Below are 72,089 nucleotides of genomic sequence, written 5' to 3' on the forward strand. Positions count from 1 at the left end.
GGTCTCAGGGACACAGCGGGTGCTGCATTGCCTTCGTAGAGGGACAAAGAGAGTTGCACATGGATATCGGGCAACGAAAGGCACCCGGTCCTCATCTCGACGTGCCGTTCTGCTGCGATTATTCCGGATGTGCTTCAAGGGACTCCGCTCGAGTGTTGCTGTTGTCTTCGAGAACATGATGGCGCGCACCCAATGCAGGGGATTGGCCGGATTGGCGACTGATCGGTCTTTGTTCTTTTCTTTGTCAGAATAGGGCGCACAAAAGATCTGTGGTCTCCTCGATTAGACGCTTAATATACGTATGGAATATGTCTCCTGCGTGTTAAAACGTTGACCGAACACAACTAACACGGGGTATTTTCCATAGCGAACAGCATCGTTGCAGTGGTCTAAGGCAGGGGTTCTCAAACTGGGTTCCGCGGAACACAGGGGTTCCGCGGGCTGTCTTCTTGTGTTCCGCGAGAACCCTCACCGGCCCTGACCCGGCAGCTGATATGAGACTGGCTCTGAGTGCTACTGAGCCACGCTTTGACTTGCTCTGAAAAGGGAAGCAGTACCACCCATCACATTAGTATTTGTATTAATCTGTGCAATAAACATTTAACTTTTGCAGCTCTCTCTTTGCAAAAATGCACTCGACAACATTGCTGGTAAGTTAAAGCAATGGGGGGGGGGGGGGGGTTCCCTGGAACTTATTGAAGGCTTTTGGAGTTCCTCCAAGCAAAAAAGTTTGAGAACCCCTGGTCTAAGGGAATGTAACGCAAGAGGCGTAAAGAAGGTAAAGAACTGTTGTGGGCTGGAGTCTTTCTTTTCTCCTCGTTGGACCCTTGTATATCCTTCGTCGTGGTTGTGTGCCATGTCACTCAGGCAACAGCAACAACTGAGGTATCGGCATGGATAAATTTAAACGAAGCATGCTGCCGGCTTGTGAAATTTTCCGCGTTGCCTAACTGAAATTGCCAGCTATGGTATGTGCATGCTGGTAGCGGACGTTAGTGCGCGTTCTCACTGCCAAACAATGTTTCTTTAGTTCCTGCAGGGGAGGCGTGATTTCGCTTTGAATGATTGGTTTATTGGGGTTTAACGTCCCAAAGCAGCTCAGGCTATGAGGGACTCCGTAGTGGAGGGCTACCAAAATTTCGGCCTCCTGGGGTTCTTTAACGTGCACTAACATCGCATAGTACACGGACCTCTAGAATTTCGCCTCCATCGAAATTCAGCCGCTGCGGCCGGGATCGAACCTGCCTCTTTTGGGACCGCAGCCCAGCGCCGTAACCACTGAGCCACCGCGGCGGGGCTAATGGAATGGAATAGCGTTGTCCGTTTACTTATCACCACACCTCTACGTGGGTTTCTATACGCACCTCAAAGTCGCGTAAGGCGGCCTGGATTGAGCAGACGACCACTTGCAGTGTCGTAATGTGACGATTTTGGTTTCCTTGCTGAGGAATCCCCAGTGCATAGAGTTTCTCATTATTCACTACAGGTAAAGCTGGGGGCTCTGCACTTCATCCACCCTGGACGCCCGATGCATACCAAGAGGAGAACGGGTTCGGATTGACATCTGGTGCCTTGTCACCATGCCACTGATTGGATGTTTTTGTTGTTCAGTTTGGTTTCCACAGCTGTGGCTTTCAGTGATGTTTTCTGCGCTTTGTGGTGGTGTAGTTATCCAGCTGCGCACGCAGTTCATTTGAGATCCGAAGCATCCGCAGGCGCTCGAAGTGAGCTGAGCACAGTGTCGGGAGCCTGCTAGGCCTGGAGCCCGTTTTGCCCATCGCTTGGAGCCATTTACGCAACCAGCTGTCTTTGCACAGCAGAAGCCTGTGCAGCCTTTTCACTGAAAGGAACAAAGATTTTTGGGAATACAGTTGAGCCCACTTATAACGAACTTGATCGTCACGCGGCATTTGTTCGTTGTATCCAAAGTTCGTAGTAAGTGGACCACCTATAATACGGGCAAAAAGAGCGAGCGAGACGAAAGTTAACTTTATTTTTGAAAAAAAAGTCCGTGATGCATGTCTGCTTCTTCAGAGCTGATCGCATCACTGCCGTTTCTAATTTTTCCAGCGCGGTAATATGTTCATCGCCAAGGCCTCTGCTGCACACGAGTTCCTTAAGCGACACGATGCAACTGATCGCGGTTGAAGTGTTCACAGCAACCGGCGGTAGAGCAGCATCCTCGTCATCGTCGGTCTCTGGGCAGTCAGGAAGGGCTCGCACTTCACGCATAGCTTCGTCAGTGCATGGCTCCGCAATGTCGGCGTCGTCATTAGCAGAAACGAAATCGTCCCAGGCAACGTCAGGTCCGGCCAGCTGCGTGTCAACGACGCGTTGCCGCAAGTCCTCGTGCGACCGGCCTTCCGGTGGGTAATCTATGGCGTCCTCGGTGCCTGGGCCCATAAAACCCGCCTTGCGGAAGCAATTTGCTATGCACTCCGCCGTGAGTTCCATCCACGCCGCTTTCAACATCTCCACGGCGGCAAGCAAGCTGATGCGAACTGGCATGACAGCATCAATCGCGATCAACAAGCGTTGGATGACGCGCCGCCGGTAGCACACCTTGAACGCATGAATGATGCCCACATCCAGCGGCTGAATTTTGCAGGTTGCATTGGGAAGCAAGAAGAGCACTGTCACCGCACTCAAGGAAGGCTGCACATGGTGCGCCGCACAGTTATCCAGCACGAGCAGGACCTTCCTGTTTTTTCGTGCCACGTCGCGGTCGAACTCGACAAGCCACTCGGCAAATAAGTCACGACTCATCCAGGCTTTTGTATTGTTCCTGTAGCGTACGGGCACGTAGCTTCCAAAGCATCGCGGCTTACGTGAATTGCCGATGCAAAAGGCAACCGCCGGTCACTGCCGTCCATGCCACTGCCGCGTCGTGTCAGGGGAACACAAAGTGCGCGAAATTCGCCTGCCGCGGGTTCGCAGTCGAGCGAAACCGCGCCAAACACCGCCGGCTCGGTCAACTACGGGGGCCCGACAGCTTCGCGTTCGCTCTAACCGAGTGTTGAGGCCACAACAGTTCGTTCTATGTGAGACACTGTGCCATTGCCCCAATATATATTTTGACGGTAGCACCGCCCTCGTTCGCACTAAGCGAGCGTTCGTTATATCTGCGGCTGTTATAAGTGGGCTCGACTGTAGTCAACTCAGCATTCCGCTGCTGTTACCACTCCTCACATTTCTTGTAGGAGTCTCGGTGACACTTATCTTTTAAAAGCGCAAAGTGCTTCGACAAGCGCAGCTTATGTTAACCGTACTCGCCGAGGATCGCGTTTGCCTCATTTCGAAGACTGGCGGTGGCCGCCCCTTGCAGGCAGCAACGACTTCCACTTCCCAGTTATTTCACGCAAATGCCCGCAAGTTGTACTTGTCAGCATGAGCACTGCCGTCACTTACGAGTAGGACAGGTTTCTGATTCCTTATTCGTAGTTTTCTTGACAAAATCTGTAAGCGCAAGCCAGGACATGGCGAGAACTAGGGCTTAGTGCGTGCAAACTAGTTTCTCGTAGAAAATCGAGGGCTCAATGAAGTCTTTCACGGCACGAACCACAGCCTATGCACAGACACGGAGCCCGACACCACCAATGAAAAGTTTATTTTTTTTTTAAATGACAAAACGCGAGCGTCTATAGTGTACTACTTTAAGCGCTAAAAATTTTTCTTGCAACAATATTTGCTCTAAGAAGTGTGCCTGTTATACGCGAGCAATTATTTTTCGCGGTCTGCTACATTTGCCGGTATGAAGACAAAGCCTTCACTCGCCATTGGCAAATTCCCTGATCGTTTAAAATTTAGAATTTAAAATTGCTTTTGAGGAAATCAAATGACGCAGTAACTGTCTCACATATCTAGGTTGACGCCCGAACGGCGCTACCCGGCCCCTTGTAAGGGACTGGATCGCGCTGACGAGCGCCTCCTCATCAAAATTCTTACTAACACTGTACTGTGCCCGGCGGTACTTAAACATTTCAACGCATCTTTTGATGGCACGTGCCAGTTCTGTGGGGAGGTGACTGACACCTTCCAAATGGTTTGGGCGTGTCAATCAAACCCATCTATCCCCCCCAACCCCAACCCCACCAGAGAGGACTGGGAGGCGGCCCTGCTCGGCTGTCAGGACCTAAAGACCCAAAAGGCCTTGGTTCACCGGAGGCGGGCGGCGTTGCTTGCCAATAGGGCCCCGGAATAGGGGCTCCACCTAGTATTGTTAGGGGAAAGGGCCAATAGGGCCTACCCCAATCACCTCTCTGTAAATATTTATTGCATTATAAATGTTTTTCACCACCACCACCACCGCCGTAAGGGCTTCGGCCATTTTTCAACGAAACCTGGTCTCGTTTCCGTACCCCTCAGATTTGTTTTGTGCAATCCCTCCTTGACCCCTTAAACGTGCACATTTCGGACATCCTTCCGGTATGCGCCAATTCTTCATCTATTCAGATTGTCTTCGATGACATCTTTTCAAAACATGCAAAGTTAATGCCTTTCCATTTGCTCAGTGGTTTATTATAGGATTACTTGCTGCGCTTTAACTCACATGTGCTCATAGAGACAGATGCCTCACAGTGTGAAGAAAAAGCCTGTGGTGGCATTTTCTCCATCTCCATTGACTGGTCATTCTCACTCCGCCTCCCCTATTACACCCCTATTTATTTAGCCGAATTTCTAGCGGTAGTCCTGGCGTTGCGCAAATTAAACAGCTCTTTGTCTTCTGTCATAATTATGACGGATTCATTATCGTTGCGTTCATCTCTCACCACGCCTACAACATCTCAGGCACTCCGCTTACTCAGATGCTTGATTTTCCACCCCACGTGTGTTCGTTACGGTTGGTCTGGGTACCTGGGCACAGAGGAATCCATTTGAATGAGGTTGCTGATACCCTGGCGAAGGCATCTCTTCAAGGCCCAGTCGTATCTGTGCTTCCACCCAGCGCATATATTACTGCGGCCAGAATTCACAGCATAAGCTCTGACCTCCTCTCCCGAATTCCGGCATCTCCTTTACCCGTGGTGCAGTACAGGATGGCGATCACGCCAGCTTGAGGTTTCCTTCACGCGTCTACGTTGTCGCGTGTCTCACTTAAGCTTCTACCTTTATAGATCTGGTCTGGCGGTCTCCCCATTGTGCCCTTTCTGCGGAGAACCCGAAACGATAGATCATTTCTTGCTGACCTGCCGCCGTTTCTCCTCTTTACGGAGCCGCCTGCTGGAGCATCCGTTACGACAGCTAGGTCTAAGTCTGTCAGCTGGGGTTGTTCTGTCACTTCGTGCTTCCTCCCTTGGGCACAGTAACTGGAATTCGTGCTCTGCCATTCAAAATTTCCTTTCAGGCACTAGACGGGTGCCGTCCTAAGCTCTGCTCTTTCTCATGATCAATATTTCGCTGCAACGAAAGCTTTCCGAAACATGGAATATTTAGCTGCGTTCTCTATTTCAGTCACCGGTCTCACAGTATTTGTTTAGCTTATTTCAATAACACATCTGAATTTCTTTCATTTATTTCCTAATTATTATTATTATCATCATTACCATTCCCCCCCCCCCCCTTTATTTACTTGTTTAACATTCTGAGTACCTATCAGTTGCCGCCTGTGTCTTGGCCAATCCCCCGCAGTGGGTACGCGCCATTATTTAGAGGACAACAACAACAACAATTTCGACCACCTGAGGTTCTTTAACGTGCACTGACATCGCACAGTACACGGGCCTCTAGAATTTCGCCCCCATCGAAAAGCGGACGCCACGGTCGGGTTCCACCCCGGTACTTCAGCTCAGTAGACGAGTGCCCTAACCGGTGAGCCACCGCGGCGGGTGTGCACGTTTACACCTATCTGCTTTCCTGCTCATTTATTGTAATGTACAGTAAGTATGTTTTATTACAGGACAGACTGATTGTAATAAAACGCTCTCTTGCAACATATAATTTGCGAAAATGTGTGTTTCTGCTGTCGCAGTTCTGCTTTAGGGCTAAGCCAAGTACGGCATTCCCACGGTGGATGAAGTGCCATTTAAGAAACTCGCACAGACGGTGGCCCGAGGTTGCTTAGAAACTCTACGCCCCAGTGCAATTAAACTAGCTGGTTCGCCTCTGACATTTGTCTAGCGGCTAGCAGACGACCCTAGCTGCTACAGGGTGCAACGCACTCAACGGCCTGCAAGCTACCCTGCGCTGTACATCCTATAACAGTTGGCAGATCTCCCCGCGCACAACTTTGGTAAGAGCCAAAGCTGTCGGATCAGTTTGGCGAGGGTCCGTTTCTGGGGCTCATCGCGGACCACAGCACGTATGAGCTCACGCAACGACGAATTGTCGCTGGACACGCTCAAAGCGGCCGCACTGCTGCATGGCTCACCGCACATTTCGGCGGCAGCGCTCCACAAAGCCCGCTCAATGGCGGTCGCTTTTTTGATGAAGTCAGACATACTGTCAGAGATACGCCGGTTCGTTTTGTTGAGCTAGACTGTTGAGCTAGACAGCAAGGCAGACATCATGCAGCTCATGTGGATCAATAATTAGAGATTAATTATTTGTAATTAAAGGATAAACTTTTTATTTTGGATATTTGGGGGCAAAATTAAATTACAAAATTCATGTCCATCGGCATCGAAGGTAAGGCCTGTTCTTAAATTTTCAAATCAGCAATGTTGCTCTGAATGTAGCGAGCGCCAACAATGCGCATTTGAAAGCTTGTTGAGTTGGCTTTCCAACAATGCTAATTGTATATACGGTGTCGCTGCGCGTGATATCGTCCTTCAAACAAATTTCATTCCTTCTACATCATGAAACACTGCGACGGCGCCTGTATTCGATGCGCTCTCTGTCAAGAGAGCGTTCTCTCTTCGTTCTCTCTGTCAAGACCAGCTCTCTGTCAAATCGTTCTCTGTCAAGACCAGCTCGAATCTATGAATCGTGTAATTCAAAACCTGGAAAACAGAATAGATGATTTGGAAAACCGCAGCCGTAGATCGAACTTAATTGTTTACGGCTTCAAAGAAGAAGAAGACGAGACTTCTGAGTCCCTGGAGCGTGATGTTAACCAAAAGATCATTCAAGACAAACTTGATCTCGCACCAGTTACCATAGAGCGCATTCATCGTTTGGGAAAACCTGCAGAGAACAAAACTAGGCCAGTTATATTCAAGCTCCTGGACTCTCGTCAAAAAAACGAAATTCTAAAGCAAGGACGTAAACTGAAAGACAGTGGTATATCGATCGGTGAAGACTTTTCCTATAAAACAAGAGACATAAGAAGAAATCTCTGGAACAGTACCAAGCCGAACCGCGATAAAGGCGACAAAGTTTCCTTAGTTTTCGACAAAATTTTTATCAACAGTCAAGCCTACGTTTGGGACTATGAAAAGAACGACAAGGTGCCTTTGCGAAAAAACTATCGTACGAAACAGACACGACCCTTAACGCCTTCAGTGGTGCAGTCAACTCCATAGATCACGCAATTCTAAGCCATAAAAAGGTCTCTGCTTCTAAATACCGATTTCCCCAACATAAACGTAATAGAGGCGACAAAGGAATTTCGACAGTGACAGTGAATAAGCATCTCCGAATAATTAATGTTAACGCTCGAAGCGTCGCCAATAAAACCGAGCAGCTTGAAATCCTTCTCCTACAACATGACCCTCACGTTGCGGTTATAACAGAAACTTGGCTGCACAGCGAGATTACCGATGACCTCATCTTTCCACCCTCGTACAAGGTATTTCGCAAGGACAGGCCCTCGAGAGGTGGAGGAGTTGCAGTACTCATTAAAAATAATATACAGGCTGTTTCGCTAGAAGAAGTACCTGATGTTGAGTGCCTTTGCATGAAACTGTTTTGCTGGGGACATTGCTTTATTTTGTATGCCGTTTACAGGCCTCCTAATGTAACACAAGATTATCTAACTAAGTTACAAGTTCACATGTCAAATTACAAAAAGAGTAAAATATTGCTATTCGGTGATTTCAACTTACCTGGCGTTGACTGGGAGCGTCTGCAGCCATGTTCCGGGTACAAAAAAAACGTGGATATTGTATTCGACATTATGTTCACGCACAACTTGTGTCAAGTGGTTCGCGAGCCAACCCGCGAATTTCGCATGAGTAATTCAGTGTTGGATCTTGCATTTGTTCCCCATGTTTTCCATGATTGCAACGTGTCTGTCGCACCAGGACTTTCAGATCATCATCTTGTTAGTGTTTTCATTCCCATAAAACCGCTTGCCAAGACAAAAACATGTAAAGCACATCCTATCATCGACTTCACACGTGCCAATGACGCCTCAGTTATTGAGCATCTTGAAACATGCATTGTCGAATTTGATGGAACCGACGCCTGCGCACTCTGGAATCAGTTTAAGAAAATGTGTCACTATTGCCTTAAAAATTTCATACCTGTAAAATACAAAAACATTCGCAAGCAGACGCCTTGGATGACACGCAGTATCATTCATCTCAGACGCCGAATCAAAAGGCTAAAAAAGCATCGCGCACAGCAGAGCACAATCAACCATTTAAGAGAAAGCCTCGCCCTTGCTGTACGCCGTTCAAAAGATTATTATTTCAAAACAACTCTGCCGAACTTCATAAAAAACGACCCGGGTAAATTCTGGCGCCACATTAGCGATAAAAAATCCCCTATATCAGAAATGACTATCAACGGTACAACGGTTAGCAATCAGCCTGCCATTGCTCACCATTTTAACAATTACTTTCACAGTGTATTTTCTCAACCAAAACCGTACGATGCACCAAGCACAACTTCAGCACATCCATCTGAAGTTAACTTCATCTCGTATGATGGTGTCGTTTCAATGTTACTAAACCTGAAAATTAAATCATCCCCAGGGCCCGACGATATTCCTAACGGTTTTCTTCGGAGGTATGCTGAATCTCTGGCCAGGTTTTTGGTTATTATATTTCGCGTGTCATTGTTAACCGGGTGTGTACCTGAAGACTGGAAGATAGCCCGAGTCGTACCTGTATTTAAAAAAGGCGACCGCCTTCAGGTGAGCAATTATCGACCTATATCCTTAACGTCATCTTGCTGCAAATTAATGGAACATATTGTCGCAACTAGCATTAATGAATTCTTAGATCGCAACAACAGTCTGACAGATTACCAGCATGGTTTTCGCAAAGGGTTTTCCACAGTAACTCAACTACTTTCAGTTATCCATTCATTTGCGGCATCACTTGACAATAACAGCCAGATTGACGCGATCTTTCTAGATTTCAGTAAAGCGTTTGACAAAGTTCCACACCACAGCCTAATTCTAAAACTAAAAACTATTGGACTTCCGCCTATTTTTATTTCCTGGATAAATGATTATTTAACTAACCGGAGTCAACATGTTTCAATCGGTCGGCACCAGTCTGGCTGTCTCCCAGTCACATCAGGTGTGCCACAGGGAAGCGTACTGGGGCCACTACTCTTTCTAATATACATTAACGACATCATCGATGAAGTTTGCCCTGGCGTACATATTCGATTATATGCTGATGACTGTGTCCTATTTCGCGATGTTAGCAATGAAAACGATCAGAGTGACCTACAAAATACGCTTACTAATATTGTACAGTGGTGCAAGCGCTGGGACATGACACTGAACGCAGATAAAAGCGTTTCTCTTCGCATAACTAACAAGATAAATGCTCTAGAATATGTATATAAATTAGAATCATCACCATTGCAACAAGTAGCGTCCGTAAAGTACTTTGGTGTAGCACTTACTAATAACCTTTCTTGGAACTCTCACATAGATAACATCTGTTCACTCGCATTCCGTAAGCTCTGTTATATAAGACATAAACTTCGAAACGCCCCCGCTAACGTTAAGCTCTTAGGTTATAATACTCTAATTAGACCCAAGCTTGAATATGCTTGCATAACTTGGGACCCGTATACTAAGTCTAACATAAGAAAGCTCGAGAACATTCAAAGGAAAGCAATTAGATTCATATATTCAAAATATCTACCCACTGACTCACCCTCAGACTTGATGCATGCTAACGGTATTGAAGAACTACAGGTAAGAAGACGAAATTTTCGTTTAGATTTTCTTTCATTACTTCTTAACAATAAACTCAGACTTGACCCTTCTGCTTATCTTTCCCCAATGCCAACACGGACTACACGACACTATCACAAAGCTCTTTTAAAACCATATTTTTCACGGACTAACTCGTTCAAGTTTTCCTTTTTCCCACGCACCATATCCGACTGGAACTCATTAACCGAACCTAATCAACCCTGAAAATCAGACGCATTCCTCAGCCATCTTTTTTGATATTGCGTATTATGTATTTTTTCTGCTTTGTCTTGCATTGCTGTATTGTTGTTTTACTACATTATCTTTGCTGTATTGTTGTATTTTTGTTGCTGTAATTTTGCTTTTTGTGCACCTGCCCTTCCTGCTTGGACCTAACCATGGTCTGCAGTATGTACATAAATAAAAAAAAATAAAAAAATAAGAAATGCAAAAGACGCCGTGTAATAACTATGCAATAAGCAAAAGCCAACTCCAAAAGCTTTCGAATGCGTATTTTTTCCGATTACGAAAATTGTAAAAACAGGGCTTACCGGCGATGTTTACGGCCATCTATTTCGCAATATACCCTTTGCTCCCTAGTGTGTGTGTGTGTGTGTGTGTGTGTGTGTGTGTGTGTGTGTGTGTGTGTGTGTGTGTGTGTGTGTGTGTGTGTGTGTGTGTGTGTGTGTGTGTGTGTGTGTGTGTGTGTGTGTGTGTGTGTGTGTGTGTGTGTGTGTGTGTGTGTGTGTGTGTGTGTGTGTGTGTGTGTGTGTGTGTGTGTGTGTGTGTGTGTGTGTGTGTGTGTGTGTGTGTGTGTGTGTGTGTGTGTGTGTGTGTGTGTGTGTGTGTGTGTGTGTGTGTGTGTGTGTGTGTGTGTGTGTGTGTGTGTGTGTGTGTGTGTGTGTGTGTGTGTGTGTGTGTGTGTGTGTGTGTGTGTGTGTGTGTGTGTGTGTGTGTGTGTGTGTGTGTGTGTGTGTGTGTGTGTGTGTGTGTGTGTGTGTGTGTGTGTGTGTGTGTGTGTGTGTGTGTGTGTGTGTGTGTGTGTGTGTGTGTGTGTGTGTGTGTGTGTGTGTGTGTGTGTGTGTGTGTGTGTGTGTGTGTGTGTGTGTGTGTGTGTGTGTGTGTGTGTGTGTGTGTGTGTGTGTGTGTGTGTGTGTGTGTGTGTGTGTGTGTGTGTGTGTGTGTGTGTGTGTGTGTGTGTGTGTGTGTGTGTGTGTGTGTGTGTGTGTGTGTGTGTGTGTGTGTGTGTGTGTGTGTGTGTGTGTGTGTGTGTGTGTGTGTGTGTGTGTGTGTGTGTGTGTGTGTGTGTGTGTGTGTGTGTGTGTGTGTGTGTGTGTGTGTGTGTGTGTGTGTGTGTGTGTGTGTGTGTGTGTGTGTGTGTGTGTGTGTGTGTGTGTGTGTGTGTGTGTGTGTGTGTGTGTGTGTGTGTGTGTGTGTGTGTGTGTGTGTGTGTGTGTGTGTGTGTGTGTGTGTGTGTGTGTGTGTGTGTGTGTGTGTGTGTGTGTGTGTGTGTGTGTGTGTGTGTGTGTGTGTGTGTGTGTGTGTGTGTGTGTGTGTGTGTGTGTGTGTGTGTGTGTGTGTGTGTGTGTGTGTGTGTGTGTGTGTGTGTGTGTGTGTGTGTGTGTGTGTGTGTGTGTGTGTGTGTGTGTGTGTGTGTGTGTGTGTGTGTGTGTGTGTGTGTGTGTGTGTGTGTGTGTGTGTGTGTGTGTGTGTGTGTGTGTGTGTGTGTGTGTGTGTGTGTGTGTGTGTGTGTGTGTGTGTGTGTGTGTGTGTGTGTGTGTGTGTGTGTGTGTGTGTGTGTGTGTGTGTGTGTGTGTGTGTGTGTGTGTGTGTGTGTGTGTGTGTGTGTGTGTGTGTGTGTGTGTGTGTGTGTGTGTGTGTGTGTGTGTGTGTGTGTGTGTGTGTGTGTGTGTGTGTGTGTGTGTGTGTGTGTGTGTGTGTGTGTGTGTGTGTGTGTGTGTGTGTGTGTGTGTGTGTGTGTGTGTGTGTGTGTGTGTGTGTGTGTGTGTGTGTGTGTGTGTGTGTGTGTGTGTGTGTGTGTGTGTGTGTGTGTGTGTGTGTGTGTGTGTGTGTGTGTGTGTGTGTGTGTGTGTGTGTGTGTGTGTGTGTGTGTGTGTGTGTGTGTGTGTGTGTGTGTGTGTGTGTGTGTGTGTGTGTGTGTGTGTGTGTGTGTGTGTGTGTGTGTGTGTGTGTGTGTGTGTGTGTGTGTGTGTGTGTGTGTGTGTGTGTGTGTGTGTGTGTGTGTGTGTGTGTGTGTGTGTGTGTGTGTGTGTGTGTGTGTGTGTGTGTGTGTGTGTGTGTGTGTGTGTGTGTGTGTGTGTGTGTGTGTGTGTGTGTGTGTGTGTGTGTGTGTGTGTGTGTGTGTGTGTGTGTGTGTGTGTGTGTGTGTGTGTGTGTGTGTGTGTGTGTGTGTGTGTGTGTGTGTGTGTGTGTGTGTGTGTGTGTGTGTGTGTGTGTGTGTGTGTGTGTGTGTGTGTGTGTGTGTGTGTGTGTGTGTGTGTGTGTGTGTGTGTGTGTGTGTGTGTGTGTGTGTGTGTGTGTGTGTGTGTGTGTGTGTGTGTGTGTGTGTGTGTGTGTGTGTGTGTGTGTGTGTGTGTGTGTGTGTGTGTGTGTGTGTGTGTGTGTGTGTGTGACCACCAACTTCGGAACTGAGTTGCAGCCCATTGTGAAAGGAACGGCCGTCGCATACGTTACCGACTTCGTTGAGCCCGCAGAAATATGTGCTCTGGAGTTACCGTCGCCGGACGGACGCGATTCAGCAGCCGTTCTGTCTACCGTGGACATTAATCCCGGCTTGTCGGCGGGTCAGAAGCAGCGCTTGTTAGAGCTCCTTCACGATTTCGCAGAGTGCTTCGCCACGACATCAAAGGTAGGGCGCACCCCGGTAGCCAAACACCGCATCATCGTCAACGAGGATACTAGCCCCATATCTCAACACCCGTACAGAGCGTCGCCGATGGAACGGGAGGCTATACGATCCCAAGTGCAAGAAATGCTTGCAGACGACGTAGTCCAGCCGTCCACGAGCCCCTGGGCTTCGCCTGTGGTATTGGCGAAGAAAAAAGATAACACCTTGCGATTCTGCGTCGATTATCGGAAGTTAAATCGTGTCACGAACCGTGACGTTTACCCCCTTCCACGTATCGACGACGCCTTGGATCGACTGCGTGACGCTAAATATTTTTCTTCACTCGACCTTAAGAATGGCTACTGGCAGATCGAAGTGGACGAAAGGGACAGAGAGAAGACAGCGTTCGTGACACCTGACGGCCTTTATGAATTCAAAGTGCTACCCTTTGGACTCTGCTCTGCGCCAGCAACCTTCCAACGCATGATGGACACCGTTCTTTCTGGGCTGAAATGGCAGACATGCCTAGTATACCTTGATGATGTTGTCATTTTTGCTCCCAGCTTCGAGGAACACCTCAACCGGCTGCGAATGGTGTTACAGGCGCTCCGTTCGGCACAGTTGACGATAAAGCCACAAAAGTGCCACTTCGGTTTCGAAGAGCTCAGTTTTCTTGGTCACGTGATAGGCGCTGACGGAGTCCGTCCTGACCGGGAGAAGACTGCCGCTGTGGCACAGCTCCCGGGCCCAACCGACAAAAAATCCGTTCGTAGGTTTCTGGGCCTCTGTGCCTATTACAGACGTTTCGTTGAAAACTTTTCCACAATTGCCGAGCCCCTTACAATGCTTACTAGAGACAATGTATATTTTGTGTGGCATGATGATCAGGAAGCTGCCTTCAACGAGCTACGCAGCCGCCTACAAACTGTCCCAATACTCGCCCATTTTGATGAACGAGCTGCCACTGAAATTCATACTGACGCCAGCATTGTTGGCCTCGGCGCTATTCTCGTTCAGTGGCAGGACGGCAACGAGAAAGTCATAGTGTACGCCAGCCGCTCCCTCTCGAAAGCAGAGGCAAACTACTCTACCACAGAGAAGGAATGCCTTGCGGTAGTGTGGGCGATTAGCAAGTTCCGACCACATCTCTATGGTCGCCCGTTTCGAGCTGTAAGTGACCATCATTCGTTATGCTGGCTAGCCAACCTCAAAGACCCTTCGGGACGGCTTGCGAGATGGAGCCTTCAGCTCCAGGAATACGACATCACCGTAGTGTACAAGTCCGGCCGTAAGCACAATGAGGCCGATTGTTTGTCACGTGCACCTGCCGACGTTGCTCTGTCCGAAACGGAGGACGACTTCCCGTTTTTTGCTCTCGTCACGTCCTCCGATATGGCCCGGCGTCAACGGGCTGACTCAGACTTGCGTCCGCTCATCGAGCATCTGGAGGGCCTTAACGTCGCTGTTCCGCGGCTTTTCGTTCGAGGTTTGCGTTCCTACACTCTCCGAGATGGCGTCCTTTACAAGAGGAACTTCGCCCATAACACTGAAACCTTTCTTCTGGTTGTGCCATCTGAACTCCGTCGAGAAATCTTGCACGCCTGCCACGACGAGCCATCGGCTGGCCATTTGGGTGTTACGCGGACGTTTGACCGCATTCGTGCGAAGTATTACTGGCCAAAGCTGCTCTCATCAGTCCAGCAATATGTGAGGACCTGCCATGACTGCCAGCGACGAATGACACCACCAGTTAAACCTGCAGGGCTTCTCCAGCCCATCCCACCGCCTACAACACCTTTCCAACAAGTGGGCATGGACTTGCTGGGCCCATTCCCATTGTCTTCCTCTGGGAACAAATGGATTGTTGTGGTGACGGACTACTTAACGCGGTACGCCGAGACACAGGCACTCGCCCACGCTAGTGCTGCAGAAGTGGCTTAGTTTTTTTATGACATCCATCGTCTTGCGTCACGGTGCGCCATCAGTCGTCATCACGGACCGTGGAACCGCCTTTACGGCGGCATTAATGCAATCTCTTTTTGAACTTACCCACACTAGTCACCGGAAGACAACAGCCTATCATCCCCAAACAAACGGCTTGACTGAACGCCTCAACCGGACGCTTGCAGACATGCTTGCTATGTATGTCGATGTTGAGCATGTTGAGTTCTTCCTTATGCAACCTTCGCCTACAATACGGCATAACAGGAGACTACCCGTCTTACACCTTTCCAGCTGGTCTACGGACGGTGTGTCACTACCATGCTGGATGCTATGCTGCCCGCTGGTCACAACGACGCAGACATCGGCCCCTACGCTGACGTTGACACATTCGTCCAGCGGGATGAAGAAGCCCGCCAACTCGCAAGGTGCCGGATTCGACATCAACAACAATTCGACGCTGGTCGCTACAACCTCCGACACCGATACGTTCGGTACGAGCCCGGCGATTCTGTGTGGGTATGGACACCTGTGCGCCGCCGTGGATAATTTAACAAAACTTCTGTTTGGGCTAGATGGTGCATAGCTTATATTGAAATGAAATTTAAGCGCGCACAAAAAACGCACACAAGAGGAGGATACAAACAGGACAGGCGCTAACTTCATCTGATTTATTCGCAGGTAAGAGAGCGAAAATATATACATAAAACGAGACATGCGCAGTAAAGAAACAGATTGTCATATCACAATGCGTGCTCAAGGTATCTGTATTCTGCCTGCAAAAGATTAACTGACGTATCACTCACACAGTCATGCCCCCTCTTCCTGATGTGAAAGGCTCCTAATATTTCACGTGCCGTCTTCTCACCGCCTCTGCGAAGTATTGTGATATGACGATCTGTTTCTTTACTGCGCATGTCTCGTTTTATGTATATATTTTCGCTCTCTTACCTGCGAATAAAACAGATGAAGTTAGCGCCTGTCCTGTGTGTATCCTCCTCTTGTGTGCGTTTTTCGTGTGCGCTTAAATTTCATTTCAATATAAGCCGCCGTGGACTGTCCGAAAAGCTATCTCAACCTCACTTTTCAGTGTGGTTGAGATAGCTTGCAGGCTGTAGCACAAGGTATAAATTGAATGTAAGAATAGTAATGAAATAACAATGCGAATCCTGACCAAAGTGGCTGGCATTTCAAACCAACTGCGTACAGTTGAGTCAGAAACCTAGCTGATGCGTGTGCATTCAGATTTGTCTTTACTACTTCCCGTATTTTTCTTCTTTCTAGGTAGGATAATGTTGCCGTGAAGCGAGCACGAAAAAACACAAAAACACAGGCAGTGCTGGTCATGCCTCCAATTTGTAGTCAATAGCGATTTCAAACTTTAAATGCAGTAAGGCAACACGAAAGGTCGAACGATTGAAAAATATGGAATTCTTAAATTATATATCTCACTTACATACCCAGGACGTGACAAGTAATATCTACGAGGAGTCTAGGTTAAGGTAGATGTAATGTAGTGGGTACGTCTCCAGCTTTTCCACGAAAAAAGGTTGGTAAATGAGACGTCTCAAAGATTTTGCTTTGGTACATAGACGTTCAGACTTGATCTGGACATCTATGGGAGGTTTGTGGTTTGCTGGGGAGATTAGTCCGGTCGCTTCTCGCGTCACAAACAAAAATGGTAACACCCCTTTCCTGCGGCCTTGAGCGCGAACGAACGGACACGACAATGATACGTGGCAATATACCAGGTGTCCCAGCTAAATGTTGGTTTGGTTTGGTTTGGTTTGGTTTGTGGGGTTTAACGTCCTAAAGCGACTAAGGCTATGAAAGACGCCGTAGTGGAGGGCTCCGGAAATTTCGACCACCTGGGGTTCTTTAACGTGCACTGACATCGCACAGCACACGGGCCTCTAGAATTTCTCCTCCAAAGAAATTCAACCGCCGCGGCCGGGTGAATTTCTTTGGAGGAGAAATTCTAGAGGCCCGTGTGCTGTAACCAAGCTTTTAAAAAATACGGGATGTCCTGGCCGTCTGAAACCAAATGAGGGTTGCTTAGAGTCGCGTGACCTAGTCTGCAGTGTTTTTTCGTTCTTCAAGGTTGACTAATTAGTTAAGCTGAACTAACTTTTTAATTATTGACTTGAGGAGCGAAGTGTCAATGGAAAAGTTGTAGATCGCTCTGAGAAACAGCTTACTGAGACATTTGCAGCAAAGTAATATTTACGTAAAGTAGTTTTTTTACCGGCCTTTAACCATAACCCGCACAATAAGAAAAAGCTTCCATATGACAACTGTGCCGCTTCAACGTCCCAAGACGCGCCCTAAAGAATAAAATCCGTTTTTTCTGAAGTCCTCTCCTCGATGAGACTATGGGTGCACATTGCGGCAGAGAAGTGAGCGAGCAGCTGGTCACGTGACAACTTTCTTTGAAGGCCAATAAATGAAGCTACGTAAATCGTAACTTGACGGAAACAGCACTACTAGCGGTTTCTCGAGGCGATCTAAAACTTCTTCATTGACACTTTCTTCCTGAAGTCAATAATGAAAAAGTTAGCTAATTAAACATAACTAATTAATTAACTTTGAAGAGTGAAAAAAATACTCAAGACTAGGCCACGCGGCTATGAGCAACCCTCAGTTGGTTTCACTGGACTAGGACACTTCGCCTTTTTTAAAAGTTTGGTTACATTTAGCTGTGACACCGGTATATATATATATATATATATATATATATATATATATATATACAGGGTGTCCACGCTAACTTTAGCCAAGGGTTAAAAAATAAAATATTTGAGGTAGGCCAGGGAAACCACTACATACATCTACCAACCGGCTTGCGCATAGGCAATTTTTTGTTTTGCAATTAATTAATTAGCAATTCAGATAATTTTTCTAAATTCCTAAATATTGACTTTAGGCAGAAAATGCGAATAGCACAGTTGGAGAGCACCTTGAGAAACCCCCATTCCATTTGTTTGCGTTAAAAAAAATCTCACATGTATTTTTTTCTTCCGAGCTCCAAAGAAAGCCCGCGAAATACAAAAAAAAATCACGTGACTAGCGCATTCGCGCGTCACGATTGTGCTGCTCTCAACCGTGGCTTGAATGAACGAAATCAGCTGCTGGCAAGGCGCGACGACCTCAATGCGCCGGCAGGTCGATATGTCAACGGTGGTTGCGGCGTAATCTCAGGTTAATTGATGTCTCTGTGACGTTCCAAACACTTCAGCATTGCTTCTTTAATTGTGAAGAGGCAATATTATTTTGGAATGCCCTACAGTGGAAGAAGCGTATTAGACTTCTCATAGTGTAGTGTACCTTAATGATTTTTCATATATGCTGGTGAACCCCCTAAAGATGTTTTAATTGGACTACGCAACCTATGGAAAACTCGCATGATAAACAGATATTGTGAAATAGTTGTTTCTGCGAAATCCAATTTCAGCCAAATGATTGTTCTTCTTCAAGGACTGTATGACGAGACGAATTTCGAACACAGTGTGCTCCTTCCTGGTGGCATGCACAGCTTTGCCTACCTTCTAGGGAGTTGCTGCCTCCAAGTGTTTGGTTTTTGGATTATTTTATACCGATAGCTGAAGGCTTTGTAAATAGGTCATGTGCATAGAACATTGTATTACTGCAATAACTTGCACAGTAGCCGACTGATTTAGCTCTACACCGCACAGAGAAACTCAGATTGCTACCACAGCATTTTTAACGCGAGAGGGTTAGCACCTCCATGTCGGAAAAAACTGTCCAGCAACGGCGTCGGCGACCGTTTCAAGCCTCGCAGCCGGAGCAACCGGCCGCTCAGGAAACTGGGCCACCTAGGTCACATGACCTTGTGGTGCCATCACAATCTGCCGGTCGGATTGTGAGCAAACTGTGAACACTCTGGCAGGTGGCAGTTAAATTAATCATTGGTCGCGAGAGGCTGCTCGGAAAGAGCGACCTGGATCGCACACGTTCCACCGACGGCAGCACCTGCCATCGCAGGGCAGTCGCCCATCGCTTAACCCCAGCACCACAGCGCTGGCACCGGTATGAGGACTCACTGGGACTTATGAATGTAGTTGAGAATGACCAATTCCGCATATATTAAGCATTAACCCATTAACAATATCGCGGCATAGCCGTAAGGCGGAGCTTAGGTGTCCCCTCCAGTTTTTTGTTTTCTCGCAAAAAGTACAACCCTTAGCGTCTTGTCATGCGTCACGTGATGGCAAACTCCTCGTAACACGCTCGTGCTCGTTGTCAACGACACCACCCCTTTCTGAAGCCTTGACGCAGATAAGTGCGGGGCGGGTAGTGTTGTGCAGGGTATACGTGCTCGAGAATGGGTGTGTGTCCCGTCTGCCAAGCGTGAAGCAAAACACCTGACCAAGCCTGCGAGAGATGAGGGAGAGCGGGCGATAGCGCCTAAAAAGCGGAATATTTACGTCTGGAGAAACATCGCGACTGAAATACCATGCAAAAAATCAGCAAACGCGCTCGTGTTAAGTGTGAATTTTTTATAGCACGTACTTTATTCACTTCTGAGGCTCCCTCCAGTCGCGGAGTGGTGAAGTTCTGCGTTCAATACTCCAGAGTTGCGCTGGTGCCCGCTGCAGACTTCCTGAGGGGTGCCTTCGCGCCCACCCCGTCCGCGGATGGCAGGCTCCCTGGTGGCCGCAGGTCCACCACACGTTCAACAGCGATGGACGGACGCTGTTCTCCGTAGCCGACCGAGTCTTCTTCGGCGGCCGCCGTGGGCAGTCTAGCCGCTGTTTGGGACCCTGGTTGGTAGATCTGGGGGCCAACAGCGTCGATTGAGTGAAAAAAAACTGTTTCTGTCAGCATGAACGCTGCGAACATGACGAGGCCCCGGAACAACAACATCCGCATTAGCGTTTCGGAGCAGTACTCACGGGCGACTCGGGGCTCCCAGATCGAGGAGTCCTCGCTCGTCGGCAGGGAATCCATCGGTGCCGTCCCAGCCTCCGGGTCTGCGCTGCGCTGCTGCGACGCCAACAGGGTGAGCGAAGAATGCCCTGATCGCAGCGCGTTCCCGGCGGCTCGCACGACTCGGACGAAAAGCGCGGCCGGAGACGGCGGCAGCACCGCTGGCCGAGGCTGTCCGTCGGATGGAAACCGCTGCACAAACTCGTCGCCGCGCGCCTGTGGCCGCCCGCGGGTCTCGGTGTCGCCAACCATTGGAGGGTTTGTCTGTCACTCCCAAAAATGGTCTCTTGGGACACGGCCGCACCTGCTCCTGTTACGGTTCTGGTCAGTGCGGAAGCGAAACGCCGCAATAAGGGCGGGGATTGTGGGTTCTTCCAATGATACTTTCGCCATAGCCTCTGTAGTGGCAGCGCGGCGCGGCGTTTCGCTGCCGAAGTTGCAGCCACTTCGAGAGCAGCTTCCATTGAATTCGCCGTGCTAATGCCTCCGACGTTGAGCTGCTCCGCGTGAATGTTTCCTAAAACGAGACCTGGCTCACCCTTGTGGTATGCGATGCAGGTATCAGGACCACAGCGGGTGCTGTATTGCCTTCGTCGAGGGACAAAAGGCATGGCACTGGATGTTGAGCAACGAAAGGCACCCTGTCGTCAGCCCGACGTGCCGTTCTGCTGTGCTTATTCCCGATGTGCTTCAAGTGACACCGATCGGGCGTTGTTGTCGTCAAGAAAATAATTGCCCGTACCCACTGCAGTGGATTGGCCGGACCGGCGACATATAGGTCTTTGTTCTTTTCTTTGTCAGTATAAGGCGCGCAAAAAAAAAATGGTTTCCTCGATTAGACACTTAATATAACAATGGAATATGCGGCCCATGTGTTAAAACGTTGACGGAACACAATTAACACGGGGTATCTTCCATAGCGAACCGCACCGTTGCAGTCGTCTAAGAGAATCTAACGCAATAGTCAGAAAGAAGATAAAGAACTGTTGTGCGCTGGTGTCTTTCTTTTCTCCTCATTGAACCCTGGCCTATCCTTCGTCGTGGGTGTATGCCATGTCACTGAGGCAACAACTGAGGCACAGGCGTGGACAAAATTAAACGGAGCATCCTACTTGCTTGTAATATTTTCCGCGTTGCCTAAGTGAAATTGCCAGCTATGGTATGTGCATGCTGGTAGCGGACGTTAGTGCTAGTTTTCACTGCCAAATAATCTTTCTATATTTCCTGCGGGGAAGGCGTGATTACGCTTGGAATGGAATAGCGTGCTCCATTTACTTATCTCCGCACCTCTACGTGGGTTTCTCTACGCACTTCAGATCGCGTAGGGCGGCCTGGATTGAGCAGACGACCACGTGCGGTGTAGTGATGCTGTAGGTGTTTGCAGCGCACACGAAGCACGGACGGACAGAAAAGGGAACGAAACACAGCGCTGACTTTCAACTGAGCTTTATTGGAAAAATAAGTGACTTTTATACAAAAATTTTTAACATGTGACTCAGAAGATGTCAAAACGTCCTACTCCATGATTTTGACGATTTTCGTTTCCTTACTGAGGAATCCCCAGTGCATATATTATTTACTACAGGTAAAGCTGGCGGCTCTGCACTTCATCCACCTTGGACACCCGATGCTTGCCAAGAGGACAGCGGTTGACATCTGGTGCCTTGTTCCCGTGCCATTGATTGGATTTTTATTGTTTAGTTTAGTTTTCTCAATTGTGGCTTTCAATGATGTTTTCTGCGCTTTGTGGTGGTGTAGTTATCCAGCTGAGCACGGAGTTCATTTCAGATCCGAAGCATCCGAAGGCGTTCGAAGTGAGCTTCACACAGTGTGTGGAGCCTGCTAGACCTGTAGCCCGTTTAGCCCATCGCTTGGAGCCATTTACGCAACCAGCTGGTTTTGTACAGCAAAAGCCTGTGCAACCTTTCCACTGAAAGGAACAAAGTTTTTGTGAACTTTTTGTGAAGTTTTTTGTGATGAGTTGAAAGTTGTGAACTTTCAACTCATCATTCTGCTGCTGGGACCACTCCGCACATTTCTTGGAAGAGTATCGGTGACACATATCTTTTAAAAGCGCGAAGTACTTCGACAAGCGCAACATGTGTTAACCGTACTCGCCGAGGATTGCGTTTGCATCATTTCGAAGACTGGCGGTGGCCGCACATTGCAGGCAGGAACGACTTCCACTTGAGGGTTATTTCACGCGAATACCCGCAAGTTGTACTTGTCAGCATGAACACGGCCGTCACTTACGAGTAGGACAGGTTTCCGATTTCTTATTCGTAGCTTTCTTGACAAAATCTGTAAGCGCAAGCCAGGACATCGCGAGAACCAGGGCTTAGTGCGAGCAAACTAATTTCTCAGAGAAAATCGAGGGCTCAATCAAGTCTTTCACGGCACGAACCATAGCCTATGCACGGACACGAAGCCCGACAGCACCAGTGAAAAGTTTATTTTTTTAACAATGACAAAACGCGAGCTTCTATAGTGTACTATTTTAAGCGCTAAAATTTTTTCTTCCAACAATATTTGGTCTAAGAAGTGTGCCTGTTAAACGCGAGCAATTATTTTCCGCGGTTTGCTGCATTTGCCGGTATGAAGACAAAGCCTTCACTCGCCATTGGCAAATTCCCAGCTCGTTTAAAATTTAGAATTTAAAATTGCTTTTGAAGAAATCAAATGCGGCAGTAACTGTCTCACATATCTAGGTTGACACCCGAACTGCGCCGTAAGGGCTTCGGCCATTTTTCAACGAAACCTGGTCTCGTTTCCATACCCCTCAGATTTTGTTTTGTGCAATCCCTCCTTGACCCCTTAAATGTCCGCATTTCGGACATCCTTCCGGTATGCGCCAATTCTTCATCTATTCAGATTGTCTTCGATTACATCTTTCCAAAACATGCAAAGTTAATGCCTTTGCATTTGCTCAGCGGTTTATTACAGGATTACTTGCTGCGCTTTAAATCTCATGTGCTCATAGCGACAGACGCCTCACAGTGTGAAGAAAAGGCCGGTGTTGGCATTTTCTCCATCTCCATTGACTGGTCATTCTCACTCCGCCTTCCCGATTACACCCCTATTTATTTGGCCGAATTTCTAGCAGTAGTCCTGGCGTTGCGCAAATTATACAGCTCTTTGTCTTCTGTCATAATTATGACGGATTCATTATCGTTGTGTTCATCTCTCACCACGCCTACAACATCTCAGGCACTCCGCTTACTCAGATGCCTGATTTTCCACCCCACGTGTGTTCGTTACGGTTGGTCTGAGTACATACCTGGGCACAGAGGAATCCATTTGAATGAGGTTGCTGATACCCTGGCGAAGGCATCTCTTCAAGGCCCAGTCGTATCTGTGCTTCCACCCAGCGCATATATTACTGCGGCCAGAATTCGCAGCATCAGCTCTGACCTCCTCTCCCGAATTCCGGCATCTCCTTTACCCGTGGTGCAGTACAGGATGGCGATCACGCCAGCTTGAGGTTTCCTTCACGCGTCTACGTTGTCGCGCGTCTCACTTAAGCTTCTACCTTTATAGATCTGGTCTGGCGGTCTCCCCATTGTGCCCTTTCTGCGGAGAACCCGAAACGATAGATCATTTCTTGCTGACCTGCCGCCGTTTCTCCTCTTTACGGAGCCGCCTGCTGGAGCATCCGTTACGACAGCTAGGTCTAAGTCTGTCAGCTGGGGTTGTTCTGTCACTTCGTGCTTCCTCCCTTGGGCACAGTAACTGGAATTCGTGCTCTGCCATTCAAAATTTCCTTTCAGGCACTAGACGGGTGCCGTCCTAAGCTCTGCTCTTTCTCATGATCAATATTTCGCTGCAACGAAAGCTTTCCGAAACATGGAATATTTAGCTGCGTTCTCTATTTCAGTCACCGGTCTCACAGTATTTGTTTAGCTTATTTCAATAACACATCTGAATTTCTTTCATTTATTTCCTAATTATTATTATTATCATCATTACCATTTCCCCCCACATTTATTTACTTGTTTAACATTCTGAGTACCTATCAGTTCCCGCCTGTTGGCCAATCCCCCGAAGTGGGTACGCGCTATTATTTAGAGAACAACAACAACAATTTCGACCACCTGGGGTTCTTTAACGTGCACTGACATCGCACAGTACACGGGCCTCTAGCATTTCGCCCCCATCGAAAAGTGGACGCCGCGGTCGGGTTCCACCCCGGTACTTCAGCTCAGTAGACGAGTGCCCTAACCGGTGAGCCACCGCGGCGGGTGTGCACGTTTACACCTATCTGCTTTTCTGCTCATTTATTACAATGTACAGTAAGTATGTTTGATTACAGGACAGACTGATTGCAATAAAACGCTGTCTTGCAACGTATAATTTGCGAAAATGTGTGTTTCTGCAGTCGTAGTTCTGCTTTAGGGCTATGCCAAGTACGGCATTCCCACGCTGGATGAAGTGCCATTTAAGAAACTCGCATAGACGGTGGCGCCAGCTTGCTTAGAAACTCTACGCCCCAGTGCAATTAAGCTAGCTGGTTCGTCTCTGCCAGCGGCTAGTAGGCGACCCTAACTGCTATGCGCTGTGCATCCTACAACAGTTGGCGGATCTCGCCGCGCACAACTTCGGTAAGAGCCGAAGCTGTCGGATCAGGCGAGGGGAGAGTCAGTTCCTGAAGCTCATCACGCACCACCGCGCTTATGAGCTCACCCAGCGACGAATGGTCGCTGGACACGCTCAAAGCAGCCGCGCTGCTGCGTGGCTCGCCACACATTTCGGCGGCAGCGCTGCGCAAAGCCCGCTCAATGGCGGTCGCTTCTTTGATGAAGTCAAAGATACTGCCAGAGGTACGTCGGTTCGGTCTGTTGAGCTAGGCTGTTGAGCTAGACAGCAAGCCAGACATCAAGCAGCTCATGTGGATCAATAATTAGAGATTAATTAGCTATAACTAAAGAATAAACCTTTCATTTTTGATATTTAGGGGCAAAATTAAATTACAAAATTGATGGCCATCGGCATCAAAGGTAAGGCTTTTTTCTTAATTTTCAAATCAGCGATGTTGTTCGAAATGTAGCGAGCGTAAAACATGGCATTTTAAAGCTTGTTGGATTGGCTTTCCAACAATGCTAATTATATATACGGCGCCGCAGCGCGACTATCGTCATTCAAACGAATTTAACTTCTTGTACAGAGGGCAAAACGCATGTCTAGAACACGCTCTAAGCGTGTTTCGGGCGTAACACGTGGTAACTAGCGATAAGATTTGGTTAAAAATGGTCTGGGTGTAAACATGTGCCGGTAAACTAATGGAATTTCATCGTCATTTTTTGCTTTCATTGTCGCAGAGGCTTTGGCAGCTCCGGAACACACAGTTTGTTTGTTCTAGGCATGCGTTTTGCCCTCTGTACATCGTCGAACACTTCAACTGCACCCGTAGTTGATGCATAAGAAATGCGACAGACGCCATGTAATAACTATGCAATAAGCAAAAGCACACTCAAAAAACTTTCGGATGCCTATTTCTGCCGATTACGGAAATTTGAAAAACAGGGCTTACCTTCGATGTTTACGGCCATCTATTTCTCAATATACCTTTGCTCCTTAAAATGTGTGTGTGTGTGTGTGTGTGTGTGTGTGTGTGTGTGTGTGTGTGTGTGTGCGTGCGTGCGTGCGTGTGCGTGTGCGTGTGCGTGTGCGTGTGTGTGTGTGTGTGTGTGTGTGTGTGTGTGTGTGTGTGTGTGTGTGTGTGTGTGTGTGTGTGTGTGTGTGTGTGTGTGTGTGTGTGTGTGTGTGTGTGTGTGTGTGTGTGTGTGTGTGTGTGTGCGTGTGTGTGAGAGAGCTATATAATGTCCGACTTGTTGTAGATTCCAGATCAACACAGACCGAACCGACGTATCGTCGGATTTAGGCCTGGGCTCACCAGCCAAGATACAATACTAAGACTCTATGGGGATATAGTAGATCAGCTGGACCTCGGCAACCTGAAGGCGATCTTAGGTTTAGATCTTAAGAAAGCCTTTGACAATGTCAGCCATGACGCCATCCTTGATGGTCTAAATGAGATAGCCCTAGGAAAAAACACCTACAACTACATCGGATCGTTCCTAAGGTACAGGACTGCTATAATTACCTTTCAATGCATCACATGCGATGAGTTTCCCATGGGATGTAGAGGAACCCAGCAAGGGGCTGTCCTCTCCCCATTTCTCTTTAATCTGGTAATGAGGGACCTTCCCCGCAAGCTTATAGAGATAGAAGGCTTAAACATCAGCCTCTAAGCAGATGATGTAAATATTTGGCTAAGCAAAGGAGGTGAATCAGAAATTAAAGAAAAGGTACAGAAGGCAGCGGGTATCATTAACGAGCATGCGAAATGCACGGGTCTCAGCTTCTCTCCGCAAAAGTCGGAGCTTTTTGTAGCAATGAGCAAGCGCACTCAAAGGATACCGGCAATCGAGGTTACACTTGAAAATAGAACGATACCAAAGTCGAGGAAATAAGAATCCTAGGCATGTATATTAACAGAAAAGGGAAAGACAAAACTACGCTGGACCAGCTCAAAGCGCAAGCTGAACTTGTCGTCAGAGCCTTCAGAAAGGTATCTCGAAGGGGGGAAGGACTCTCAGAATCCAGCAAACTAAGACTCACGCAGGCCTTCATCGTTAGCAGGATATGCTGCGCAACCCCATTCCTTAAAATAAACAAAACCGAAGAAAAGGCATTAGATAAAATCATCAGGAAATGTGTCAAACGAGCGCTAGGGCTGCCCATATTCACGTCCAATGATATACTGGAGAAAATGGGTCTGCATAACAATTGGAGAGAACTGACTGAAGCGGTTCGAACATCGCAAATCGAAAGGCTAACATCCACACCCGCAGGAAGGAAATATCTAGAGCTAGCGAAATGGGTAATCGTAGATAACACAGTGAACACTAGAACAGATCTGGGAAGAGAAATAAGTGAGCATCTTATTATCGCTCCCATACCCAGAAACATGCATCCCATCCGCGACACAGGCAGAAGGAAAAGCAGGGTCGCACAGCTGGCTGCTAAGCTAGGCAAGATGCCGCTGGGAACCGTGGCCTACACTGATGCCGCGGTAGGCACGCTAGGAGACACCGTCTCCGTAGCCGTCGGAGACACAGGCAGAACGTTAGGCGTTGTAGGACACCTTGACTTAAAACCCGTTGTGGCGGAGGAGGTTGCAATAGCGATCGCTCTAACTCAGCCAGGTACCAAATACGTAGTAAGCGACTGCAAAGCCGCAATTAGAAATTACAGTAAGGGACGCATCCACGAAATGGCGGCTAAATATCTAAGACTTCATCCCAGCCCACAGTATTCTAATCATCTGGACCCCAGCCCACTCGGGTCTGGTTGGAAACGAGGCCGCCCACAAGCTCGCCCGCTCCTCTTTATACCCCGGGGAGCCGTGGACACCTCATACGAATTCAGCACTAAAAGGAAACCAACACCTTTAATAGCATCACAGACATTCAGAAAAGGAGCAAAAGGATCTATCCTCCTCCGGATACATCGCTTCGCTCGGCTGAGGCCTATGACTGGAGAAGACTCCAAGCTAGAAACTTCGCATCCCCGCTCTGGAGGAGCTGGACAGGAGGTGACACGAGGGAGGATGCGGAGGTGTGCGAGTTCTGCGGGCATACCGCTACACTCGAACACATACTACGGAGATGCCCCACTGCCCCAGGGCATGGCAGAATTAATAATGCGGAGGAATGGGAGACCATACTCAGAAGTGCCGACCTTAGCATACAACGATACGCTACCCGCCTGGCAGGAGAAGCTGCGCGACTATATCGTTGCTAGTCTTCCAGCTGCGACGCTGCCCCTCCCCGGACGCCTGCGTGCGGACCCGGAGGGGCACGGGTCTTCTTCTGGCGGAAATAAAGATTCATCATCATCATCTCCCAGTTTTCTCACATTCCGTGTTTTTCCGCAACAACACACTTGGCCACCGTACCGGCGAAGAAGCAAGTATAAAATGCATTTTCTTCGTAGTTCCACGAGAGCTAATCGTGTGTTGCCACCTTGCATAAGAGCCCATTTTTTGATGGCTTTCTTTACTTCTTTCGTCCCTGGCGAAATGTCCCATTGCTGTGCACTATTGCCTATCTCATTAACGGCCTGATTACATTGGCTACTATATACATTTCAGCAGAAGTAATCGGTTTCGTTAACTTTCTTACCATATTGCTGATGACATTGTCCAGATTGTCTCTTAACGCGTACATCTGATTTTTGCCGATTCTATAGTTTCCTCTACACTGCTTTTAGGTTAACTCCGTTCTCGAGAGGATGCTCGATTGTCTCCATAGTAAATTTGCTTATGCACATTCCGCTTATTGATTCGCCTTTATAGCTCTGTCAGTCATATTCTATTGTGTGGTCAGAAGCGTTCATGCTTTGGCGTTTCTTAATCAGATCTTTCGTCTCCTGGGAGAGCTTGCCAGTACACTGTCTAACCACCTTACCGCCTTCTTCTAATGCGCACGCCGTAATGATAGCTGTGAGATTGTCGTTCATTGCTTGAACATTAAGATCGTCGTTCACGGTTAAAGGCGAATGTCTGCTCAGCAGCGACGTCCTGAATTCCTCTACTTTCACTCCTTCCGCTGACTCGTTGATGGGCTTCTGCCTTATTGGCTTCCCCCTTCCCATTTGAAGTCTAGGCAAATCGAGACCTCGCTACTCCGTGGTCGCTACAACGCACATTTCCAACAACTTCCACAACCTGCACGATTGCAGGGTGGGCGCAGAGTATGGCGTCTAATTCATTTTTAGTCCCGTCATTGGGGCTCTTATACGTTCATTTCGTTTATACGTTCGTTTGCGGAAGAAGGTATTCAAGATCCGTAAATTATTTCACTCTGCTAACTCTGCTAATAATTTCCCCCTGATACAGAGCCTATGCCATAGTCGCCCACTGCGTGCACTCCAGCCTGCTCTTTGCCAACGTTGGCACTGAAGACACCTATTAGTACAGAACTCTGTTTTTACTTTGCACATTGCCGATTCCGCGTTTTCCTAGAACTGTCGGCGATTTGGTGATCATGGCTGGTTAAGACCATTCCAAGCTGTGCAGGTGTCGAACAATCGACGGATTTCTGAAAAAAAAAAAAACAGCGCTGGCCGCTCGCATCTCGCCAGCACGCGTCATAAAACAGGGGAGAAGGAAACCCCGGAGAACGACTTGCCGTGTGTGTGCTGCTCCCCTTTCCACTACCGCTCGCCGGCGCAACGCCAAGAAATTGCGTTAGCCCAGGCACCATGACGTCGAACTTGCTGGAATGTCGGAGACGTTTCTACTCGATGTTGACGGAGATGACGTAGCCTTGAATGCGCTAAGCGATGACCTCTCCTTCTTCACTGGCGCGAGAAGGAGGAGGAGACTGCACAGTCGGTGGTGTGTGTATGTGCGTGCCCGCCTTGGCGCGAAGGACAGACAGACGTGGAGCAAGCCTATATAAGAAGGGCGTTGACCGCTGTCGGTCAACCTGAGCCGCCGCTTAAGCTTCAGAGAAGCGCGCCCGCTCGACTCCCGGGACAACACCACTCGCCCAGCCCATTACCGCCTGTGTCCAAACACGGACCAACGAGGCAGCGTGCGCCACCCTGCGGGACGGCAACGTTTTGAACCTCTGGTCGTCGGACTGTCGCAGTGCCCGGTGAACAAATTGTATTTTGTTTGTTTGCCTCTCTCTTGTGTTAGTGCACTTTAGGTGCAATAATTCTTTTGTATTGTAATCTCTCTCGAGTGTTACCTGGAACGAGTTGCATTGTTTTCTTAATCACTTTGTATGCGCTTATACTAGTGATTGTGAAATCCTCTGTATCGTCTCTTTGCTGTGTAAACTTTGTTTGGTTATGAACCTTTGACTCCGATCCATTCTCTGGCTCGCGACCGGCGAAAGTTGGGCACCAAACGACCAAATCCCCTTGTCACTTTGTAGCACGGAGATAGAAGGCTTTTAGGAGGCGCAACTCCAGGCCCCCGCGGCCGGCGCGGGCGGCCAGAAAACGTCACAGTGGAGGAGAGGAAGGGAGGTCGGTTTCCGTGGCGCGCGGTAGATGGCGCTCACGCGCGGTGCCCGTTAGAGTTCCTGTATATGCTACCAAAGGTAGCAGAGTTGCGCGTCTGTTTTCCCTCGCCGCTCCGAACGCCATTCGCCGAGAGGCGATCACATGATTTTCGTGACGTCGTGTGTTCAACACTCCGCGGAGAAGCTGACTTCACAGGTGCAGCGCCGAGCGAACCCTTGTCTGCTCGACGCGTCATGTGAGCCCGCGCTGTCGGCTACATTTCATACATTTTCCGTGCACACCTCTGGCGTCAGGTTTGGTGTTCTGCAGTGGAAGTGACGGGCGCAGTCGTCAGCTATGACTAGGTGCAGTGCGCCAAACTGCAGCAACCGCACGGGAAACGGCAAAGCGTTTTACGCAGTACCATGTGGAAGGTCGGCGGCCGAAGTGCGTCGGCGCCTCAAGTGGCTCTTGAGAATGAACCTCTCCTGTTTGCGGCTGTGAAAGGCTTACAGTATTGATAAATAAATAAAAATTTCTAACATGTTCCAAGACCTACCACTGCCATCACAACCAACATTTGCCTGTTTCGAAAGCGAAATCAGAATTGCATTGGTAAAAACATTTTTCATGTGTCGACATTTGTTCACCTTGAACAAATCACTCCTTTTTTATTCTAGCTTACACACATTATCAAATAAGGAACTGGCAACGAAAATCTTGTTTGTCTATATCTTTCACTTAGTGTCCTTTTATGGATACTAGTTTGAGCCTATACCTGTCCCTCGAAGCAGTATTTGTAGCATATCACTGCATTAAAATTGTACAGAATTTACAGTCTGCATCTGCAACTTTTTGGCCCTTCACTAGTGCAGGCTCTGCTTACTCTACTGCTGCTTCGAGCCTTCTGTAGTGATGGTTCGAGGTGAAATATAAGGGACAATGAATGTTCAAGAAGCAAATTCCATGCAAAGTTTTGCTACAATTCGATGCCAGTCTCACCTGCATAAACATTTAATTTGCCTATGCAGCCGCTGCGGTGCCTTAGTGGTTATAGCTCTCGGCTGCTGACCCGAATGACGCGGGTTCGATCCCGGCCGCGGCGGTCGAATTTCGATGGAGCCGAAATTCTAGAGGCCATGTACTGTTCCCTGTCATAGCCTGAGTCGCTTTGGGCAGTTAAACCCCCTAAACCATTTTTCTGCCTATGCTATAAAGTATTGTTCTTAGTAAAAATGCCCTTAAGAACCATCTGACAAGGATTAAGTGAGAGATGTGAGGATAAGATAGGCAAAAATCGCATGTAAACAAGTGTCGCAAATCTTGATGCCGCGAATAATTTCAGCCAGAAGACAGCAAATCAGCCTATAACCTCGGCTTTAAAAAAATCCAGGAGTCGCGAAATGTTTTGATACTGCGACCTAAGCCGAATCTACGAAGGAGTACAAAAATGCAAAGCGGAACATTAAATTAGTTTTTCCGAGCAATAAGGATGAAGCAGGCAGGAAAACCTACCACAGTAATCAACAACTATTGTAATTTAGTAACTAAGGTGAGACGATAGTGCTTTTCGATAAAAAAATGAGGAAAGTTAAATAATATCTACGTGTAAGAGTACTTTCAAGGTCCTTTAAAGATCCGCCCTATCACTGCATTTAGCAACGGGGTACATTTTGTGAAATGTGTTGGGCAAGCAATTGAGTGTTAATTTTTTCGTTATGTCAGACTCGCCTCGTTCAATGCATTGGCGTTGCTTTAGTCTGCTTGCCTACAACAAGTTGCGCAATTATTTTAATGTGGTTCTAGAGAGATGCGTTTTCGTATTTTCCGCGCATAGCTCGTACAGAACACGCGGCGGTGCTAGTTGTGAAAAAAAGTAATTCATCTCTATACTTTGTTTGTTCTTAAGACGTGCACGCAGCAAGACAGGATGGGACAGACTTTGCCTCATCTGGAACGGAACTGCTTGTTCTTGTGAAATTACTGGTTCCAGAAAGAAAAAAACAAACTCGCAGGCCGTTTCCAGCCTTTTTTCGACAGTTTGTCATGATTACGATTTGCTGTTAACCTTTGGCGATTTTTTTTTTCGTGCTGTATGCACACCCTCGGCAAATCACAGATTAGTTTTCAGCGTTACGTTTAGAAACTTGCCATCAAGTCAACCTATTTAAAGGAGAACAATAAAGAAGCCCAAGCGCCCTACACAGCGAGCTACGCAGCCCCTGTACGTACGAGAAGAGGCTTTCCCGCACAGCTTGGAACATGATGGCGGACCTTCGCGCAACTCTGCTCCCTGCGGGAGCATATACAGGAACTCTAGTGCCCGTTTGGGCAGCGGGAGGCACCGCGCTGCGCGGTGCATGGCGAGGTTTCGGGACGGTTCTATCTCCGTGGGGACGGCAGAGCGTGGGAAAAAAAAAATCAGTGCGGGAATATATTGGCGGGGTGTTACAGGGAACCCCTCCGTTTGTGGTCTGGGGCCGCTGATGGGGTATCAAGAATGTTGCCATTCCAGCCGGCTTGCACGGAGAACGGCGGCTAAGTAGTTGTAGACGCCGTGCTTGTAGCTGTGGCTCAACTAGCCAGCTCACGGACGGGCTCACAATTTTTTTTTAACATTGCACCGCTCCCTTTTCATCCCCTGCGGTCAGAGGGACGCCGAAGCTGGCTTCCAAACGCTGTACTTTCCCTGTAAGGCGGGTCGAATCCCACGATGGACGAGCCCAGCTGGCTCCTTATCTCCCCTGCCTCTTTAGCTGCAAGGACATCACAACGCTGTCACTGCTAATTGGGCACTGCACGTATCGGTACAGCTTCGTGCCACCGAGCGGCCTCTTTCATCTTGTTGTGGAGAGGTTGCCTGAGATGTCAGGCTCTTCTATTTGGGTCTTCGGGTCAAAATAGGCTAACACAATGCGTCGCTGCCCCGGTCAGACTGTCTTGAGAACGGCGAGGAAGACAGCCCTGGTTGTGCACAGTGACGGCTGGGAAACGCCCCCCCCCCCCCCCCCCCCCCTCCCTGCAGAGGAGCTCCGCCAAATCTTTTAGCAGCTTCGGACACAAACTGGCGGAAGACAAGAAACCAAGAAAAAATAAATAAATAAGGAATACACTGTAACACGTAACACCCTCGAAACAGCGAGTGGGGTCGTGTGCTCCAGTCTCCAGAAGCTGTGTGACCGGCGTGGTAGAGTGCTCGCGCTCGAGTCCTGGTCTATCTCCGTGGACCTGGTACGTCTTACTGCCTCGTTATAGCATACGATGGGACGTAAGTGCTTTGTTCCGAACTGCAATAGCGGATACAAGTCCTGCAAAGAAAGTGTCATCTCCTTCAAGGCTCCCAGTGACCAGCAGCGATTGGAGGCATGGGCTAGGGCGATTCCAAGAAAGGATCGGGAGCTGAAGCCCTCTGACTACGTCTGCGAGAAGCACTTCACAAGTGATATGATCAAGCGCAGCAAGTATTACGCAGAGCTTGGAGGTGTAGCAATCCTAGACCAGCCAATGAAACCGGTACTACATCCTGAAGCCGTTCCATGCATTTTTCCTGGATGTCCTCCCTACCTGTCGTCTGCAAGGAAAAAAAGGAAGCCACCGAAAGTCCGGCAGGACACCGAGAGTCCCGGGGAAAAAACGAAGCGGGCGAAAAATGAAGTGTCGGATGATCAGTCTGGGACATGCGGGAATATTGCCGATGCTTTCAACTTCGACGAATCAGAGACAGAGCATCAGGTACCATCTTCCTTTCATGGTTTTTCCGAGCCTGCGGCAATTCCTTTGTCTCGGCATGCAAATCCTGAATCCTCTGCAAATGCGAGTGCCAACCAAACAAATCAACCAAACGCCCAGAGTACCGTGGTCCCAAGTCCAGCATGCAGCGCTTTAGTTCAGCCTCACACGGACCTACAATTTGAGACAGAAGCACAAATATCCAGCTCATCAACGGTGACATGGTCGGTGAGCAAACTTCTGAAAAATACGCAAATTGCATTGCCGGGCCCAGATTGGTATCGCCATGATATCAGCATAGAAGGCATCGAAAGTATTTGTTTTGTCCAACTGAAGAAGGTTCCAACAACACCGGTTTTCGTGAACAAAAGTCTTGAACTGGTTGCGTGTCCAGCAGGCGTGAAGGTGAGCCACTGTGTCCTTGAGCGTGAAGTGAGCAGCATGGTTGTCCCAGTTGATGTCAGAACTGAGAATGCCGGTGGCGCGGGCGCACTAGACGTCGCAAGCATGGTGGAAACATTTAACAAAAAACGGGTATGTCGAGGTGGCCCTGCGAAGCAAAATTTTCCTGGAATTGTACTAGAATGCGCCTCTGTAGACAAGACTGGATTCTGGAGGCACAATAGGTGCCCCCTTCTCCTCAGTGATGCGGAAGCACAGTGTTCATCATGCCAGGCGTTATCAAACACGCTACGCGTCCACAAGGCGCGAAAAGAAAAACGAGTGCAACATTCACGCGTAAGACTTCTGTTGAGTCCGTTGAAAAAAGAGAAATTAGACAGATTACGGAAGCAACGCATTGCCTGCTACCGCTCAAAAATGAGGTTGCAAAAAAGAAAGGAAGCACTAGAGACTGAACTACTTAAGTGCAAGGAGCACGTCAAAACACTAACAGATAATGAAATTGGAGACCTGGCACAGAAGGCGAACCTTCCTGAAACGCATCGCATGCTCCTGACGGAGTGTGTAGCAGCTGCAAAGGCTGCGTCAAAGCACGGTAGGCGCTATAGTGACAACTGGCTCCTACTGTGCCTTCTTCTTCATATCCGTACACCATCGGGCTACAGATTCCTTCAGGAGAACAATATACTACCTTTGCCCTGCGTTAGAACCATAAGAAAATATATTGCCATGGTAGGAATGAAGTGCGGATTTGATTCAAATTTTTTTGAGGCACTCAAGAAAAAAATGGCGGAAAAATCAGAATTTCAGAGGCATGGAATGCTCCTCTTTGATGATATACAGGCGAGAGAAAGAAAATGTGTAAATTCCACAACGCTGACGTACACTGGCCTCGTTGACCACGGAGAAGGTTGTGGAGAGAGCTCTGCGCTGGCGAATCACGGGCTTGTTTTCATGTTTTGTCCGTTTGGGGAAAACTATGCGCAGCCAGTGGGCGTGTTTGCCTCGAAAGGAGCCACAAAAGGCACAGTTCTGACCCAGTTGGTCATCCAAGCCATTATAATGCTGGAAGAGGCTGGCGCCATTGTCGATGGCATTGTATGTGACGGAGCGAGCACCAATCGGAAAATGTGGACCAAGCTTGGCGTAGACGGAAAACTTGAGGCTCCAAAGCACTTCTTTGAGCATCCATTAAATGATCAGAGGAAAGTCTACGTATTTTCTGACGTACCACACCTTTTCAAGTGCGTCAGAAACAGGCTGCTGAAGCAGCGACTCTTGAAAGTCAATGGAGAGTGGGTGTACTGGACTTATTACACGGCCGTATACAAGGAAGACAGCAAGAACGCTGGTGGTCTCAAGGTGTGCCCTAAAATAACGAACCATCATATATACCCATCACACCTGGATTTGATGCGTGTAAAACTTGCAACGCAAGTCTTCAGCCGATCTATGGCCTCAGCAATAAAATATTACAGCGAAATGAAAGTGCTGAATGCTGATAAAGCTGCTGGTACGATTGCCTTCACACAGAGAATGAACGACTAGTTCGATGCCATGAATAGGCGGCATCCAGGTGAAGGAGTGCGCAGTGGAAGTCGCGACCTCTCTCTGATCACGGAAAGCCTGCAATGGCTGAACGCGTGGGAAAGTGACCTCCGAAGTGGACTCATAACAAAAGATATGTTTCTCACCCAGTCAACTGCTGAAGGCCTGCGGGTTACGTTGTTATCAACGTTAGACCTCGCACAATATTTGCTCACTGAATGCAGGTTCAGATACGTCCTCACTGCAAAGTTCAACCAAGATCCACTCGAACGATTCTTCGGGAAAACTCGTCAAGCTGCAGGGGAGAACGACCATCCTGATATGCCTACATTTTTGCAGCTGTACCGGATGCTAAGCCTGTATAGCTTGCTGAAACCATCCAAGTTCGGCAACTGCGAAGCCCGAGAAGAAGGACCGGTATTGAATTTTTCTGCTTTCCGGGAAATTTTTAAAAGCGATTCGGAACGATCACCACTTGATGACCTAAAAGAGAAGTTGGACGGCATCATTGAAACCGAAGAATGGGAGTGCGATGAGGTACTGCGCAGTGACAACAACGATGCGGAAGTCGTGAACGCAGTTTTATATTATGTGACAGGGTTCCTGACTAGGAAACTAACAAAAATGTTTCCCTGCTCAAAGTGTAGAGCGTCTCTTTCAGTTGCAGTGCCAACGAGGAAAGAAGCCTCTTTGACACTCTGCAAAACGAGGGGTGGACTCCTGCACCCAAACACCAAACTGTATAACCTGCTTCGCTGCGCAGAAGACTTTTTTTCGAAGAATATGGATGACTGCGATGTCTTTTGGCGCACCATCGACCATGTTCTGGACACCTTTAATGTAACGTTCCCTTGCCATGAGCATAAAAATGACGCTATCGCGAAGATTTTGCACTACTACGTCGCAATGCGTATGAGGCAACGTTGCATTGGGGAAACACGGGACACTCAGAAAACAACAAAAGAAAAGAAGAAAATGTCAAGGCTTTGTAAGGATTGAGACCGTGGAGTATCAAGCATTTGTGCGAGTTGTGCCCCACAACGACTTCAAGAAGCTCCCAATGCCAGGCGTCTGCGAACCATCAAAGTGCAGCACAGACACGAGACTGCAGTGTTAACTACTTGTGAAAGACATGTGGAAAGTGGCGCAGAAAAATAACTGATAGAAATGATTGTCACCGTATTAACTGACGCCCTCAATGTATATATGTAAATAGATATGTACATAGTGTACCACTTTCCACAATCATTTCGTGTGGTGCGTCCCCTCGGAGGGAATGTGAATAAATGCGATGCCTTCGTATATTGCTGTTCATTTGTCCTATCTTATATGTAGATTTCACACTTTGGCGCTGGCTGAATTGAAAGCAACATACGAAACCATGAGAAGTTATAAAGTGAAATGATGTATTACTTGCAGCTTACAATGAATTTAGAGAACAACCTGGCACTGAATTTTATTTGACTGATTTGTTCCGACTGAAGAGGACACGCGAATCAGCAGGCTATGATGTAAGTACGTGTTGCCTTATGACCGATGCTTGCGCCTGGAGCATATTCACCTCTTCATCTTTTTAGCTTAGCTGCATGCCTCTCTCTTCTGGTCCCCAGGTCCCTGAAGGTAAGCGCACAAAGCTAAAATGCTTTGCATGCTTCATGTGTATCCAACGAATTTTCTTCACGACCGTCAAGTAAAAAAGGGCAGCCATCGCGCGCGGCACTGCCCACCAATAGGCGGAAGAGCGCCAAGCCGCAGGAAACATCAACGGTTAGAATTCGAATGTAGATTGCCTCCCGTACTATGAAGCCGCGTTTTACCGCACGATAAATCAGGGTAGCATGACATTATTGTGAAGAAAATTTTGGTCGCGCAAATGTTCTCCCGCGGAAGCACTGCAATGCGCCGACGGCGCGAGAGCGCGTCGTCCTCGGGAACCTGACGAGGGCGGCATCCGACGGCGGTCGAAGGAAGCAGACAGCGCCTGTGACTCTCCGCGGTCGCGGGAGAGAGGCGAGTTTCGCCTCCTAAATGCTTCTATCTCCGTGCTTTGTAGTTAGGCTCCGCTGAGCTCTCCACGCTGAGTCGAGGGCATCTCCTTTGTGTCCGAGACCACGACCCGCACAAGCTCTAAGGGTGTCTGGAAACGCACGCTAAAGTGCGCGAAGTGGTGACATTCATTCTGGCGTCGGCGGAGAGGACGTTTGGTGCTTTGTAAGCGCAGACAACGGGGAAAGAGTCGGAAGGAGTTTACGAAGAGATGGTAAACGAGTCTTAGCAGCTGAGCGATATTGTGAGGTGCCACGCTGAAGCGCTTTGTGAGGTTCACCGTGTACAGGTATCCTTTTCCGTGAAGAGCTCGGTCTCCAAATATAAGCTTAAAGGAGCTAGTACAGCTTGGAATCCGGATGGGGATGTCCGGAGCCGAACTGCGTAATTGGGTAGACCAGAAGAGAGACAGGGCTGGAAAAGAGAGAGAGGGCTCGAGAAGAAATACAAATGAAAGACAGCGGGCTAGAGAACCGCTGAGAGAGAAAGACAGCGCAGTAAAGAAGCTGCTGAGAAAGAGACAAAGGAAACGAGAAGAAGAAGAAAGAGAACGGAAAAGAAGAGAGGAAGAGACCGAAAGGGCTTTTGAAAGAGAGACGGCAATCCTTGGCAGGAAGCTTGCTGAAGGTGGGCGTTTGAGTAACGTCAGGGAGCCAGTGAAGCTTACCCCTGGAGAAGCCGGTTGGAAAAATGATGAATATGATTCGTTGGCAACCACAGAAGAGGTTGTAGCTAGCTCCACAGTTCAGAACCTGACTGTAGAACAGCACGCAACTGTGATTGAAGAGAGCGAAGACCAGACTGGAGTGTCGTTTCCTCAGGAAATTAAAGGTGTAGCTACTACCGAGGTAGTAGGCACTGAGGAGAAGGCCATTCTGACTCTTCAGTCAGAGTGCACCTAAAGAAGTCGCCTGAAGACGACGGAAGAAGGTAGAGTTCCAGCGACAAATCACAGTGCTGCACGTCTGAGATTTGCAGTAGGGACCGTGAGGAAGAGCGGTCAAATGTGAAAGAGAACGAAAGCTCTGACATAGTAATAGCTGAGAGGAGCGCACTCAGTTAAGACCCGGAAACCGTTCCGAGTGAACCCTCGTGCAGCAAGGAGGGCTTTCCCGATGAGGAAGGCGAGGAAATTTTTGCCGCAAAGGAAGGAGTAGGTGCAGTGGAACGAAAACCTTTCTGCGACTGCACTGTAAGTGACTAACTGACCAGCTTAAGAAAGAATCAGAAGGAGCATTCAGAAGATTCTCCAATGACTCCTGAGTCGTGCTCTGAGCACTGCGCTCGAAGAGTCGTCAGAAAGAAAGAAAGGAACAGGGGCTTGAAAGAAGAAAGCTCAGTCCTCGAAGAACAAAACGGAACTGAACCAGCGGCTGCAACGCGAGAGGACAACGCGGATGATGCAATTGTCAATAAACTGGGCTTGACCCGAAGGAGAACGTGGAAGAATGTAAAGAGAAAGAGCAACGAGTCAGGCACCGCCGATACAGGTAAAATCGAATCGGACGAGCCTATGGGAAAGGTCAGGAGAAGAATGGAAAGAAACAGAACCAAACTGAAGACAGCTACGTCGGATGCAGGTGAGCTGCACGAACATCGCAGCAAAGTGAGAAAGAAGCTGAGATGAACGAGATCAGCGTTCAGCAACGACACCGTCTGGAGACGAAAGCGCAAACAGAAGGGCGCACAACGAAAAGAAAGAAGACACGAGAAGTGGAGCCGTCATGACCAAACTGGCGTTCAATTGGTTCGCAACAGACGCGCTGGCCGCAGGAAAAGTTGTTGTTGTTGTTGTTGCGACTGAGAGAAGCATGCAAAGGAAAGTGCATGAGCCTGCCGACTGGCTCGAGCAAAGCCACCACCGCTGCCAAGTGCAGATAGAGGAGAGTTGAAAGATAAAGGGAAAGAGTGGAAGAAGAGACGCGCGTCGCAACAACCGCGTCCGCCGAAGCGAAGACGCTGGCTGAGACAACAGATACCCCAAGATCCTATCATTTTTTGCCCGCAGGAAAAGTGGAAGGGCTCGAAGTCTGAGCAGAAACACACAGAGAGGAGTGCGAATAGGAAGCGGAGCCAAAACTCTGTAGAGACAGGAAAAGAGCCGAACCCGCGGCAGGATGAGAAGCCGCAGTCGCGTAAAAAAGAGAATCGTGAGTGCCCCCAAATTCTCAAACAGGGCCAGTATGCTCACTGTGAACTCAGTAGGCCGAATCTGGAAGTATAGGCGAAAGTATGCCTCGTACTTGTGCGCTTTCTGTTTAAAATGTTGTGTTGATGTACTTCCGAATTGCTGTTTGTTTTTAAGTGCATTGTGGGCGTTGCATTGTGTATTTGAAAACATCATTCTAGTGATGTATGTATTTTGGCATTCGCTATTGAGTTTGTGAGCGCAGGCATGTGCGCGTGAATTTTGTGATTTGTGAATATTGTTGCCCAATATTCTTACAGGAAGCGGCAGTGTCACAAAATTCGCCGCATTTAAAAAAAAAAGAAACAAGAACAGCGCCGCGCAGACGCATGACGCCAGCGCGCGTCATCAGTCAGAATAGAAGGAAACTCCAGAGAGCGACTAGCCTTGTGTGCGCTGCTCCCCTTTCCACCATCGCTCGCCATCGAGACGCCAAGGAATTGCGTCAGCCCATGACGTTCAACTTTCTGAAATATCGCAGACATTTCTACTCGATGTTGCCGGAGAGGGCGTAGCCTTGAGAGTGCTAAGCGATGCCCTCTCCCTCTTCACTAGCGCGTCGGTGGTGGCGCCAGACCAGAAAGGTCTGGAAGCAACTCGAAGCCAGTCACAGCGCCTGACCAATGGGGACGCGCGCCCGGGTCTTGGCGCGAAGAAGAAACAAACATGGAGCTAGCCTATATAAGAAGAGCGTTGATCTGTTCTCGCTTCGGCGAGCGCGGCTTCGGCCGCTTATCTGTTTTTTGAGCAGCGTCCGTTCCGGCGGACGCAGTTGTTGCTGCGACGCGCGTCTTTTCTTTCCTTTTTCTCTTTCCTCTGATCTTTTGACTCTCCTCTATCTGCACGAGGCAGCGGTGGTGGCTCGGCTTGAGCCAGTAGGCAGGCCCGTGCAATTTCTTTTTCATCCTTCTCTCAGTCACAACAACAACAACAACAACAACGGTCAGCCCGAGCCGCCGTTTAAGCTTCAGAAAAGCGCGCCCGCTCGACTCCCAGGACAACACCACTCGCCCAACCCCGGACCAACGAGGCAGCGTGCATCAACCTGCGGGACGGCCTTTTCGTGAACCTCTGGTCGTCGGACTGTCCCAGTGCCCGATGAAAAAATTGTTTTATTTGTTTTCCTCTCGTGTAAGTGCACTTTAGGTGCAATATTTCTTTTGTATTGTAATCTCTCTCGAGTGTAGCTTTGCACGAGTTGCATTGGTTTGTTAATCACTTTGTATGCGCTTGTACTAGTGATTGTGAAATCCTCTGTATCACGTCTCTTTGCTGTATAAATTTTGTTTTGTTTGAGAACCTTTGACTCCGACCCATTCTCTTGCTCGCGACCGGCGAAAGCTGGGCACCAAACGGCCCAACCCTCTTGTCACTTGGTAAGGCAGAAACTTAGGCTAGTTGGAAAGCGTTTGAAAAAATTTTTGCTAGCGCTTAGTAAACGCACGAGACAAAGAACACAAATACACAGGACAGACGCTAGTCTTCAACTGCCGTTTATTCGAAAAACAATAAATGTAAGACATCTCAAAAAAATGCTGATACACACGTGCAGTAGCAGCGCCCCGCTTCAGGGAATTTTTTTTTTTTGATAGATTGACAGACGGGGTGCGGTGCTGACGCATTTCGAACCTTCTTTATCAATGCACATAGCTTAGAAAATTTCACGTTCCCATTGCCTTTTTATTGTACCTAGAATGCTTGTTTCTTGAATCATTGGTATGCAAGGTACAGGGTCAGTGTCGGCAGGGTACCGTTCGATAAGACAGCGTTTGCAGTGCGGAGCGTCTGCCCTGTGTATTTGTGTTGTTCGAGAGACCGCTACCCCCACACGCTCTAAGGGCGTCTGGGAATGCTCGCTAAAGTGCGCGAAGTGGTGACAGCAGGGTTTCTTGGCTGACCTGTCGACAAGACGGACGGGGACACTGAGCACCATTCGTGTGCACCGTTCAGCTGCGACCACTTCGTGGGGCCTTCTTGGCGGCGGACGAGCTATTATGATCGGGCACCAACTTCCAGTCTCAGTCACGGTGGACTGTCAGCTTCCAAGAACTGTCAGAGATACGCCGGTTCGGACAAGTTGAGTTAGACATCTAGGCAGCAAGGTAGACATCATGCACCTCATATGGATCAATAATTAGAGATTAACTATAATTAAGTAATAAACTTTTTATTGTTATTTAGAGGCCAAATTATATTAGGAAATTGATGGCCATTGCCATTGAAGGTAAAGGCCTGTTTTAAAATTTTCAAATCAGCAATGTTGTTCGAAATGTAGCGAGCGTCAAAAATGCGCATTTGAAAGCTTGTTGAGTTGGCTTTCCAGCAATGCTAATTATATATACGGTGTCGCTGCGCGTGGTATCGTCATTCAAGCAAATTTAATCACTTCTACATCGTCAAACACTTCAACAGCGTCTGTATTTGATGCATAAGAAATGCGAAATATGCCATGCAATAAATATACAATAAGCAAAAGCCAACTCAATTAAAACGCTTTCAAATGCATAATTTGGTTGCTCGGATTTTGAAGCATATTGCCGATTCAGAAAATTTTAAAAACAGGGCTTACCTTAGATGTTTATGTCCATTAATTTCGCAATATACCCTTGCTCCCTAAAATCAATAATATAAATGTTTACTAGTTAATTTATGCTAAATAATCGTCGATTATTAATCACTATGAGCTAAATAATGTCCGACTTGTTGTACAGTCCAGCTCAACAGACCGCACCGACGTATCTCTCACAGTTTTCTCTCTCATGTTCACATGCAAGCGATTCGGCGAATCGAGCGAACAGCGGCGCGGCGCTGCGAAGCTTTTTGCCAGCTTTGGTTTCACATGTGTCTCCGCTCGCGTTTTTCACCGCTGCGAAAACCAATGTCGCTTGCAAAAAAAAAAAAATTATGCGCTCGCAACTGGTATTGATGGTCTGCAAACACCAACAAGCGTAATATATATAAGCATCACTTGGTCCCTTGTTATCATCTATAAATAAATACAAATCTTAATTGCGTTTCACTACTTAACAATTCGTTAAAAAGCTCGAACGACATCTCGTCGGTACCGCGTGCAGCAAAGAAATAAACACTGCATTCTGCTTTGCCATATGGTGACGAACCCCGAAAGATGTCCTAATGGGACTACACAGCCTATGGAAAACTCGCTTGATCAACCGATATTGTGAATTAGTTGCTTCTACGAAATCCCATTTTAGCCAAATGATTGTTACTCTTCAAGGATTGCATGACCAGACGAATTTCGAACCACAGTGGGTGGTTCTTGGTGGCATGCACAGCTTTGCCTCGCTCCTAGGGAGTTGCTGCTTCAAAGTGTTTGGTTTTGGGATGATTTTATACCAATAGCTGAAGGCTTTGCAAATAGGTCATGTGTATAGAACATTCGATAGATAGATACAGAGAGAGAGGAAAGGCAGGGATGTTAACCAGAAAGGTATTCCGGTTGGCTACCCTGCACTGGGGAAGGGAATGAGTGGATTAGAGGGAAGAGAGAAGGAACGGGAAACACAGTCACAATCTCTCAAGGCAGTGTCTCGGAAAAAACAAAACAGTGCCTTGTAAGCCTTGATGACTGTTGTGGCCACACCCGGAGGATCTTGGCCTCTGTGAAAGGACGAGGATCGAGGCAGTCCAGAGCACAACGCAGCTTATGTCTTTCGGTCACAAACACGGGGCACTCACACAAGAGATGAGTGATTGTCTCTTCACAGACACAGTTTACACAAGCAGGGCTGTCGGCCATCGCGATCCAGGAAGCATACTGATTTGTAACGCCGAGCCATAGACGAGAAAGCAATGTTGCTTCACGACGCGCTACATCACACGGAAGGCGGAGGCGAAGTCGAGGGTCCAATGTCCTGAGGCAACGGTTCCAGAACTCTCCAGTGTTCCGCGCTGAAAGTGTGAGCTCCGGCCTCAAGGAACGAAGCCCACACGCTGCGTCAGCTCTCGTTACAGGGATATTGACAGGGATTCCGTCTTTGTGGGCAGAACGGGCAGCTTCGCCGGCCTGGTGATTGCCATGAATACCGCAGTGGCCCAGCAGCCACTGGAAAATTATGTCATGTCCTTTCAATGTGGCGTCATGGTACAGCTTGCGGATTTCTGCAACGAGTTGTTCGTGTGACCCGCGGCGTACTGCAGCTTGCATGCCTGAATGGGCTGCTTTAGATTCGGTGAAAACGGTCCAGTCATGAGCAGATTCCTTACTGAGGAACTGAACTGCAGCCCATAGGGCAGCTAGTTCTGCACCAGTTGAAGAGGTGAGACAGCTAGTCCTCACCTTCATTAAAATAGACCTGGCCGGTATCACCACAGACCCAGAAGAACTTGTTGAAGTCACCGAGCCATCTGTGTAGACATGTATGCGGTGTTTATGGTTAAAATGCAGATGATGCAGTGCCATTTGTTTCAGAGCAGGCAATGATAAATCAGATTTCTTAGCAAATTCCCGGAATAGAGAGGTGTAACCGAGTTTCACGGAGACTCCCTATGGGTGAGCATGGTCTTGAAGCATGGGTGAACTGCGAAGGAAGATAGACACGATGAGCTTGAATTACTTTTGCAAATGCAGTATGTGGTCTGAGTACGGGAAGAGCTGCAAGATAATGACTCGGTGCCTCGCGTGAGGTGGCGAATGTGTGTTCTCATGGTTTCAACAGCAATGTATGAAATAACAGGATGCTCGCCAGCGACAAGAATAGTGGCTGCCGTTGAGGCACACTCAGGTAGTCGAAGGCAGATTCGTAGAGCTTGCGCTTGAACACTCTGAGGTGTCTGAAGGTTTGTCTTCCTAATATTGTTTAAAATAGAAAAGCTATACAGCGTGTATCCCAGGAACAGCGAAAGGTACAGTTGAAGCATCGAGTGCACAGATGCGCTCCATGAATTTACCCCGAGGAAGGAGAGAATATGAACAATCGCTGTCAGTTCCTTTCGCTTGTCGTAGAGGTGGGGACTCCACGAGAGAACATTCGAGTACTATAATAACTTGCACCGTAGCCGACTTGCCTAACGCTACACCGCACAGATAATCACAGATTGCAACCACAGTGTTTCTAACGCGCGAGCTTTAGCACCTCCATGTCGCCAAAATCTGTCCAGCGCCCGCGTTGGCTTCGGCAATGGCGTCGGCGTTGGTGACCGTTTCAAGCCTCGAAGCCGGAGCAACCGGCCGCTCAGGCAACCTGGGCCACCTAGGTCACGTGACCTCGTTGTGTGATCACAATCTTCCGGTCGTATTGTGAGCAAACTGTGAACACTCTTGCAGGTCGCAGTTTAATTAACCATTGGTAGCGACAGGCTGCTCGGAAAAAGCAACCTGCATCGCACATGGCAGTCGCGCATCGCTTAACCGCTGCACCGCAGCGCTGGCACCGGTATGAGGACTACCAGGGACATGTGAATGTAAAGTTCAGAATGACCAATTCCGCATATATGAGCATTAAGCCATTAACTCTATCACGTGATACCCTTAAGGCGGAGCTTAAGTGTCCCCTAGAGTTTTTTGTTTCCTCGGAAGAAGTACAACCCTTAGCTTCTCGTCATGCGTCATGCGATGGCAGAGCAAGGTAACTAGACCGCTGTTCCAAACTCCTGGTAACGCGCTCGTGCTCGTTGCCAACGACATCACCCATTTCTGAGGCCTTGGACAGGTTATACGTGCTCCAGAATGAGTGTGCGTCCATTCTGCCAGGTATGAAACACAGCACCTGATCACGCGTGCGAAACACGAGTCAGGGCGGGCGGTGACGCCTAAAAAATGCCATCTTTAAGCCTGGAGAAACATCGTGACTAAAAAACCATGCAAAAAATCAGCAAACGCATGCGTGTTAATATTGGATTTTTTATAGCACGTACTTTATTCACTTCTGAGGCTCCCTTCAGACGCGGAGTGTCGGATGTGTCCGTTCAGAACTTCCGAGTTGCGCTGATGCCCGCTACAGTCTTCCTGAGGGGTGCCTTCACGCTAACCCCGTCCGCGGGTGGTGGGCTCCCGAGTGGCCGCAGGTCCACCACAGGTTCAGCAGCAAAGGACGCACGCTGTTCTCCGTAGCCGACCGAGTCGCCTTCGACGTCCATCGTGGGCAGTCCAGTCGCTGCCCGCAGCAAGCATGAAGAGGCCCAGGAACAACAACCTCCGCATTGCGTTTCGGAGCTGTCCTCGCGGGCGACTCGGGGCTCCCAGCTCGAGGAGTCGTCGCTCGTCGGCAGGGAATCCATCGTGGCCGTCCCAGCCTCTGGGTCTGCGCTGCGCTGCTGCGACGCCAACAGGGTGAGCGAAGGACGTCCTGATCGCAGCGCGTTCCCGGCGGCTCGCACGAATCGGCCGAAATCGCGGCCGGAGACGGCGGCAGCACCGCTGGCCGAGCCTGTCCGCCAAATGGAAACTGCTGCAGGAAATCGTCGCAATGCGCCTGTGGCCGCCCGCGGGTCTCGGTGCCGCCATCCATTGGTGGCTTTGTCTGTCGCCCGCGGGTGATCTCCAGTCTCCCAAAAATTGTCGCTTGGGACACGGCCGCACCTGCTCCTGTCTCGGTTCTGGTCAGTGCGAAAGCGAAACGCCGCAATAAGGGCGGGAATCCTGAGTTCTTCCAAACATACTTTTGCCATAGCCTCGATAACGGCAGCGAGGCGCGGCGTTTCCCTGCCGAAGCTGCAGACACTTCGAGAGTCGCTTCCATTGAATCCGCGGTGCTAATACCCCCGACGTGGAGCTGCTCCGCGTGAATGTTTCCTACCGAGACCCGACTCACACTTGCGGTAGGCGATGCAGGTCTCGGGAGCACAGCGGGTGCTGCATTGCCTTCGTCGAGGGACCAAGGGCGTGGCACGTGGATGTTGGGCAACGAAAGGTACCCGGTCCTCATCTCGGCGTGCCGTTCTGCAGCGCTCATTCCCGATGTGCTTCAAGGAACTCCGCTCGGGTGTTGCTACTGTCCTCAAGAAGATGATGGCGCGTACCCACTGCAGGGGATTGGCCTGATTGGCGACTGATCGGTCTTTGTTCTTTTCTTTGTCGGAATAGGGCGTGCAAAAAATCTGCGGTTCCCTCGATTAGACACTTAATATACGTATGGAATATGTTGGCCACGTGTTATAACGTTGACCGAACACAAATCACACGGGGTATTTTCCATAGCGAACAGCATTTGGCGGAAGAGGCGAAAAGAAGATAAAGAACTGGTGTGCGCTGGTGTCTTCCTTGGTGTCTTAATCAGTAAATTAAGTCCAGATTTAATTGCTCTTCAGGAAACGTGGCTCACTAAAGATTCTAGGTACAATTTACAAAATTATCGTTCTTTCAGGCTTGACCGGCCCTCAAGAGGTGGTGGGTTGCTATTGTTCGTATCCACAAAATTTTGCCACAGGGCAACTGTATCATTTCAGTATATGGACAGGCAGTGCGAAATTCAGGCTCTTGATCTCAATATTCCTGGATATCAGCCACTCACTCTGGCTAATGTATATTTTCCAACAGGTGTGCATGACATTCGGCCTCTTGACTCGTTTTTATCTAGTTGCAGGAATCAGGTTTTAATTGTTGGAGACCAACTCGCATCATGTTTCGTGGGGGTTTCGAACTGATCGCTGCGGTACGCTCTTATGGGACTGGGCGTGTGTAAATAACCTCATCTGTTTAAATTCGGGTCTCCCCACATTTGTCCGTGGTCAGTCTCGCTCAGCGTTAGACCTGTCATTTTCTTCCCCCGGAATAATTACTGTGTCCTCTTGGGCGCCAGTTGACTGTGCCTCCAATAGTAATCACCTTCCGATCAGTTTCCAAGTTATGTGCCAGTTGACCTCTCCTAACAGCACACGGTGCACATTCATAAATTACAGCAGTTTTAAAAATGCCCTCAAAGCAGACCTTCAGGAATTATCTCATTCCAACAGTGGAGATAATGCCGTCCGCATTTGTTCAATTTTGGATGGAGCTCGTAAAAAATCGGAGTTCTTGGTTCAGGCACATAAGGGACCATAGCCGTGCCTTTGGTGGAACTCAGAGTGCACTCGAGATTATAGGCCCCGAAAGGCTGCTTGGAAGAAACTTCTCCACAATCAGTGTCCCAAAAACTGGATCGATTATAAGTTCGTTGCAGCTACGTTTAGCGCACCGCATCTCGTGCAAAGGAGTTGTACGATACTCAACGCTACGAATTCCTTTCAAAATCTGGTAATAGGCGCGCTTTATTCAATTACCTAAAATCCAGGAAATCAATCTCGTCCACCATGAACGCTGTCTCCCTAGTTCAGTCTCCGGCTGAACTTGCTCAGTCCCTGGAAGAGATAGGCAGAGGCCTTGAGCGCCGGTTTACGGCTCTTCTTCCTTCTCCTCAGAGATTTCTTGCCACATTGGACGATTTCGAGGAGGTCACCCTCACTGAGCTCTCGAACACTGTATCCCGCCTTCCACCCGCGGCCCTTGGCCCTGATGGTGTGACTTCTTCTATGATTAAAATTTTGTTCGAGGAATCTCCCACCGACTGACTAGCACTTATAAATTACTCTCTTAAGGGGCCCTGGATTCCAAATGAGTGGCGTCTAGCAAAGATTATCTCGTTGCTTAAAAAGCAGGGAGATGGTTATGTGTTAGACAATATAAGGCCCATTTCTTTAACTTCGAATCTCGTAAAGTTAGTTGAGAGGTTGTTGCATGGTAGAATAATGTCCGTTATTTCAGAGACTGGGTTGTTGAACCCTTGCCAGATAGGTTTCAGGCCAGGATGCTCTATATGGTGTACTCATACCGATCTGGAGAGCCGCATACAGTTAGCTCGTCGCCGAAACCAATACGCAGCGCTTGTTACTTTAGATGTGGCTAAAGCTTATGATAGCGTTGAGCACAGGACGCTCTTGCAAAGACTACAAGCTGTAGGACTTCCGAGATACTTTGTGGCTTGGGTTGCTGAATTTTTTGCTGACAGGGAATTTTACTGCTTCCAGAACGGTGTTTCACCAAGCAAATTTCGACAAGCGAGAGGAGTGCCCCAAGGGGCGGTCCTCTCTCCTGTACTTTTCAACATCTTACTCAGCAGTATTCCCTGCAGTCCTCAGGTGTCCACCTATGGGTATGCTGATGACATCGCCTTTTTTGCTTCAGAGAACGACATTTCCTCTTTGTACCAGTCCTTACAGTCCTACCTGAATGTCCTAGATCAATGGTTAGGAGACATTAATCTGTCGCTTAATGTCAATAAATGTGCTTTATTAGTTTCTCCGCTCTCTCGTCCAGTTAATATATCTATTGTTTACCGGAACCATGCAATTCCTCAAGTGCAAAATGCCAAATACCTCGGAGTAATTTATGATCCTTCTCTTTCCTGGCGGGCCCATATCGAGCAGATCACTGCGAAAGGAGTCCGAGCAGTCGGTATGCTGCGCAGGCTGAGCAGTGTTCGTTCTGGAATGAGAAGGCACTTACTTCTTATGATTTATAGAATGTACGTCCGTCCAGTCTTAGAGTTCGGCTGTGTTTTATTCTCTGGTGCGCCAGCGTATAACCTTCGCCCCTTGACTCTCTTGGAGCGGGAGGCGTTGCGCCTTTGTTTGGGCCTTCCAAAATTTGTGGCGAATTCCGTTCTGTACCTGGAAGCGCGTATTCCATCACTGGTTTCTAGATTTCGGCTCTTAACGGTGAAAACGTTTGTAAAAATGTGCGATTCGTCGCTTCATGCCTCCAATTTGATCTTCCTTCGTCAGCCTCGGCCATTTTTCAACGAAACCTGGTCTCGTTTCTGTACCCCTCAGATATGTTTTGTACAATCCCTCCTTGATCCCTTAAACGTCCGCATTTCGGACATCCTTCCGGTACGCGCCAACTCTTCATCTATTCAGATTGTCTTCGATGACATCTTTCCAAAACATGCAAAGTTGCCTTTACATTTGCTCATCGGTTTATTGCAGGATTACCTGCTGTGCTTTAAATCTCATGTGCTCATAGCGACAGACGCCTCACAGTGTGAAGAAAAGGCCGGTGTTGGCATTTTCTCCATCTCCCTTGACTGGTCATTCTCACTCCGCCTTCCCGATTACACCCCTATTTATTTGGCCGAATTTCTAGCAATAGTCTTGGCGTTGCGCAAATTAAACAGCTCCTTGTCTTCTGTCATAATTATGACGGATTCATTATCGTTGTGTTCCTCTCTCACCGCGCCTACATCATCTCAGGCACTTCGCTTACTCAAATGCTTGGTTCCACCCCACGTGTGTTCATTACGGTTGGTCTGGGTGCCTGGGCACAGAGGAATCCATTTGAATGAGGTTGCCGATACCCTGGCGAAGGCATCTCTTCAAGGCCCAGTCGTATCGGTGCTTCCACCCAGCGTATATATTACGGCGGCCAGGTTTCGCAGGTATCTGCTCCTGAAAGAATTCGCAGCATCAGCTCTGACCTCCTCTCCCGAATTCCGGCATCTCCTTTACCCGTGGTGCAGTAAAGGATGGCGATCACGCAAGCTTGAGGTTTCCTTCACGCGTCTACGTTGTCGCGTGCCTCACTTAAACTTCTATCTTTACAGATCTGGTGTGGCGGTCTCCCCATTGTGCCTGTTCTGCGGAGAACCCGAAGCGGTAGATCACTTCTTGTTGACCTGCCGCCGTTTCTCCTCTTTACGGAGTCGCCTGCTGGAGCATCCGTTACGACAGCTAGGTCTAAGTCTGTCAGCTGGGGTTGCTCTGTCTTTTGGGGCTTCCTCCCTTGGGCACAGCAACTGAAATGTGCTCTCCGCCATGCAAAACTTCCTTACAGACACTAAACGGCTGCCGTCTTAAGCTCTGCTCTTTCTCATGATCAATATTCCTCTGGAACGAAAGCTTTCTGAAGCGTTCTCTATTTCAGTCACCGATCTCACAGCATTTGTTTAGCCTATTTCAATTACACATCTGAGATCCTTTCATTTATTTCCTAATTGCTATTATTATCATAATTATTTTATTTTTCCAAACCATTATTTTCTTGTTTAACATTTTGTGCACCTATCAGTTGCCGCCTGTGTCTTGGCCAATCCCCCGCAGTGGATACGCGCCATTATCTAGAGGACAACAACAACAACAGCTTGCCGCTCGGGGCTAGCTGTGATCTGTACCCTGTGCTCCGGTCGTTCTTGGGCCGACATAGACTTCGGGCCACGTAACATCTTTGGTGGACGTGCCGGGTAAACGATCTCCACGCCACGCAGCTCCGAAGCGGTCGTCAGGCCGGGGCTACTACCTTCATGGCTCCACCCGGCGAGTCACGAACCACTCCCTCTGCTCCCTCTGCTCCCTTCGTGGTCATGGCTCCTCCCCGTGACCCTGGTACCTTTTCTGGGAACGACGGCACCGATGTCGACGACTGGCTCAGCCTATATGAGCGAGTGAGCACCTATAACCGGGGGGATCCCACCGTGATGCTAGCGAATGCGATCTTCTATCTTAGTGGCACGGCCCGGGTCTGGTACGAAACCCACGAAGAAGAACTGACGAGCTGGGACACTTTTAAAGAAAAGCTCCGTACTTTGTTTGACAGACCCGATGACCGGAAGCTCTCCGCGAAGAAGCAGTTCGCGTCGCGCGCCCAGTCGTCAACCGAAAGCTATGTGGCATATATCCAAGATGTCTTGGCGCTTTGCCACAAGGTCGACGCCGCCATGACCGAGTCCGACAAAGTGAGCCATATTCTGAAAGGGATTGCGGATGATGCTTTTAACTTACTGGTTTGCAAAGACTGCACCACCGTGGACGCAATCATAAAAGAATGCCGTCATTTCGAACAGGTTAAAAGCCGCCGAATTCCACAGCAGTTCTCTCGGCTCCCTAATACTGCCGCTACTTCTTCCTGTGAGGAACACCGATTACCGTCCCGCGCCTCTTCCGATGATGACCCCGTTGCCGGCACTGTGACCCGCATCGTTCGCCGCGAACTGGAAGCCCTTGCGCCTGTTCTGCCCCGTCCGACCGCACCTGATAACTCTCTACCCACCGTGTCGCTGATTCAGGCCGTCGTGCGTCAGGAACTCGCTAACCTGAACCTTCCTCCGGCTGTGTGCACCATCAGAAGCCCGGACACCCCCCAGCCACCTCTCTCTGTTTATCGTCGCACCTATTATTCTCCGCAGCGTTATCGCAATCCAAATGAGTGGCGTACGGCAGACGACCGCCCCATCTGCTTCCGGTGTTCTCGCATTGGCCACATCGCCCGACATTGCCGCAGCCCATGGTCTTCACCAGCCCGCAACGTCTGCCCCTCCTTCTACAGTTCTACCTCGACCCGCACCTTCTCGCCCCGAGCCCCGTCCGAACCATCTGAAGCAGCCGTTCCCCCTCCACGCCAATTCTCCCGCTCTCCGTCGCCGCAGGGCCGCCGCTCTCGCTCCCCACAGTCGCCTTCAACCAGCCGCTCCCATTTGGAAAACTAAATGATGCAGCTCCCGGAGGTGACGCTGCATCAACCACCCGGACCACAAATCCTCTCTCGACCTCTCGACCAAATCTCCTGGACGTCAACATCGACCGCGTTCCTGTGCGCGCCCTGATTGACACCGGTGCTCAAATAACATTGATGAGTGCTGCCCTCCGCCGTCGCCTACGCAAAGTCCTCACGCCTGCAATATCCCGTGTGCGTGTCGCGGATGGTGGCACGCCTGCTGTCGACGGTACGTGTACCGCGCGCGTTACTATTGGCGGCCACAGTATACCGGTTCAATTCACCGTGCTGACCACCTGTGCCCATGACCTCATTCTTGGCTTGGATTTTCTGACTGACCATTCCGCCCTCATTGACTGATCGGATGGCGTCCTACACCTCGAACTTCCACTGCTGGATTCAGAACCCGTCGATATAGGAGGTATTCACATGACGTCATCCGCAAGGGGCGCTAGCGGCCGGCGCGGCATTCGCCATGTTGGTGGTCGCGCGCGCGGCCGCCGCAGCCAGCCGCAGCGTTTGAATAGCTGGTGATGGGTGAAATGTGAGTGTATTTCGCGTCTCGCCGCACGTAATTTCTGTCCGACCCGTGCCGCCGCGTGACTGAGTGAATATTCCGTGAACTGTGCGCAGCAGAAAAGAGCGGGCACGCTCAGAAGGTTCTACTTTGTGAAAAGGTCGACCCCCCGTAGGAATGCGGAGGCACCGGCATGCATGTGTGCGACGTATACAAGACTGCTGCCGCGCGTTGAATTCACCGGTATCGAGGCCCACCTTGTGCACGGCTTAAGTTTGCTGGCAGGCCAAGGAATTAAAGGATATAAACCTATGAGAGGGTGCAATTACTTGACAAGCGGGTGAGTCCAAGACTCGTGCTGTGGGGACCGACGTCCGCGGTGCCGACGGCCGAAGTGCCGTTTTTGAAGAGGTGAGTAATTCGAAGGGTCTGTTCACTTAGCTGTAGCTTAACTTGTCATCTCTACCTGCTGAAAGTGACGTGTTACAACTGAATCTAGCGGAATGGCTGCACACTGCGTTGCTGCGAAAACGGTCTTGTGCATACGAAGCAGCGCTACGTAGCTACAATCAAAACTGCAAAACATTCTCGCTGTGTCTGCCGTTCGTGCTGCGAGCGCATGGCAGTATTTGTTTGGCCGTTCTGTTGGGTAAATAAGGCAGCTATGACGCTTTGCCTTTCTGCTGAACGACCGTACGTCTGAGAAGCGTCAGCAGTTCGCGGACTACAGCTAGGCGCTTGAATTATCAATTTCTGTGGTGGCAGTTCTGAAATTTCGGTAATTATTCGTGCTGTTTATCCACGATGTGCCCTGCATGACTAGCTGACAGGTATCAACTGATATTAAAAGCTGCAAGTCGTGTACGTTCTTGCGTGCAGCGCAGCCAGCCAGTTTTGCTGCCGAGTTGAGGCAGCTCGGTTATATCACGGCGCAGAAGAATTCTGCTGCAAACTTCATGCACAATACGCGCTCCACAAAGATAAGTGGTCGCTGACGTATTCAACAACGTACAAATATGTTACGGATAACTAACACTTCAGGCCGGGCACCTCACGGCGCACCGTGACACTGCGCGAGCTGGCCTGAAACGACCGCAAACATGGCGCGCCTGCCGCGACGACGCTCGCGCCGTCTGGTAGCGCGGCCTCAGTGAATACCTCCTATATCCCTGCGACTGTACAGTACCGATTATGCTCGCCTGTCATCCCGAACCGCCTCTTTCGTTCCACTGACCCCATCTCGCCCAGTTCCTGATGGCGACTATCTCGTTACGCCCAACCTTGACCTCCTGCTGACCCGTAACGTTGCCCTACCTCATACCATCGCCACCATCCAAGCTAACGCCCTCTCTCTGCCTTTCCTCAACTTCGGTGTCTCTTCTCAAGTGCTCCCGTACGGCATCTGCGTGGCTACACTATCTCCTCTCGCTCCTTGCCACGTCGCTCAGTTGGCCAACACCCCTATTCAAGACACTGCCACCCCGCGCCGGCAGTCTCCCCAGTCGCCAGACGCCTTCACGACCATGATGGCCACCGACCTCAGTCCCGACCAAACTGCCCAGCTTCGTGCCCTTCTCGAATCTTTTTTCGGATATTTTTGATGTCAACAACACGACGCTGGGCCAAACTCTCGCCGTCAGGCACCGCATTGAAACCGGCGATGCCCCTCCCATCCGCCGCCGCCCCTATCGAGTCTCTCACGCCGAGCGTCAAGTTATCAATGCGGAAGTTACTAAAATGCTCGCGAAAAACATTATCGAACCCTCGCACAGTCCCTGGGCCTCACCCGTCGTACTTGTGAAGAAAAAGGATGGCTCCTGGCGTTTTTGCATTGATTATCGGCACTTGAATAAGATCACTAAAAAGGACGTGTACCCCTTGCCGCGAATCGATGACGCCCTTGACTGCCTTCGTGGTGCCAAATTTTTCTCATCCATAGATATTCGCTCCGGCTACTGGCAAATTGCTGTAGACGACCAGGACCGTGAAAAAACCGCCTTTGTGACACCTGATGGGCTTTACCAATTCAAAGTTATGCCTTTCGGATTATGCAACGCGCCAGCCACATTCGAGCGCATGATGGATGCCCTTTTGCACGGCTTTAAGTGGTCCACCTGCCTGTGCTACCTCGATGACGTCATTGTCTTTTCGCCCACGTTTTCCACTCATATCACTGACCTTTCCCAGATCCTTTCCCTCTTTCGTCATGCCGGCCTGCAGCTCAACTCGTCTAAGTGCCGTTTCGCGCGCCGCCAGCTCACCATCTTGGGTCATGTCGTCGACAATACGGGGGTCCACCCTGACCCTGAGAAGATCCGAGCCGTCAAAGACTTTCCCCAGCCACGTTCTTCTAACGACGTCCGAAGCTTCTTGGGGCTCTGCTCCTACTTTCGTCGCTTCGTTCAAGGCTTCGCCGACATCGCCTGCCCCCTAACCAACCCTCTGAAGAAAGACACCACCTTCATCTGGGGTCCCGACCAGGCACAAGCGTTTTCCAACCTGATATCGAAGCTTACTACCGCGCCAGTTCTCGCCCACTTCGATGTGACCGCTCCCACTGAAGTTCGCACTGACGCCAGTGGCTACGGCATCGGCGCTATCCTCTCACAGAGACAATCCGGAGAGCACCGTGTGATCGCGTACGCCAGCCGTCTCCTCTCTGCCCCGGAGCGGAATTACTCAATTACCGAACGCGAGTGCTTAGCTCTTGTCTGGGCTGTTGGGAAATTCCGCCCATATTTATACGGCCGTCCCTTTACAGTTGTCACTGACCACCATGCGTTGTGCTGGCTCTCTTCCTTGAAAGACCCTACAGGACGGCTTGGTCGTTGGGCACTGAGCCTGCAGCAGTACCATTACTCTGTACTCTACAAGTCTGGCCGCTTGCACGCCGATGCCGACTGCCTTTCCCGTTACCCCGTTGGCCCGTGTGACAATCTTGGCACTGGCAGCGTGGATGCTCTGTGCTCCCTTTCTGTCCTCGCTAACATGGGCGAAGAACAGCGCCGCGATACCGAGCTGCGCTCCATTATCGACCGCCTCAACACCGCCCCATTCGACCCTCCGATGCGCCGCTTTGTGCTCCGTGATGGAGTTTTATACCGCAGGAGCCTTAGCCAAGATGGCCCAGACCTCCTTCTCGTTGTCCCCGAGCACCTTCGCACTGTTGTCCTCCAAGAGCTGCATGATCTTCCCACTGCTGGTCACTTGGGTGTCTCCCGTACTTACGACCGCGTGCGTCGTCGATTCTTTTGGCCGCGCCTCTACCGCTGTGTACGCCGCTATGTTGCTGCCTGCGATGAGTGCCAGCGCCGGAAACGCCCCACCACACTGTCAGCCGGTCTGCTTCAGCCCATTGACGTCCCACCCGAACCTTTCCATCGCGTCGGCTTAGACCTTTTGGGACCATTTCCGGAATCCGCCTCGGGCAACAAATGGATAGCTGTTGCCACAGACTACGCTACCCGTTACGCGATCACACGGGCACTGCCCACCAGTACGGCTACTGATGTTGCCGACTTTCTTTTGACCGACCTTATCCTACATCATGGAGCTCCCCGTCAACTTCTGACCGACCGAGGCCGATGCTTTCTGTCCAGAGTTGTCGCTGACATTCTTCGATCGTGTTCTACGAAACATAAGCTCACCACCGCCTACCACCCGCAGACGAACGGCCTCACAGAACGCTTCAACCGCACTCTCACCGATATGCTGGCTATGTACGTTTCTCCGGACCATCGCGACTGGGATACCGCTCTCCCCTATGTGACCTTCGCCTACAACTCCTCCCGCCATGACACTGCCGGTTACTCCCCTTTCTATCTTTTGTATGGCCGCGAGCCCCTGCTGCCTCTGGACACGCTGCTTCCCACTTCTACTGCTCCGCCGTCTGCATACGCCCACGACGCCATTACTCGCGCTGACCACGCTCGCCAACTCGCACGCTCCCGGCTCCTCGCTTCCCAGACCTCTCAGCAGGAATTCTACAACCGCCGTCACCGTATGGTCTCCTTCACCCCTGGCTCCCTCGTCTTGCTTTGGTCGCCATCTCGCCGCGTGGGGCTCTCTGAAAAACTTCTGTCCCGCTACATCGGCCCGTACCGTGTCCTGCGCCAAGTCACCGCAGTCACCTACGAGATCGCTCCGGCCTTCCCCGGTGCCACGTCCTCTTAGCATCAGACCGATGTTGTGCACGTCTCTCGCCTCAAGCCCTACGTCTTGCAGTCCCCCTCACTGCCCTGATGAACACCGAGACGGTGCCTTTCCGACCGGGGGGCCATGCAACGGATAATCTCCGTGAAGACGACGCAGAGGAAGTGCCCGGTGTGTGCGCGCTTGCCGCTCGGGGCTAGCTGTGATCTGTACCCTGTGCTCCGGTCGTCCTTGGGCCGACATAGACTTCGGGCCACGTAACAATATCTTCAAGAGCAAGCAGGTGGGCACTACTCCGCCCAAAGACAGCAATTGCTACTCTTAATACAAGTCGCGTTGTTTAGCTAACCTGCAACATCAAGCAGCGTCAGTTCATCTTTCGGGGTGCGATGTCGTGCCCGAAGTGTGCGCTTGCTGGGTGGTTTTTATACTGCGCGCCAACCGCTTAGAACGCTGTTGTTGTAGATCAGGGTTGCCAGACAAAAGGGCAGGGTTCATACAGAATCGTGTGTAAGAGAGAGAGAGAAGAAACTTTTATTGTCCACTAGTGTGGGCTGCAAGCCCGGGCCAGGCACGGCCCCACTGCGCTAGATGACTTGCAGTCCATGACGTTGCCGCACATCCGCGGCCCGCGTGGTGGCGGTCTTCTGCCGGTGCGGGTGCGTCGCGCGCAGTGAGGCCTCCCATTCAGTCATGGGCAGTATCGAAAATACATGTATCTTCGATACTATCTTTCGATACATTTTGTGTATCGGTATTAGGTATCGCGTGCTGAAAACTAGAGTATCGGAGTATCGGTATCGAAAATACATTTTTAGTGTATCGTGTATTTTACGATACTCGATACAAAAAAAAACTGTAAAAGCCCTCGCTCAGGCGGTACAAGACGGGCGGCAGCAGCTTCGCTGCTTTTTAGCGAACTCCCAAGCTACCGCTTCTGGATCGGCGTTTCTGCGGCGTCCGACTGTCCGCCGTCCCATTTCAGTGCGACTGCTCGAAGGTGTTCCTAGTTTGCGGTATACGCCAGTAGCCCTCGCCGCGTTACGCGCGGATAAGCAGCAGCTATGGCTGACGAACAGCTTGGCTGACGGTTCGAGCAAATTTTGTTACTTAAGACCTTCAAGTAAACGTAACGAATACTTTTTGCCTAATAAAACCGTTCAGCCATTTTACTTGTTGTTTTCATTCTAGCTTTTCAAGAATAGTTTTCAGCTTCAGAAGTTTGTTATCGCCGTTAACTGTTCGGTTCCCAAGCGCACGGAGCCTGCATCATTTAGTTTGATCAAAGGCACATGCCATCGGGTAAGTACTCTACAGTATCGAACTGAAAACAGAAAACGTTTCTTCACATAGGTTTATTCATATAGCCAAATGCTCACAGATTGGTTCGTATGAGGAACTTTGGGTTAAATGACTTTTCACTAGGCTGCTTACGGAAGCGATCATCATCATCATCAGCCTTACTACACCCACTGCAGGGCAAAGGCCTCTCCCATGTCTCTCCAATTAACCCTGTCCTCTGTCAGTTGCCGCCACTGTATCCCCGCAAACTTCTTAATCTCATCCGCCCACCTAACTTTCTGCTGTCCCCTGCTACGTTTGCTTTCCCTCGGAATCCACTCCGTTACCCTTGAGGACCAGCGGTTATCTTGCCTTCGCATTACATGCCCTGCCCAAGCCCATTTCTTTCTCTTGATTTCAACTAAGATTTCAACGGAAGCGATCGCTTCAACATATATATGGCTTTAGTCCAAATTAAAGTTCTAACGAGGCCAACTGCGCAGACAGCGGAGCTTCAACAGATCCATGCGGTCGGATTCGTTTATAAGTCATTTCAGGAAAAGTGCCCAATAGAAATACACTAAAGGTTACAGAAACCACGCGTATATTTCCTAAGTTCGCCAATTATATTACCGGCATTATTAGACAGTGATTTCAATTATGTAAACTTCGTTAGTCGTAATATAACCTGTATTATATTTGATATTTTAGTGATGTATCGAAGTATCGACGATACAGTATCGAGTATCTGTATCGAAAATCGATATCGGTTCTGTATCTTGTATCGGTATCGGAGGTACAATTTTCAAAGGTATCGAGTATCGTATGGAAGATACTATTTTGAAGTATATTGCCCAGCCTTGCTCCCATTATTGCCAGGTGGAGGGCTCCGAACCCGGCGTGGGAGGATCAGCCGGACACTCCGTGAGGATGTGTGTTAGGGTAGCGGTGGGGTGGGATCACAAGGAACAGGATTGTGTGAAAGCACCCGGGTGGATGCGGGATAGTAGGTAAGGGGTGGGGAGTGTACGGGTCTGCCGGCGGCGCCACAGGATGTGGGGGTGGTTGGTAAGGGATAGGTGGGGTGGGGGGCAGAGCTGACAATCGGCCCGATAGGCCTGCGTCAGCTCGCTGAAGGTATGCATGTGCTCTCTCGAGTCGCCCAGGCTCGAATCAGCCGCAGCCCGGTTTATTAGTCCCCGGGCGTGGACATTGGCGGCCTCGTTACCAGGGTTTCCCGAGTGCGCAGGCACCCAGATCAGCTCCACCTGGCGGGGCAGTGTAGTAGGAAGGGACTGTAAGACGGAGTAGGCGGCCTCGTGGATCCTGCCTCCAGCAAAATTTAGTAATGCGGTTTTAGAGTCAGAGAGAGTCTGTGTAGGCAATGGCAGCGGCTACTGCAGCCTCCTCTGCTGACTCTTGGGTGGAGGTGGATGCGAGCGGGGGCGGAGATGAGTGGGCAGCTCGTGTGGTCCGCAGCCGCCACCGCAGCAGCCGTGCCCGCGCAAGCCGCGTCCACCCACAGGGCGTCATGTTCGAACCCGTAGTATTTATGGAGGGCGCTTGCGCGCGCCGCTCTGCGTGCGCCGTGAAACTCGGGGTGTGTGTTGCGTGGGAGAGGTTTAGTTAGGAGGCTGTAGTGTATGTCCCAGCAAACCACAAACCTCCCATAGATGTCCAGATTAAGTCTGAACGTCTATGTACCAAACCAAAATCTCTCAGACGTCTTATCTACCAACCTTTTTTCGTGGAAAAGCTGCAGACGTACCCACGACATCATATCTGCCTTAACCTAGACTTCCCGTAGATATTACTTGTCACGTCCTGGGTATGTAAGCGAGATATATAATTTAAGAATTCCATATTTTTCAATCGTTCGATATTTCGTGTTGCCTTACTGCATTTAAAGTTTGAAATCGCTGTTGACTACAAATTGGAGGCATGACCAGCGCTGCCTGTGTTTTTGTGTTTTTTCGTGCTCGCTTCACGGCAACATTATCCTGCCTAGAAAGAAGAAAAATACGGGAAGTAGTAAAGACAAATCTGAATGCACACGCATCAGGTTTCTGACTCAACTGTACGCAGTTGGTTTGAAATGCCAGTCACTTTGGTCAGGATTCGCATTGTTATTTCATTACTATTCTTACATTCAATTTATACCTTGTGCTACAGCCTGCAAGCTATCTCAACCACACTGAAAAGTGAGGACACACTAAAAAACTTGTTTGTTATTTAGCAGTCAGGACTATATAATAACCATTTTTTCTGATTAAGCATGTTTTATTCAACTCATCCAACTATTTAAAATACAAGAATTGGTTCAGTTCAATTTTTGGGAGTTATTTTTTTTTCAAAAATGTCTTAAATCTGCTAATCGCGCTAGCAATGATAACTATTGGAATGTTGAGCTGAGGAAAGCTTAGGCATTTGTGTTGCTGAATGTGTGACCTCATATTTCTTGAGAATAAACTTCTTGAGTCCCGCTTTTTATCATCATGTAAACACTGTAATCATGTCCAGTGCAGGCCAAAAATTTCTCCAGTTAACCCTGTGCCAGCGGCGGCCCCTTTATCCCAGCAAACTTCCGAACCTCATCTGCCCACCTGCCCTGATCCTCTCTGCTGTGCTTGCATTCTCTCTGAATCCAGCCCGTTACCCTAATGATAATTGGTCATCTTGCCTTCATGCTACATGCGCTGCCCATATACCTCTTCTATGCTGCGGACAGGCGGCGGCGGCGGGGAAAGTGCGGTGAATTGTCTAAGCCGCCATCGCGTTGTAGTTCGTATCGTATTTTATCAATAATAGCGAAAACTGCGCATGGCGATTGCGGCTGTGAAAAAAGTAATATGCTACAATTTAAAAATAATTAACTTATTTTTCATGCCACACCAAGCCTGCTACTAAGTACAAAAAAGAGACGATACAAAATATGTGACAGTTTCGCACATCCGCACGAGGCTAGGTTCAGCCATGGCGGCAGTGGTAGCAGTGGTAGAGCGCAGGGCGTGTGCGATTTCAATCGTGTTCCGTGGGAACATTGTGTTTGAAGAACCTCGACACAGAATTAATTATTCCCTTATTATTGCTGGCGAGATTGTTCAACCGTTCTTTCCTTGATGGAGCTGAAGGAAGACAGTTTGCTTGCTTTTACTACTTGGCGAAGTGGACCCGTCAGTACGAATTAGGACTACAAGTCGTTTTCACCGGCTGGGATCGTGACCTTTCTTGGTGCGTACTCAGTCTCAGTTTACTCATTGAAGTGTATTTTATGCTATTTTTGCGTTCGTAATGAAAAAATTCTAACGCATTTATCGGCACGTTATATTTTTACGCTCACTCGTTTGGCTGTTTTGCCAAACTCGCTGTGTATTGAAACAAGAGCACAGACCTTTGGGCTAGTTGGTTCATAGCAGACACGTACAAGCGCTAAAAAACACGGACAGAGAAGAGACTTGGACAACACGAGCGCTTACTTTCAACTGAAGGTTTATTGATACACAAGCACAATTTTATACACCTTGCTGCATGACGTCAAACTGATAGCCCTGCCGACATCACGTGGCTGCTCCCAAAAACATTATTTCCTTTTTAGTCAGTGTGACAGATGGTGCGCTGACGCAGGATGGACCGGCTTTTCTAATCAAATTTGCCTCTATTATCTCTCTCACATCCTGACAACTATGTTTGGCCACAATCTTGGATGCGCTGAAGACAGGTTTACATGGTTTCTTATTCTTTACAGCACAATCATGACAATGTTCAGAAAGATTACCGTCTCTATAAATGCCTACCTTCCTCCTGTGTTCCAGTAATCTTTCGTTCAGACATCGGCCAGTTTGACCGATGTACCTAGAGCCACACGATAGAGGAATGTCATAGACCACACTAGAAACACATGCTACAAAAGGATCCCGGTGCTTGATACCGCATGGTTCTTTAGGCTTTAGAAAAGGATTAGTCAACTTGACTAGTTTTTCCAACTTCTCAGGCGCCGAGAACACTACTCTGACGTCACTGCGTTTCGCAATCTTCTTTAGGCGATGCGAGGTGTTGTGCAAATAGGGGATGACTACCATCCAAGAGCTAATAAACCCCTCTTACCGTTTCATTCATCTCATACAACACTTGTTAAGAGAGCAATCGCTAAGCAATGCCTAAATAATGCACTAAAAAAATCGTGTTGCCATTCACTGAGCCATGGTTTCCAAAAGCAAGTGACGCGTCTTCAGTCAGCTGGGTATCCGACAAGCCTCATTGTATCTGTATCTGAAGGAATGTTGAAAACCGTAAAGAGAAAAGACAAGAACCAGATTCAAGCAAATGGAAACAGAACGGTACTCATCCCCTATTTGCACAACACCTCCCATCGCCTAAAGAAGATTGCGAAACGCAGTGACGTCAGAGTAGTATTCTCGGCGCCTGAGAAGTTGGAAAAACTAGTCAAGTTGACTAATCCTTTTCTAAAGCCTAAAGAACCATGCGGTATCAAGCACCGGGATCCTTTTGTAGCATGTGTTTCTGGTGTGGTCTATGACATTCCTCTATCGTGTGGCTCTAGGTACATCGGTCAAACTGGCCGATGTCTGAACGAAAGATTACTGGAACACAGGAGGAAGGTAGGCATTTATAGAGACGGTAATCTTTCTGAACATTGTCATGATTGTGCTGTAAAGAATAAGAAACCATGTAAACCTGTCTTCAGCGCATGCAAGATTGTGGCCAAACATAGTTGTCAGGATGTGAGAGAGATAATAGAGGCAAATTTGATTAGAAAAGCCGGTCCATCCTGCGTCAGCGCACCATCTGTCACACTGACTAAAAAGGAAATAATGTTTTTGGGAGCAGCCACGTGATGTCGGCAGGGCTATCAGTTTGACGTCATGCGGCAAGGTGTATAAAATTGTGCTTGTGTATCAATAAACCTTCAGTTGAAAGCACACTCTGATCAGCACGACTGCCTTTTAGTGCTGCAAGGGCAACCTTTGACGCTTCATAGACTTGCGTCGGTAAAAGTGGCGTAAATTACTGGGCTTGTTTGTTGTGGTTGCTGTGCCATTCTCTTGTCACCTGTAAAAGTGAACAATTATGCTTTCTTTTGCAGCAACCCTGGCCTATTGGGCTCGGCAGAAGAGTATTGATGCCACCGCAGCTGTTAACCTGACGATTATGCTCAACAAGAAGATTCAGTGAAAGCGCCGAGCGCAATAAAATGCTGACGCACTAGGAAGTCATCTGCAGTGTTTTGGGCTCCCATGATGGCCATGTACTCGCTTACTCAACTGTATTTGAGCTAGCTGGAGTGCTTGGACGTCCCGACGACTCCATAGGGAAGTCTGTGGCTGGGATGCAGTAGGTCTCCGTTCCATCTGGAATTGTAACAGGTGTCAGCTGCATCTCGTATTGCAGCTGGTTCCAGTCTGGAAATGTGTCTCTTAAAACAGTAGGACTGGAACCAGTTAGAAATTTTCACCTGGATATTGATCTATGTATAGTCATATTCTCTTTATATAGACGTCTAGGCTACGTAGACTGGGCGTACTTACATGTTCACAAATATCTGATGAATGTAGAGCGTGATGTCTGCAGTACGTACCTACAACGTGAACTGGACCCCAATTTTCATGTTGTAGGTACGTAGATTTTTCGTAAACGGTACTAATATGGATGTCTAATGGAGGTGTCTAATGTCCAGCGTAAATATCTTGCTGATGTCTATGGTACGTTTTATGGTTTACTGGGGTGTGAAGGGAGGGGAAGAAGCTGGGGATGGTTTGCGGGGATTCAATAATGCAGTAAATCCAGTGTAGTTGATGTTGTAGTCGAGACAACAAACGTCCAGATAAAACAAATAAATGGGCAGGTTTATTAGCCTGCGAAGGTTACATAAGAACACAGAAAAGACGGAGCACAGCACGCATGTCCTTTTCCGCAAGCGAGTTCTAACGGCACTGCCCGTGTCCCTCTCTCCGACCGGATGTCGAGGGGGCCCCGGTAACCGGCGAGCAGTGTCCAGATGTGGCTCCGCGCCCTTCGGGCCTCCCGTTGCTCTTCCAAGAAGGGGAGCGTGGTCGCCGGTGCTCGGAGAATGGGGACCTCCGCAGGGCTCGAACGGCCGGCGTCGCCTGTGCACTTGTCTCCAGAAACCGGAGCGCCTCCGTCGACAACACCAGTATATATCTGCCTGTAAAGGTTTTAGTGAGCCGTAGGTATTGAGCTTTTCTGTGGGCTTCAACATCCTCATTTGTGGTGTTGTGTAGTCCTAGTTGTAAGAAGTTTGACGTTTTTGTGTGACGGGGGAGATGGAGTGCGATTTTGTGCGCTTTTCTAAGGAGGTCTTTTAACGTGTCTGTTTCCCTGCGGTCTAGTTTAAGATAGGGGTTGGTATGTAGAAAATGGCTTAGTAAGAAGGCGTGGATGAGGCGGCACATGTTCTTTCAGCCCGTATTGTTTGGTGGAGACTCGCTGGATGAGGTGCGCGAGTGCGGTGGTTGTGTTTTTAAGCCTTTTGATAATGAAAGTGTTGTGTCCGTTATTTTGCAAGTGGAGCCCAAGTATCCGTATGGTGTTTAACTCCAGTATGGGTTGTCCGTCCACTGTTATGTTGGTGGGTGTTGTAGGAAGCACGTTTAGGGCGTATGATTAGGAGTTCGGATTTGGTTGCGGAGCAAGTGAGGCCTATAGACCTTATGCGAAATGCACTGCCATCTAGCGGTCGCCGCGCGCGATCCGCCATGTTTGAGGACAGCCGCCGGATTCACAGCACGTACTGGTGCACGCTCGTCGCGCGCGCTCGAGTTTCACCGTCCTCAGTATGCCCACATATTGCTTAGTGCCTTGCTGTAAGCAGAAGGGTCACAAAAGCGCCCAGGGAAAAAAGGCAAACGCGCTTGATTTGAGCGCATTTCTATTTTTGGTCTGCGATCCCCGACATCCGCGACACAAAAGTTGCAGTACCGTCGCTAAATGTCGAGACGTCGCGAAATGCATTTCGTTATCGCCATGTAGCAAATGAAATTAGAAATAATCTTTGTAGGCACGAAGAAAATATCACACAAAAGTAGTTTTTCTCCTGCGATTGCCCGTGAAGTGATGCGATTATCGGCCTCGCAAGAGGGTAATCGTGATCAGCTGTTCAGTGGTACGGGTCGCGCTTTGTGAGAACCGTTGCTGCTAGCGTTATCCCCCGCAGCCGTTACACGCGTTAGTTTTTAGTGCGAATATTTGTTCCGACGGAAGGAAGGAAGGAAGGAAAAACTTTATTTTACTCTAGTCCTTTTTCCTGCGGTTTGGGAGCATCTTCAGAGACGTTTTCTCCTTGATTTTACCCCCAGGAGTCTTCTCTGTCGAAGTCGTCCGCCTCTAATCAGTGGTCGGTTGCCCTCAGTCCAGGGCTCCGCTGGCCACTGCCGCCCGTTGAGCTCGCTGTACCAGACCTTCTTGGTCTTCACAGCGGTCGCTGGACAGCAGAGTCTCCCACTGCTCCGCACTCGGGTTTTGTATTTTGGGGACCACGTCTATCTTTTGGCAGGCCCATGTGATGTGATAGAGAGTAGGTTTTCCGTCGCACCAGGGACATTTGTCCGCGTATATGGTAGGGTGCATTTTGTTTAGTATATGTAGGTTTGGGAAAGAGCCTGTTTGTAATTGTCTCCAAGTGACAGCTTCCTCTCTGCTGAGAGATTTGTGCGGTGGGGGATACCGCAATCTTCTGCCTCTGTAGTTTTGTAGTATGGCCGAGTAATCCCTGGGTGCTGGCGCGAGTTCCGCGGGCTCATCGGATGCTCGGAAAGTAATGTATCCTCGAGCTATCCTGTCGGCCTCTTGGTTCCCTGCCACCCCCGTGTGCCCCGGTACCCACACAATTTTGTGTGGGATCTTGTCGCTTTGTTCTTCCTGGTTTTTAATTCTGTCGCTCGCTGCGAGGAGTATACGGAGCGCGTGACGACCTATCCTGCCATTCATGTAATTTCGGCAGGCTGTTTGAGAGTCGGTGAGTATTGTTAGCGACCGCCCGGTTCTATAGCCCTCCGCCACCGCTAGAGCAACGGCTGAAACACCAGCAAGGGTCAAGTGCCCGTGACACGGAATGTTTGTGCGCTGCAAGTCAGTCAATCGTTTCTGTTAGACCAGGAAAAGGTGCCTATTTTGTGGAGCGACGGCTTGTTTGCATGTAGCGATTTCACTTAACTGGCCGGTTTCCACGAAACAGTGTGTTGTGTAAAAAAAATTCAGGGGGCACTTTGACTGTCTAAAGTGGGTAGAGGCGGAAGCGTTTTCCGCACCACCTTCGCTGTTTCTGTTGCACTGGTGGCGTCACATGTAATTGAGTACTAATTACTAAGTGATGACAAATCACTAATTAATGCTTAATTACTGATTAATGTCTGAATACTAATTAACTGCTAATTAATGACGCTTAAGCTTTGCCTTTAGGAGTGGAACGCGACAGCGCGTTGTAGCGCTGCCAGGGAGTCCACGGAACGCCACCACCTGTTCGGCGCGATGCCTTGCCCTTTGAACGCAACGCTTTTTGAGGAAAGGAAATGGCGCAGTAATTCTCTGTCATCTCGGTGGAAACCTGAACCGCACCGTAGAGGAAGGGAGGAAGTGGGAATGAAAGAAGATAAATAAAGAGGAGCCGTAATGAAGAAAATGAAAATTGTATTTGAGGAAAGGAAATTACGCAGTAACTGTGTCACAACATTCAGGGGGCACTTTTTTGACCTAAAGTGTGGTCACTGATGTGTGGTTATGATGTTAATCTTCGCCCCTAAGAGTGGAACGCGACAGCGTCTTGCAACGCTGCCAAGGGGTCCATAGAACGCCATCGCCCATTCGGTTCTACGCCTCGCTCGTCGGTAAATTGGTTTTTGAGGAAAGGAAATGCATCTGTCTCTCAGTTGTCGGTGGACACCAAAACCTCGCCGGAAGGGAATAGAGGAGGATGAGAGTGAGCGAAGACACCGTATTTACTAGACGCGCCTTTGTTCATTCCAAACCATCGAGCTGGCATGGCGGATAACCGAGAGCTCACAGACAGAATTGCCGTTAGAGCATCCGTGCGGCAAGGCTGCCCAATGTCACCGCTACTTTTCGCTCTGTACCTGGAGCCATTTTGCCGAAATGTAATAAATAACAGCTGTATTCGTGGTTTCGAACTGGAAGCATGTGAAATTAAAGTATTGGCTTATGCCGATGATGTGGCAGTTTTCTGTAGTGACCACAGCAGCATAGAACATGCGATGTCGGTTGTTCGTAGATTTTGTGATGTAACCAATAGCGTTGTTAACCTGGACAAGTGTGCGGGCCTTTGGCATGGGAATTGGGCATCAGCGCCTTTGTTTCATGCAAGTGTAAAATGGTCACATGTTCCTTCCAAATACCTAGGTGTACCTCTTGACAAGTATCGAGATAACGATGACTTTTGGAAGGAGAAAATTCAAGAACTCTCCACGCGTGCACAGAAATGGTCGGGGAAGGAACTGTCTGTATTCACGCGCGCAAACATATGCAATGTATATCTGGTTTCAAAAGTGTGCTATTTGTTGCAGGTCCTTTCATGCTCTCGACTTAGCATTCAAAAGTTTCATCGTCTCTTCGCAGTTTTTGTTTGGCAGTCCTCATGGGAGAGGACTAAACGTGATAATTTATTTCTGCGTTTGAGAAAAGGGGGTCTTTCCTTGCCACACTTGTACCTGAGGCAGGTGGTGTCAAGATTTCTGTTTCTTCGAGATCAACGCGACCCTTTCCTGCGGACATTTATTCAAGTGACGCTTTCTTCGGCTTTGCCAAACTATGTTATTTCTAGTGTGGACGGGATGAGATACAGTGCAAGTAGGTTTTTGAAAGAAGTGGTCTTTGCTTTCCGGTTTCTGAATGCGCGCTTCAGTTTGGAATATCTTTCTAATGTCACGCGTAAGAAATTGTTAAAAGATTTGCTCGACTCTGTCTTCCCGGAGCCAATCTATCGATCTATGTATAGTGGAGGCCAAGCAGGAAATGTTTTAAAAAGAGTACGAAAAATGTTGGTGCCAGCGGGTGTGAAGACGTTCTTCTTCAAGTTACACACTGGGACGTTGCTGGTTAAAACATGGATGGAGGAAAAGGGATTGTTTCTACCATGGGGTGCTGACTGCTTGTTGTGTCGCAAACCAGAGTCAATAGAACACGTTTTTATTGATTGCTGGGATGCGCTGCTCTTTTGGGACGTGCTCCAGCGTACAATAAAGAAAGACTTACCCCTAACGCCGTATGGGATACGATTCCTGGACATAGAGCCGGATCTTTATAAATATGATGTAATTTTCCTTCTTGGCCTGCACAGTATTTGGCGAAGCAGGATGGCTGTACGACACTGTGATGAAGATGCGCGTTCTGTCCGCGATTACTTCAAAGAAAACATATTTAAGCTACGTGAAGTGTACAAGGAGCTATGTTTTGGAGATGAAGTTATCGAGTTGATGGGAGAGTTGTGTTCCCTGAGACAGTTTTGATTTTCTCACGCGAGTGAAACACATGTCCGTTCTTGGTGTTTGAGTGTGCAGCGCAGAACATCTGTTTATGATCTGTTGTAATCTGTCAAAACAGGCAATAAAGACAAAAAAAAAAAAAGCTGGCATGGCGGAGTTGATAGCCTGCTCGTCTCTCACGCCGAAGACCGGGGTTCGATTCCTGAGCTCGACCAATTTCTTAATCGGTTTTATTTATTTACATGGCCTGACTAGTAAGGCTAATTGGATAATTAAGCAATTAACTAAGCTCAATCCCACTTACTTGGAGCAACACTATACGATCCCTTCAATTGGTTGCATGGTTACTAGCCAAAGTACAATTGGCCCCGTTTGAAATTCGCGCACTGTGACGTCACGACCGTTTCCACCAATTGAAAAGCGTGACATTTTCTGTCGACAACTGCTGCTTACAACGATGAGACATTAAAGGCCTTAAAAAAGAAAGGACCGTAAGGGAAGCCGCTCAAGCGGTACCATAGTTCCAACTAGCAGCGGGAATGCATAACGAGTGAAGAATCCTTCAAAAATCTCAGTGCACAACTGCTTGCTCGTCGTGGTAAAACCATAGACACTGCTGCATTCACGGGCTACGTGTTTTTAACGGCGATAGTCCAAGAATGGTAAACAATTGTGTAGTGGGGTCGTGCGGGGACCTAGGGGTCTATGTGCCCGGTAATAATAATGACGTTTTCTTTCTCTGTCTAGGGCACTATAGGGCAAACTAGGGGCTCTGGGCACTAGAACACTAGGGCAAACAAACAAATGCTGTATGAACTTTTCAAGGAAAATGAAAAGCGTCGCATGTTGAGAGGCCACTTCTTTCGACGCTGCCAACATGAGCGTGAAGTTTACTATCGTTTGCTGTCGGAGTCGACGCAACACACAGAAAACGCTCAACAGCAGCACTTCAAGCGGCACGCCCGTTCGCAAAAAGTATCCAACCAAATAAAAACTGACTCAAACTAGACCGAAATGCGCACATTTTTAGCCGTAAACGAAAATTACACTTGCTTCGTACATTTCTTGGTGTTCATCGTCGGCAAACTGACGTAGGACTCCGTGAAAAACTTGTAGCTTCGTACCCGGTGGCGTTCGGAAAGTGTTTTGGTCGCGTAGTAAGCATCTGCGAAGTCACTTGGAAACTTGGGCAGCAGAAACAGGTCGACTCACCATTAAGTCATGTTTACAGGCTCAAGTGACAGGAAATAAGATTTTAGAGCCAGCACCGCAGTAAGGAAGCTAACGCAGGGCACGCCTAAATCCAGAGAGCAGAGGCGGAACGAGCTTCAGTCATCCTCCAACATGGCGGTTTTCCGCTGGTTCTTCTTTTCTCCGATAGATGGCAGCAATTTTGCATAAGGTCTGTTGTGTGTGTGTGGCTACAGAGGCTAGAAGGTTTTCCTAGTGTCGCGACCGGGCCGGCGCAACTGAAATAATTTGCTATGCTCAAGGCAGATGGCGCTGCCGCCCGCTGGCGTGCGGGCGGGCGCAAGAAGCCCCTATGGGTAGTGCTCGCTGGTTCAGTCGGTTGATCGTGTGTTGGTTGCTATCACTGCTTTGACAAGGCGTTAAAGTGTTAAAGACGGTGCCAACACTGGCATAGGTTCTCTTCTCATTTAGATTCGACACGGACTAGCTGTAACACCGACAGTGTGTCGCGGCAGGAGCAAATGCAAGCGTCACGTCGGGCCTCACCTACTGCGCCGTAAAGAAGCGTAAAAACGCATTTTGTACATGATACCGAAATGAGAAAAGGAAGCGGCACAAATTGCAGGGTGGAACGTCTTTGTTACACAAGGTTCCATGACAACAATGTACTAATGCCTTTTTTTGTGCGAAATGCCCTGTGCGAGGCTACTGGCAGCGCCTCATTTTCAGCAACTTTTTCTTTTCTCGCTGCGCGCCGCGCTCTTTGTTTACCGACTTTACAAGGAAATGCATGCTAGTCAAGGCGTAAAACTTGACCACTTCTGTCGTAATTCGACGTCCATGCTCCGCGCAGCCCACACCTTGAAGCTCACGTCCCTGAAGAAAATGCAGAAAGCTGACCATGCTATCTGCGTGTAGCTCATTGCGGCTGAAAAACACCGTAAATGCGCCCTAAAGCTTAGCTATAAGCTGTTCAATTGGCCTTGGTGGATAAACTAAGCCTCCATGGTCAAAATTTCGAGTAAGTGAGGCATTGTTGTTTGACTCGGCTTGCAAAAGCGAAGTGCTGAAACAAGTTGCACATTCGGGGCAAGGAAATCTTTTAAGGATTTTTCTTACAACACACCCAGCTACATAAAAAATTAGTCTGCTGTCACTTTTTTTGTCTACCCAGCCCTGATGATCGCTCAGGCTGCTGTGCTCCTCGAGCAGCTCTGCAGCAGAAGTCAAGTTTCCTCCATCCATTAAATTATCGACAAGTTCAGTTATTCGTTCATTTTTTTCTTTGGGAACATCAGGTGGTTGCAAGAGGGCAGACACGACTTCTGCAGGTACGTTTGCTCCTTTTGGAGGCTTTGCGAGAATGTAGAAAGAAAGGTTGTTGATAATTATCAAAAACTTCCCCACAGTTGGATGATCATTGAAACCGAAGCACTGGCGCACAATCCCAAATACATTCTCCATCCTGTCTTGGCTTAGGTTTGCAGTCAACAAGTACTTGTATTGCAGCGACGTGGCCAGGTATTTTACAAGCGACAGTGTGCTTTGCAGCGTTACACGCAGCCCAAGGGCAGTTCCTGCACTTAAAGGGACTATGAAACAAATTTATTGAGATTATGTAAAGATAGGCAATCCATCACTCGTCACTCCAGCGCAAGAATTTTTGAGCTAGCATCAATAACAACGAAGTTATAGGCGATTAAAAATCACCCTCCTCCTCCTCTCCCCCCTCAACTCGTACGCGCGGGGCATCATAAAAAAATAAAGAAAACAGCTCCGGGACTGGGCTCCGCCCATGAAAACGTCATTCGCTGACGTTCGGTTTACAACTTCCGGTTGTCGCACTCCCGAGGAGCAGCGTGCGTCGGCAGCGTCTCTCCGGTCTCGGCGCTTTCTTGGATTGCGGCGCGCGTCGGGTTTCTTTGCTAGTTGGCAGAATGGACCCGGACCTGTTCCCGGCTCACACAATGTTTTATTTTTTTTGTGCGCTGGTTCGGCCGTCACACCGACGCTGCCAAGTCTTGGCGTGAAACACCGTGCATATACTGAGCCTAGCTGTCGAATGATGTTGGACACCCGGCTGCGGGATCGCAAAATCGCGCCGCCCGACTTAGAACACAAGGAACATACGGTATTACGGTCGTAAAACGGACGGGAGAGTGAAAGAAGGTCGGGACTGAGTCTGCATGTCGAAGCAGCAGCCGAATGTGAACCGCAGCAGTACGTAGCCGTCAGGCCAAGGCCCTCCGCGACAGCTAACGCTTCGAATTCGTCCTGTGCCCTAAGTAAATGCGGCACCTTTTTTTAAGTTATCGTAGATAAAATTGTCTTCCATCGCAGATCATAT

This window comes from Amblyomma mixtum, chromosome 5 (assembly GCF_055824585.1).
Source record: "Amblyomma mixtum isolate Tamu chromosome 5, ASM5582458v1, whole genome shotgun sequence".
NCBI lineage: Eukaryota > Metazoa > Arthropoda > Arachnida > Ixodida > Ixodidae > Amblyomma > Amblyomma mixtum.